General features: G+C 41.6%; 1 protein-coding gene across 1 annotated transcript; it reads left to right on the forward strand.

Moving 5' to 3' along the window:
* The first annotated feature begins 297 nt into the window (after positions 1 to 297).
* Positions 298 to 41,100, forward strand: SAMD5 (sterile alpha motif domain containing 5). Its single transcript, XM_081139982.1, has 2 exons — positions 298 to 836; positions 40,939 to 41,100. Exons 1-2 carry the CDS (start codon positions 381 to 383, stop codon positions 40,999 to 41,001), a joined length of 519 nt encoding a protein of 172 aa, XP_080996108.1. The 5' UTR covers positions 298 to 380; the 3' UTR covers positions 41,002 to 41,100.
* The last annotated feature ends 30,989 nt before the right edge of the window (positions 41,101 to 72,089 follow it).

Here is a 72,089-nt window from a genome sequence, read left to right on the forward strand (position 1 = left end):
CCCCGCGCGCCGCTGACCCCGCGCGGGGCCGAGGAGTGCGCCGCGCCCCGCCCGCCTCCGCCCACTCCCGCGTCCGGCGCGCGCCCCTCCCCGCGGCGGCGGCGCTTCCAGGGGCGGCGCGGAGCGGAGCGGCTCGCCCAACCGCCGGCGCTGCGAGCTTCAGGCAGCTTGGGGAATTCACTTTGCCGCTTTACGCTTCTCCGTCCTCAGGATTCTTCTGATGGCTTTCCGTCTCTGGCGCAGGTCTTTCTTTTAAAAGGAAAACTTTACTGCCATTTCTCTTTTCCCGTGGAGGGGAGGATTAAAAGTTCCAAGAACTGGTGCCGCCCGTGCCGCGCGGGCGCTGGGACGGTGTTTGCCGGCGGGGTGCCAGGCCCACCATGTGCACCAACATAGTTTACGAGTGGCTGAAAGCGCTGCAGCTCCCCCAGTACGCGGAGTCCTTCGTGGATAACGGCTACGATGACCTGGAGGTGTGCAAGCAGATCGGGGACCCGGACCTGGACGCCATCGGGGTGCTGGCGCCCGCGCACCGCCGCCGCATCCTGGAGGCCGTGCGCCGGCTGCGGGAGCAGGACGCCGCCGCCGCCGGGCTCTACTTCACGCTGGAGCCGCAGCCGCAGCCCGCGCCGCCCGGGCCGCCCGCGCCCGCCGGCCGCCGTGGGGAGCCGTGCCGCGGCCCGGCGCAGGGCGCCCGCGGGGACCCCCGCAGCCAGGCGGCCGCCCCGCGCGGCAGGGAGCTGGTGAGCTACCCCAAGCTGAAGCTGAAGATCATGATCAGGGATAAGCTGGCCCGCGACAGCATCCACCTGAGCAAGCCCCCGTACTCCCGCAAGGTAAGGAGGCGCGGCCCGGGGGCGCTGGGCGCGCGGCGGGAGGGGACCCTGCCCGGCCGCTTCAGCCCAGGCTTGGCAGCCCATTCCGGGTGACTGGGGAAGGCCAGAATGCTTTGGGCATTTGGGATTTTCTTCTACGCTCTTTCTGAATTCGCACTTGATTCCTTCCTTCCTGCTGTCACTAGCGGTTGGTAAGACAAGTTCTTGGACCCAGATGTTAATTCTAAACTAGGACCAAGTCTCTGTGTGGTGTCCGGTGCTCACCTGTCAGGAGCTGGCCTCACGGTGCCTCTCCAGAAGCAAAGGGCAGTTCCTGATGCCCTCTGCCGTAGGGTTTGGGTCTGAGGGGTACCAGAAGCGTGCGTATAGAATCTGCGTTATTTCCAACCTTCCCCTTCCTCCTACTTTTCCTTCTGTCTTTGAGAAACTCCCAAGGCAAACTGGCAGAGAGTGTGAAATGACGCTCTGTTGCTCTCAGCCCCTTAAAGCCAGACCCCAGCACTGCTGCACATTTGAAAAGTGAACCAGTGACCTGGACACCCATGTGGAAAAGTTAACAGGACACATGTCAGTCCACTTGGGGTACATTTCTTCAGCCTAAGCACAGGGAGGTAATAGATGCTGACGACTGGCCGGAATGGGGCCCCTGAGAGAGCGCGGCCAAGGGCCGAGCTGAGTCACCAGTCTGGTTTAGTATCGGGCCTGAAGAGGTGAAGTAGGCACAGCCGCGGCTTGTAGAAAGTCCGAGGGGCCTTGCGTTTGCCAGAGGAGAACAGGGCACAAGGACGCGAGATTTTCAGGACCCACTGAGGGATTCCCTGGGCAGGGAGCCTCAGGGAAGGAGCCAGCAGTATTGGCAGCTGCTCCGCGAGGAAGGCTGAGCGGGGGGCTTGGGCATTGAACAGTTAAGTAACAGAAGGGCTTGTTTCCCACAAGAGTTCTGCCTCCAGTGGAATCCGTTCCGTGTGGGTTCCTCCAGCCCTCTTTAGGCAGAGGGTCCTGACTTGAAAGGGGGGCAGGAGACAGCACAGGTGATCCCCTAGCTGGCCTGGTGTTACCCAGGACCAGGGCACCTCAGCTGGAAAATCAGGCCGTAGAGAAGCCCCCAGGGGCGTGATAGTGAGGATGTGGCAGCTGGAGGGGCATTTTAAACAGCTCCCTATCAGGGAGATGCCAATAATCCAGATGTGTGCTTGTCTTGGACACACACGTTGCTTCATAGTATTGAGTTAAGGTCATAATGTCTGGATTTAAGGAAGTTCAAGTGAAAACTTTGTAAAAAGTAGATAATGGTATCTAGGGTGGGCTCGAATAAAGAGTTTAATATTATACATATGTTATTTTGCAAGACCTGGATAGGCAGTTTAGATAACCTGCTTGTGTATGAATTTGTTTTATAAAAACTACATAAAGAGGACAGGTTCGGAGGATGGTTTGCCTCAAATTAATCACATGTTGCGGTTGCCCACTCTTACTGTGTTACTGACGTGTGTCCAAAACGGGAATGGAGATGGAGCATAATTTTCCCAGACTGGTAGAGTTACAGCATGTCTAACTGTGGATAGAGGGACTCGACCATCCGTGTAACAGCAGCTGGCTTCTGGAGTCAGCAGGGCAAAGGAGTTCAAGGTCAGACTTTGGTGACTTATGTCCCAGGAAGTGGGGTGGGCTTAGGTTGAGAGAATGTGGTACCTGGCACATGGTAAGTGCAAGTCCTGGCCAGAAGGGGAGGCAGAAAACAAGGGGTGTCATCAGAGCTGGCTTATTGTTTAGGTGAAGAGCTGTGTGATGGGACCCGGAAGGCAGAGGAGGGGGACAGGGCAGAAGTAGCACATTTGGGTCCTCATACCTAAAAAGGCAAGTCTAGATATCAAACTTAGAAACTGAAAAGAATTCCTCAGTGGAAGAAGAGTGATTCCAAGGAACATGAAATGTCTGGGCATAGGCTTTGGGCTGTGGACTCCTGCCCAGATCAATGCGTGATGTGGCCGTGCATTTGAGTGAGTGAGAGCAATTTATAGAGGAAAATTTCACCTTGCGCTGTGATACCATTTACTTTCTATGTAAATAATTGGTTCAGTCAACTTCTATATAAATCCCATAACAGTAATGTTTGAAAATAAAGAGAGACCCCCATTCACTTTCTGTACATAATTAATAGGGACCAAAAAATGGAGCTGACAAATTTTATTGTAAAAAAAAAAATTGTTACTGCATGTTTACATATTTGTTACAAGAAAAACAAGCACTGAAATTGAACTAAAATTTATTAATATTACCCAAACTGAGCATACACGTGTATAGTCCAGATGATATTGGTGATTCGGAATTTGCTTATATGTGCGTTGTCTCTTAAGTTTTGCATTTTAAATTCTTTCATAATTTGTTTTCTGATGCGGCGTATTTCTTCGCAAACAGCGCTAGGACCTTTTCTTTAAAATGCGATGTTGTAACTTCTCCAGATTCCTTGGTTTTGTCGTGATCCTAACGTGTAGCGTTCATTATGCACGTTTCGAATTCTGTTTGTTTAGAGCCAGTGCACCTTTCCATGACTTCCTTTATGGGAATTTGCATCGTTGATCCCTGTGATTTTTTTGTGCTTTTATGAGAATATTAGAGGGCTTGAAAATAGATTATACAAAGGGTGATCAAGGCAGGGATAATGAATCTTGCAGAGGGAAGACAGTTGAGAGATTTTTCCCAAGAATCGCCTGGGAGGACTGTAGGATGTAGGATTTGCTGCACTAACATTTAACATTCCTGGGTGCTGTGCTACAGTGGTGTGTTCATTACATCTTATCATCAGTTGCCACTCCCTCTCTGGGGTGAGTCAAAATGTAAGTAAAAAGTAAGTTTCTCTTTGTTTTACAAAGGAAGTCTGTAGCTTTGGAAAACCAGAAGCTTGGAAAGAGCACCTGGACTCCAGCCCCTCTCCTGCCTTGTGTTTAGCTTCTCTGAGTGCTGTGATTTCTACCTGAGTGAAACGGGGATAAAGTATTTTCACAGGGTAAGGGTTAGGTAAACTGTCCATATATCATTGCATTACTTTACCAAGCTCCTCTCTGCCAAAGCCTCCTACTAGGCTCCACGTTACTGTGGTTGGCAGGACACAGAAGCCGTGCCCTCAAGGAACTCGGGTTCTTACAGGGAAGACATAAAGTGAATGAATAATAATGACCAGGTGTGAGGATTACTTTGATGGGGAGCACATGCTGCCCTGACAGGTGCATCCAACCTAGTTTGCAGGAAGTTGGGGTCAAGACAGGCTTTCCAGGGCTGGTATTTCATCTGAGGTCTGAAGGTTGGGGGTGTTTAGCCTGAAGAAGAGGAGGGTCCTAGGAGACGGCTGTTCTAGGCAAAGAGGCCAGCATGTGCAAAGGCCAGAAAGGGAAAGAATTCAGCATGCAACAGGAGTGTAAAGAAATTTAGCCTGGTTGGAGCACAGAGTGCTTCCAGGAGGTGGCAAGAGATGGAGAGACATACAGTGGCTGGTCCCGGATGGCCTTGACGTCCTCTTAGGAGTTTGGAGTGTGTCTCAGGAGGGGAGCTATTAAGGGATCCTGGCCAGAGGCAGGGTAAACAATTAGGAAGTCACTGCAGTGTCAGGAGAGATTTGTAGGTGGCCTGGCTTGTGGAGTGACAGTGGGACAATGGAGGTAACCGAGTGGCAGAATGGACAGAGCTTGATGATTGCTTAGATGACAGAGGCCAGAGGGGAGAGAGGTGGGGATGACATGCAGATTTCTGGTTTAGGGTTTCATGCCATTTCCTGAGGTAGGGGACCACAAGAAGAGCACTTTTGGGGAGAAAGATGTTCCCTTCAGGTTTAAACATATACTGTGTGCCTGTGGGGTAGAGGAACATAGTTGTCTAGTGGGCGGTTGGGAGTTTGGCAGTGGGGCAGAGGAGATTCTGGGGCAGGAGATGCAGATATGCGAGTCACCGGTGCTGTAGCCATGACTATGAGTGAGCTGTTGATGGAGAAGAGAGGGGACCAGGACAGGACGCTGGGGACCACCAGGATTTAGGAGACAGCAGGGGAAGAAGAACAAAGGGAGGCGAGGGGGTGAGGGGTGAAGGGAAAGGTAGGGGGGAGGTAGGTAGCCAGTGGTGCTCTGGGAGGCGTGCAAACAGTGAGCCTGCAAGGGGGGGCTGGTCGGGGGGACATACTGCTCACGTAGGACAAGAGCTAACGTTTTCCCATAGGAAGAGCAGCCGTGCTATTGGGGACCTCTGAGACAGCAGGTTAGGAGATGGGGACAAGGAGAGGACATAGGAACAGGGAACACGGGGAACCATTTTTTGGTACGTGTAAGACTTACTTTTTTTAGGGCAGGTTTAGTTCACAGCAAATTGAGAGAACCCTCTGCCCCTACACGTGCAGAGTCTCCCCACTACCAGCGCCCCCATCAGAGCGGCGCGTTTATAACAGTGGATCAGCCCGAAAGTGGTGAAGTCGGGCTGGTGCTGCGGGTCCCGCCAGACCCGGTCGGTGAGACGGGCTCAGCCTTTACGGCCGTGTCCAGAGGGCCGGCGATCTGAGGACGGCGGGCTGGGCAGCATAAAAGGCCCGTCTTCCATCTCATCTCAGCCGGCCCTTTTTATAAGGAGAAGGAAAGTGTAGGTGAAGGGTTTGGAATTCAGGGAAAATTGGTAAGGGGTTTGGAATTCAGGGGAAGAGGTTAATCTGATAAAAGCCGCAGCCCAGGGTTCGGAGCCTCCCGTCACCTGCCGACGGTGATTCTCCGTCTGCGTCCTGGGCTGCGGACGTTCTCTGCCTGGAGCAGGGGCTCAGAAAGCATCTTGGCCGCTTGCAGTCCTCCTGGGGCACAAAGGTCGAACTGCTTGCGGGACTCCTGAAGTCAGGGCAGATCCAGTCAAACATTCCACTCCCTGGGACAATAGCTTTCTACATGCGTTAATTAGCATGCCTGTTAATTATATAACTAAAGCTCAAAATTTTTGACTTCTTCAGTCCCCCATCAAACCAACATTGACTGATTATAATCATCTATAAAGTCCAGAGTTTACATTAGGGCCACTCCTGGGGTTGTGCATTCTGTGGGTTTGGAAAATGTATAATGACTTGTATCTACCATTATGGTATCACACAGAGTATTTTCATGGCCCTAAAAATCCTGTGTTCTGCCCATTCATCCCTTCCCCCCCCATGATTTTTTTACTCTCTCCCTAGTTTTACCTTCTCCAGAATGTCATAGTTGGAATCATACAGTATGCAGCCTTCTCACATTGGCTTCTTTTACTTAGTAATATGCATTTCAGTTTCTTCCATGTCTTCCCATGGCTTGATCGCTCATTTCTTTTTTTATTTTAATTTTTTTTCCGTTACAGTCGAATAGCTCATTTCTTTTTAGCACTGAAATAATATTCCATTTCCTGTGTGCACCAGACACCTTGTTAACAAAATTGGACTGAGAAGATTGAACTGAGGCTTCAGCTAGAGGAAGAAGGGAGACTTTGGGTTGAGGGAGGAGTTTTGTGGATTTGTTGTGTGTGTTTTTAAGGATAAGAGAAATTGGAGCATGTTGGGGCACTACCGGAGGCAACTGGTTGATGTTTTTTTCTCACATCAATGTTTCTCTCTCTCTCTCTCTCCCCCCCCTTTCCTTCCTCTCTCTCTAAAAATCAGTAGAAAAAATATCCTCAGGTGAAGATCAACAACAAAAACAACAAAATATATTTATATGGTCTTAGTGTGTATCCATGTTGCAGATACGGAAATTCCTCTACAGGCTTTTCAAAAACACAAATGACAATTCCCTGTGTATTTGCAAAGAACAAGGCACTAGTCATGGACTCTCTGAAGAGATAATTAGTGTAAAGGTGACTGTGTCCCCAAGGAAATGAATTAGATAAATTGTGCCCAGATAGTAGTAAGCTGCAGCGCTTGGTGGGTTAATCTGGGTTTGAGGAGTCTCATGGTGTTCTTATGGCTTTTCATTGGCTTGTCCTGCTCTCTGAAAGCTCTGTTCCCTACACTGCCATTCCAGGTCTTAATGAAGTCATAGTTGTACTCATTCTTGCTTCCTCACTTTTAAGTGAAAAAAAAAAAAGCTAAAAACAGAAATAGCAGTATTAAGGATGCCCTCATGAACCTTGTCAGCTCTTAGGTAGTTGTCTAAAGTATACCATGAAAAATAAGAAATAAGTTTTGATAAAAATGCATTTTTTTAGATAATGTAAGATTCTGCTTGACCAGAAATACGTTCTGAAATGAATTTTCTTTTCTTTCTTTTCCCCTCCCTCCCTCCCTCTCTCTTTCTCTCTCTTTATTGTTGAAAGTATTACAGATGTCCCCCTTCTTTCCCCCCATTGATCCCCTCTGCCCCTCACCTGCCCCACCCCCCAGTCCTTCCCCACACTATTGTCTGTGTCCATGGGTTCTACATATATGCATAAAAGTTCTTCGATTAATAAGTAAGGTGACTCAGACAACAGGGACTCAGCCAGGGCTGGTCCTTGAAATAAATAAGGGGTATCCTAAGGTATCTGGAAGAAAATGGCCTGTGGTGAGGGAAGGTACTCCAGGATCCATGATAGTCATAGCTTCTCAAGGTCATGGCCTGTGTAGAGCTAGAGACGCCATCGAGTCCTTGGTTATAACTAAGGCTTATCATTACTACCACTAGCACTTAGTTGAAAGGCTTTTAACAGCTTTTGTTTTTAAAGCTTGATGGGAAAAATGCTACTTCAGATCAACCACTGATTTGGACTTGGGGAGTCCTAGGAGGAGGAGGAAGGGAATCCTTGTTTTCAATCAATATGAAAACAATTAAGGGCAAATAACTGTGGATCGTGCCAAGCGGCATTAAGCATACAATCTCTCTTATGTAGAGACTAAGTGACATCTAATAGTTTAAAGAGTTTTCATTACTGCTTCTAATTGAAATAAATGGTCTAATTTGCTCTAAAAACCTTACTATTATGTTTCCATCAAATTATAAATATAAAAAATAAGAACTATTTCATTTGAAACATGTCAGAAAGATAAGGAAAAAAATTGATATATATATTCGTTTATCAAAATCATAATGAACAGATTTTCCAAGTTATAAGGTGTTTTCCCTAAAGCATACCATAATTTTATAATAAGACTAGAAGTGTATCTGCTGTATCTGGCACCCAGAGTATATCATTTTTTAACACCCCCACCTCTACTTGACAAAATTATCTTAGGTAATAATAAAGAATAATACACAGTAATTATTTTCTTTAGTTTTAAAGCAATTAACAATTAAAATAAAGAATACATTTCAATTTTAAAGTATTTAAAATTAGTAAAAATATTTCCTCTATGGGCCTGGCTGATGTGGCTCGGTTGGGCGTTGTTCCATGCACCGAAAGTTGCGGGTTCGATTCCCAGTCAGGGCACCTGCCGGGTTGCGGGCTTTATCCCAACTAGGGGATGTACAGGAGGCAACTGATCAATGTATTGCTCTCACGTTGATATTTCTCTCTCTCTCTCCTTTCTCTCTAAAAATCAATTAAAATATTTCATCTATGAAATAGAATTTGAACTTAATCAAACTAAAGGGTTACACCTTTCACTTTGTACTGTTTTACTGTCTCAGATTTTCAACACAAATAAAAACTCCAACCAAGTGGTCACATAAGAATAATAACTTGAATTTTGTGTCTTTGTTTTGTCAAATCATGGTGCTATTATCGTTTATTTCACATCTGTTGTTAAACTTAGGAATATGTAGTACTATGGCGGAGACATGGCCACTTTTACAAACTTGTTCCAGGAAAGGACTGTTGTCACTAAGTCTGTGGGTTGATTCCAACTGTATAACTGGGAGTTCTCTGAATTAATTCCCATGTAGAACTTAATGCTTATTAAAGGACAGGTAATAAAAAGATGCTAGTTTGACGCAAATACACATACCATCAAAACTGGACTGTAGCTGTGGCAACTAGGGTTTAGCCAGCAAGAGAGAGTTTTCAGGGAGGAGTATTTGATTACTGACATTGTTTAGGGTTGTCTGTCAGCCATGCTCATGATTTAAAGTTTTATTTTGGTTTTGAGGACCCGTTTATGACCCGCAACTGGGGTGAACCCTTCCCTTTGTCCTGTCTTTGGAAGACTTACATAATGTGATCATGTTAGTGTGAGAGAGGTTATTTCTTCCGTAAAATGGTGCCAGTATCTATGTCACAGTGATGTAGTATGAATTAAATGGAATGATGTTTATGGAGTTGCTTTGTAAATTCTAAAAGAACTTTATAGATTTAAGGTGTTCTTATTGAGTGAATAAAAAGTTGTTTGTTATAAAAATTTGAACATATTTCTGATTGAAAAGTGAACACACTGAATTGGGAAAATTTAGAGAACAATGAAGCAGGTCAATTAGGAATTTAACAGGTCAGAATTACAATTTCTAACATTACACTATGTTTTTGTAAAATCACTTATGTATAAGAATATCTATCCTGTACATTTACACAGATCTGGTATTACACTGTATTACACCAGATGTGGATAAGGGAAAACTATTCCTACCTATGTCAGCAGATACCATTTAAAAATGATTTTTATACAGGACATATTATTTTTTTGTGGTTTCAGAAATTAATATAACCAGCTTTATTATCAGCACATGAGTCCCTTGACAGTCACAAAAGAGAAAGCCCAGGATTGGATAGATGGCAGTTCTAGTTGGGTCTCCCACAGGCTACTGGATAAACTTCTTTTTTTAATTTATCTTTATTATTGAAAGTATTACGGATGTCCCCCTTTATTCCCCCATCGACCCCCTCCACCCTGCTCCCACCCCATATTCTTAGTTTAGCATCATAATTAGCTTAATCATTTTATTGGGTCAGAACCTTATCCATGTTGTTATTGATTACTATACTTTATATTTGAAAATGTTGTGTTTGAGAAATAGTATTTCCTCACTGTTTGAATTAGTTTTCTTTGAGTATACCAGTTGAGATAATTCACATTTGTGGCTTTTTGTATTGTGTGTTCGTGGTGCTTGCCTGTTTTTTTCTATTGGAACCAGACTTCTTTCAGTTGCTTAGCAAGAGTTCTTTATATGTGAAGGAAAATAATCTTTATTGTACAGAGGTTTTTTTCCGGGAATGTGGTTTACCTTAGAGTTTTATGGGATTTGGGGGGGCAGGGGGATGTCCAAAATTTAAAAACTCTTACATATTCCATCTTATCAGTAATTTTAGTTATTTCTTCCAAACTGAAGGAATATAGAGAGTACAGTCTCAGATAGAACTGAGTTTGAGTTCCTTTTTTACCATTTACTTGAACAAGTTATTTAATCTTTTAAATTTTTTAGTTATTTAATCTTTTAATATTTCTTTATTTAATATTTATTCTTTATTTAATCTTTTAATATTTATTAGTTATTTAATCTTTTAATATTTATTCATATCTCCTATTATTTTTTTTGTTTTATTTTTACATTTAACTTTCTAATCCATTTGAAATTTATTTTGAAACATGATAGAAGATAAAGTTCTAATGATATACAGAATCATAGGCACAACATAATTTTATCACCTACTTTACAGGAATTGTAGCTTTTATTTCCATGTTCTAGTCTTATTGCTTTGGCTGGAATTTTATATAGTGGTGTTAAATAACAATGATCATTATGTAGTCCTGTCTTATTCCAAATTTTAATGGAAAAGCTGCAGGTAGTTTGTTGTGAGTCTGCTATTGGCTGCTAGCTTAAGATATTCATGATGTTAAAAAGCATCTTGCTTTCTTAATTTATTAGGCATTTTTATTGGGAATGGGTATTTGAGCCTACTAAGTTTAAGTGTCCTTTTAGCGACTAAAAATAATTGTGAGTCTTTTTCTTTTTGGGCCCAATGTTGTTACTTGTTACATTAAGAGATTTTCTAATAGTAAACCATCCTTTCATAGCTGAGGTAAAGTCAATAATGAAATGATGTCTTTTGAAGAGAGACAAGGAATTTTGTAATCTAGATCATCGTGGCATTCTTTTACATTCCATGTCCTTTCTTTCATGAATAATGTTAGATATTTACCTTCTGTTTGCTAACCACTTCTGCAGCTGTAGCCATGATAGTATATATACGTAGGAGTTGGCAAACGTACGTTTACAGTTGTCAGTACATGAAATAGTTTATTGTTGTGTTATTAATTAATTATTGCATTTTTAATTTGTATTCCTTGTCTTCTTCCTGACATAATTGCTCTTATTTTGCATTCTTGCCTGTGCTTTATCATCTCGGCAGTGATGCTGGCCCTTTCCCTGCTTTTGCCCGCGCCTGTGTGTCACGGGTGACTTCCCGTGGGTGGCTTTTCGGAGGCCGCGCTCTCAGGACAAGCACGAGGCAGTGTGGCCCGTGAGGTTGGACCCTGGGTGCTCAAAAGGCAACAGCCACGTGGTTGTGGGTAACGGTTTAGTTTTCTGCTTCATGCAGACGTTTTGGTTTTGAACCCGAGGGCAGAGCCCCCGAAGGGCGTGAGGGGTTCGCTCGGATCCCTGCTGATTTTACTGTTTGCACAGCGTCCCCCACCCTTCCACCCACTGCCCGCCTCACCCCCCAGCAGCTCGTCCGCTCCCTTCCCAGGCCTGTTAGCAGAAAAGACCGACGGGGCTGCGGGCCAGATGCCACGGTAAATTCAAAACCCTTAGAAAAGGAATTGACGTGGCATTCATCTTAATTTGAATGTTTGGCTTTGCATGGAAACAGCAGCCCAGTGTGTAACAAACATAAAACCAAAAAACTAGGTTGAAATATTTACAACAAATCCTTGATTGACATTTAAACGTGTGTCGACAGGCCAAATAGAATGTTTTTAAAGGTCATTGAAGCAAGGATTAAAGATGGGGTACGGGAATGGTACCTTTCGGGAGAACATACCCCCGCAGGTGCTGCATGCAGCTGAGTTTGCAGAAGTGGAGGCATCCGGAGCCCCCCGCGCCCCCATCTATCACGCAGTAAAGATGTAGCCACTTTAAAGGAACCATGTATCAGCAGGAGCCCAGCACTGCTGCCTTATGAAGCGCTCCTCTGGGAGACTCTTGATTGACAAAAGTGGTACTGCATTAAGTAGCAGCAATATTTTCATAGCCAGGAAGTAATAAAGCCATAGTTAATCTTTATGAAGAGAAAATATTTTACATTAAAAAAAAGACCACCAAGCAGTTTGGGGACTTGCTTCCCGCAGGATCTGGTTAAGGTGAAAAATCATCCTATCTAAATGTGAAATAATAAATCATTAATTCGATAAGTTAATTGCATCCAAGGTCTGTGCTCTAGCCTCTGCCATCTAAAAGGTGTCTAAGAAAGGATGCAATTAGTTGCTATATGGGATCACACAAACCCACTCTGCGTCTGGCTTGCTAAGGCTCATACAGTAGAAAAAATTCAGGATATGCATATTGTATCCATTATAGATTAGAGTTGAGCCAGAGGGTATGCAAAGTAATTACTCTTCTGAGGTCTACTTCATTACAGAGAGGTGATGGAGAGTTGGAGTTAGGTTGGTGACCTTAACTTTGAGTTTTATTGCTGTGTCATTTTAAATCAGAGATTTTACTGCCACTTCTTGGCATAGCAGCTTGGGCCAGTGTATTAATATAATCTCTTATATTGATATACTTACCTTGAAAATGGTGGTGGGTTGAATCTTCTGATCTCATGACTGTTATTAAAACGCTGTGACAGTAACGTGCTTGAATTGCTGAGCCGTATTAGTCCTGTTCTGTGACAGGAAGTGTGATGTTTCTGTCACCCCCAACATTGCTGTCTTGAGATTCACGTGCTAAATAATACTTATTTAAAAAGTGATTTGTGGGGAAAGGGGCAGAGTGGTGGTGGTGTTTTGCAAGCAGGCAAATTGAGAAAGCGAGAGCTCCAGGAGCAGTGAGCTCAACCTGTATTCTGAAAACCTTTCATTGTGCTTTGATTTCATTAATTGTGAAAATTAGACTTAATCTTAATTCAACCGAAGACTAATTCCTCAGGAATGTTTGCCCTTCCTCTTCACAGCTGGAGGGGACGTCTCTTCGTGCTTGGAACACCTCTCTCATTCTTCCCATAGAGTTTTGAAAGCTAAAATACTATTTTTCATTCCCACCTAGATTTACTTATTTTTCGTTAGACTCGCACAGGTTAGGATAAGCTTCCTGCTCTTGAGGCCTCTTCAGCTATAACGTAAGAAAACAGCTTTGAAATATGCAGAATAATAACAGTGGTAATAATTTATATTATTTGTTGAGTGCTTTAGCACATTCTTTCATTCAATCCTCATAACAGCCCTCTGAGGGAGATGTTATTTTTGCCATCTCTGTTTAATAGATGAGGAAAATGAAGCTTAAAGAGCTGAAGTAGCTTGTCCAAAGTCACGTCATTAGCAAATCTCGTTTGGAAACCAGGTGTCCCGACCCCAGAGCTCGTCCGTGGTCCTCATCAGTAGGCAGTTCTGCCTACACACATTGCTTAAGGGTGTCTGTCCTTCAGTTGGTGGAAAATAGTTGTGGGATAGAGAGTAGGTAAGTCCTAGAGATTTTTAATGTGTGTTTTTAAAAATTAATTGCATACTAGAGTAAATTTCAAAGATGTTATGGTAGAATGAATCCATACTTTATATTTGATTTAAGACCAGGAGAATTCCATTATTCTTTCAGCATGTATTAATTACAAATACTGATCCACAGAAGGAGACTGGTAAGTCATATATAAGTTAACTCACACCAGTTTGGTGACAAAAGGTCCCGTTAATCTTGAGCATCCACTGATGAAGTGATTAGCAATCATTAACCATGTGTATGCTTGCTACTGTGTTACATACTGTAAAAACAATTATTGCATCTCCTTGGTTCAATTTTTCAGGCGTTTTTGCCATATTGGTGTCTTTGCTGAATTCATACCTTGCTGTTTTAGTTTATAAGTTCTTAAGATCCAAGGCTTTCCTTCCTTTAGATAAGGTGGAGAATAATATGAGAACCAAGCACTTAATCAGATGAATCTTCTCTTACTTGGAGCAGTTCTTGAAGTTAATTTGAGACGCTTCCATAGCCTCCAGCACAGCTTTTGAATGTCCATAATGGCGTATGTTTGGGATTTGGAAACAGTTGAGTCATTTTGGTAGACAAGTTAGCTAGTGGGCAGTCCTGTCGTTAGTCCCAAATTCCAAACGATTGAATGGAAAACAAAACAAAACAAAAATGTGATTACCAAGTGATAGGCTGGTTTTCTTAGAAATGTGCATTGCTATGGAGAAATGATTCATTAGTATCTTGATCATGTGTGTAACTCCACTATTGTAATAAGCACAGTCTCCCAACAGAAATTACTTTTAAAGATAGTTCTTTTGCATATGTCTTATTTGCCTGCTTAAAAAATCTATTTAATCATTTGTAATAAGTATCCCCTTTGCTTAAATTCATGTGTTTGGTCTTTTTTGCTATTAGAATTAAGAATAAATACTTGAAATTCAGGGAGTAGCAATGACAGCCTAGAGAAATATGCTGTCTTCTAGACCTTAAATATGAAAGGGAGTCAGCCTCTTCTGAAGACTTAGTTGACATATTGTACAGTTGCAGTAATGCTGAGTCCATGTTACATTTGTGAACATCATGTGTATTTGAGTTGGAATATGTCTAGGACACCTTCAGATTATATGAGTGTGAAAGACTCACATACTGAATATGAGGTTTAGTTTTGTTTTAAGAAAAGGGCAGTTTCAAAATAATGAGGACGCTTTGGTTATACTGTAATGTCCTATAGGATCAAGAACTTGTTTTAAATAATATTAAACTCTAGGATTTTGATTTCACTTAGGATGTCGAAAGCCACAAGAAAATACTGCCCCCACTTTAACCACAGGAAAAGAGGTTGATAAGCTATAACATCATACCTTTTTTTTCCATTCCATCAGAGAGTCTAAAGGTAGTCAGGTGATCTAAATTACAAGGACAGAAGGGACACATCTTTGTTTTGTGTCAAGGCCCAAGCTAGAGGGTTAGTAGCCATCAAAGCAGATATAAAGAAAACTAACATTTTTGTGAACCTTTAAAGGCTAGCATAATTTCAAATTCCCAGGAACCCCAGACATGAAGAAAATCTGTATCTACTTGCCACTCTTTACCATAGGCCTCCACCAGACGCTCATGGGAAAGACTGGAAATGGGGCAGGAAACCAGAGAACTCCTCAGGGGTGCAGACATGCAGGTGATGATCAGTACCCCTGGGAGACAGGCACAGAATCCACCAGTGTCCCAGCACTTCTGCCATAGAACACAAAAGCTGTCATATAGGCAGGGGATGGGCAGGAAACCTGACCAAACACTTGGATCCCTGCAAAGATCGGCAGTTGTTGGGATAAGTATAGAAAATATAATTTCCCAGCCTTGCACTAAGCAGAGATAAATCCTATCTGCACCAGGCAGGGGTGGGAAATTCACTTGTGCTCAGATTTGAACTCATATTAAATAGAGGTCTGCCATAGCTGAGGAGGATCAGGCTTGAAGCCAAGACCCACCAGTAATATGAGGTAGATTGGCTGTCATTCATGGTTGGACGAGGTGGGAATGCTGAGAAAGCCTCACCTCTGAAGTTCACATGCACAAGGTCTGTCAGTGACAGAGATTGCAGTAGGAGAGGAAGCAAACACATTGTGACCCCACCATGAGACCTGCAAGAGTGACAAGCCTGAACCTGGGGAAGAACCCAGGCACAGAGAGGCACCCTCTGTTGTACAAGTGTGGGACAGGAACACTGAGAAAACCCTCTGTCCTTAAGAGGGACAAACTTGCAGTTAGAACTAAGTCAGAGGAATATAGTGCACAGGGAATATGGCGTTACTATCATAATAACTTCAGACAGTGACTGATGGTTACTAGACTTATTGTGATCAAGATGTAAGGTTGTATAAGTGTCTCATCACTATGTTGTACACCAGAAACAAATATACTATTGTATGTCAACTAAAATTTGAAAAGCAATAAATATTTTAAAAATTCAAAAAAACCCAACATCCCCGCACGCATTTGCCACTCAGACCTCACATTAAACACAAGGTAGACGGAATCTACCACAAGAGTTGTTTGTAGTATTTGCTGCACTGAAGGTTACCATAGGAACCACAAAACACAAACCCACCTCAACAACTTTAATTTTTAAATTTTTGTTCAAATTATTACAGATGTCCCTTTTTCTCCCCAATGACCCATTCCACCCCTTCCCACCCTCAACAACTTTCAAATTGACTCAACTACTCACAATAATAGCCTGACAACAGAAGAGATATGCCCATTCCAGAAGTAACTGTTACCTCAGTCTCAGCTGTTCTTTCACATACATGTTGTGCATTTAATAAAAAATTACAAGATATACAAAAGGAAAGAGAAGAAAAAAAACACCTACCAAGAGAAAAAACAGTCATTAGAACTAAACCCAAGAAGGCCAGGATATTACAACTGTCAGATAAGAACTTTAAAAATGGCTATTAATTATAAAATATATACTATCCTAATGTAAGATGTTAATAATAGGGGAAACTGGGTATGGGTTTATATGAGAACTCTTAGTACTATCTTTTTAATTTTTCTGTATATCTAAAAAAATTCTAAAAAAAGTTTGTTAGGCAGTTCCATTTTTAAGTTTTTGAGAAAATTCCATACTGTTTTCCACAGTGGCTGTACCAGTCTGCGTTCCCACCAGCAGTGCACAAGGGTTCCCCTTTCTCCACAGTCTGGCCAGCACTTGTTTGTTGATTTATTGATAGTAGCCATTCTGACAGGTGTGAAGTGATACCTCATTGTAGTTTTTATTTGTATCACTGATGATTAGTCACCTTGAGCATTTTTTCATATGTCTATTGACCATCTGTATGTCCTCTTTGATGAAGTGTCTATTCATGTCCTTTGCCCATTTTTAAATTGGGTTATTTGACTTCCTGGTGCTGAGTTGTATAAGTTCTTTATATATTTTGGAAATTAACCCCTTATTGGATGTATCATTGATGAGTATGTTCTTCCATACAGTGGATTCTCTTTTCACTTCTGAGAATATATCCTAAGAATCCCCAAATACCAATCAAAAAGAATATATGCATCCCTATGTTTATAGAGCCTTATTTACAGTAGCCAAGATCTGGAAACAGCCCAAATGCTGTTTCTACCTCTGTCTCTGTCTCTATTTTTGTCTCTGTGTCTGTATCTGTAAACACCTGAGCATGTGCACATGCACACACACACAAATACATCCACAGATTCAAACATTATATATACCTACACACATATATATGTGTGTATATATGTATGTATGTATCTGTGTTAGTGTATGTAACATTTCAGTATGATCTGAAGTATAAACCGAGTTCTATAGGAGCACTACAGAGAGAGCTATTCATTTTGATTGGGGGTTTGGAGAATCTTCGGGAAGTAACTGGCATGTGAAGGATAGGTAAGATTTCACTTGGCAGAGCCACATTGTGGACTAGGAACTGGAAGCTGAGGACACTAGACTGTGAGTTCTACAAGGATCTTGTCCATTTTACAACCTTCTGTATTTTCAGCACCTTGCTACAACTTTCTTTTGAATGAATGAATGCATCAGATAGCATAAGCAAAATCTCAGAATGAAGAAAATGCCAGGTAAGGATGGGTGAGTGGCCCGTAGCAGGTGTGAGATCGAGGCCAGTGGTTATTGAATGGTGCAGGATTGGGTTGGGTTGTTGAGGGACTTTCCTGTAGTGCTAAGGAGTTCAGAGTTTATTCCACCAACTGGGACCTGTGAGATATATTTGACCTGGAGAGTTACCTAAACCGGTTTATTTTACAAAGCTCTTTCATACTTTTACCGTTAAAAATTTCTTTTCCCATTCTCTCCTCAGGAGGTCTTCATCTCTTTGTTCACAGGTACCCCCTACCCTCCATCTTCCTGGCTTTGGTTTAAAAAACTTTGCTACATTGCTCCGATGGTAATCAATTACTTTTTCTATTTTTATTGGTCAGAAGCATATAACTCATGAACAGGGCATTCCTGAAAGGACTGATCATGGATCTAATCGCCTCTTGTTTTAGTTTGCTAGGGCTGCCATAACAAAAGACCACGGTCCCGGTGGCTTCAGGAACAGAATTTATTTTCTCACATCCGTGGAGGCTAGAAGTTCAAGATCAAGGTGTCGGCAGGTTTAGTTTCTTCTGGGGTTTCTCTCCTTGGCTTGCAGATGACTGTCTCCTCCCTGTGTCCTCACGTGGCCACCCCTCCATCTGTGTGTTGTCTGTACCCTAATCTCTTAATTTTTTTTTTCTTATAAAGACACCAGTCATATTTTTAAAACCCGCCCATATGTCCTTATTTTTCCCTAATCACCTCTTAAACGCCCTGTCTTCAGTACAGCCACATTCCGAGGTACTGGAGGGTAGGATTTCAACATACTAATTTTTGAGGGGACACAGCTCGGCCTATAACACTGACCTAAGGAGCTTTGTCCGTGCTATACCACCTGACAAGAAGTCGTGTTGTTGGGGTTTAAGACGGATCACATATGGTTGGAAACTGAGCTTGAGTCTAAGGCTGAAGGTGGCTAATTGCTCAAAAGCTGATGAAACTAGATTGTGGCCTGGTGAAAGGCATCCCTGCTGAAGAGCTCAGTCTCCAGCAAATCCAGGAGCAGTCCGTGTCATAATCCTTTTAAGTAAGTTTGGAAACCATGACCGTAAACCCATAGCATCATTGTATGACATTTACTAGAGAGTAACGAACTAAACAAGTATTAACAGTATAGTTAATGGGACCCCAGGCTCTCAAGTCACCATGCACGGGGTCCATCACTTTTGACCTGTGTGACCTCAGGCAGATGGCTTAACCTTACCCTGCCACTCTCCCCTTATCTATAAAGGAAAGATAATGTTTCCAACCTCAGCAGATTGTTCTGAGGACTAAATGAGAAAAATGTACGCCAAGCACTTAGCATGGTCCTTGATACGTAGCAAGCACTCAGGAAGGTAACCGACCAATTATGTATTCAGTGTTAGCTGTTATTAAGGATGAAAATGATAGATCTGTTCACAGGCATGTTAGCAGTGGAACTGTTAGCAAAATGTTAGCTTTTGCAGCCATATTTATGCAAATCAAAGAGATAAGTTTTCTTAAGTTGGCAATCATATGTTTCAGATGTTTTAAAAATATCATAAGTATTGTTTTTGTAACCTTATCAAATAAAGTGGACTACTTATTCCTGTGTTATAGTATTATCAAAGAGTAACTTTTCTTGGCTTTACTCTAATAATTTGACAAATGCCAATTTAAATGTAAATTAGGTGGATTTATCTTCTGGAATTGAACATTTGATTCTGTTAATAGTATAAACTGTTAAGTGTCTTACTTATGAGGTATGCATACAAATAAGTTCTTTGTGTTGTTAAAATACACAGAAACATTGGACGTCATTATTGCTTCATTGTAGATAACGTCATGGGAATCCATCCAGGAGTTTCGCAAAGGAAGGGTAGTACTCAGAAAATGCTGGATACACTCAGTGGTAATGATTTTATTGGGCCTTTTGTACTTCCTGCCTACTCCATCTCCACCTCAGAGTAAAAGCAGGCAGTGTATTTAATACTTGTCATATCACTTATCTTGCTAGTAATAAATTCATCTTGGAACATTTTAAAATATCCAACAAAAATAAGTTGGGAACATATAAATACTGTGTAATGTAAAGCTGTTTTGAATATTACCATAAAATAATTCTTCCACAGTTTTCCCAGTTTATACAACGAAAATGGTAACAGATACTTAAGATTTATATTGTGTGTTTAAGAGAATAACATTAGTAAAAGAGGGTTATTAGTTTTAGAGATGAGTTGAGAGGACATATAAAAATGTGAGCTCTGGCCGGTGTGGCTCAGTTGGTAGGAGCCTTGTCCTTTACACTAAAAGGTGGCAGTTTCGATTCCTGGTCAGGGCATATACCCCGGTTGTGGGTTCAGTCCCTGGCTGGGGCGTGTGCAGGAGGCAATGGACCGATGTTTCTCTCTCACATCAATGTTTGTCTCTCTCTCTCTCTCCCTAAAAAAATTAATAAAAATAAATAAATAAGAATACCATATACAGTTAGCATATTTTCTCCTGGTGATCTTTTCTTTAAAGTGGGTTTGTCTTCACCATATACAGGAAGATATTTTTCTCATGTTTAGGTTCTGCTTTTAAAAAAAAAAAGACAAACAGAACCACCAAACAAACACGCTAAGAGTTTTTGCCACAGGAAGGGAAATAGTTGTTGTCTGTGTTTGAGATTTCTCTTTAGTAATAATTAATTTTAGATTTTAGATTTTTAACTACACATAGAGGTGACCTGGACAGGAATTGCATTAATATGAGCACACTCACACGTACATTGTACCTGTTGGCATTTACCTTGGAGCAGGGCCTGTGTGCAGTGTGCAGGAGGCAGGTGCAGACAGCTTTTCCTAAGTGATGGGCATGTCAGTTCTCATTTCCTTTCTGCAGAGAAATACGAAGTGAAGCAGCCCGCAGTGCCCTCTGGAGCCATCCAGCTCCTTCCTTTAGCTGGCATGTTGGAGACATGCCATCTAGCCTCAACCCCTGCCTCCTCACCCACAACTGGCTTGTGGTTTTGTTTGTGTTTCGTTTGATTTTTTAAATCTTTGTGGTTATTGCTGAGTATTGTGTAATTGATTTAATAAGCAGAGCAACCTGTGAGATGCAAACCTTGCAGACAAAGGATTTGTTGTAAATGTGAAGAATCACTAACTGAAAGGAAGAGAGTGGGGGTGTAAAGTGGCTTGGGCTGGAGTTAAAGAATTAGGGAGATGTGGACCCAGGCCAGTGCTTCCCAGATACTGGGAGAAGAGTCGTGTTCTGGGTTCTGAGCTCTGGGAGTTTTGCATAATCAGCCTTCTTTGCAATTCTGTCGTTTAATGTTGATCTGTTATTCTGAGAACTACAAAATCATGGTACCCATATCCAAGTTAACCTCTGTCTGAACTCGTTTCTCCTTTCCTTTACAGTTAGCCTTATTTAAAATTGTAAACTGTCTTTGACTACAGCACTGTTAAATAGCATGCCGTTTATAAAACATATGTCTTTTTTTTCCCTACTGTAGATCCTTCCTGGCTTGGGAAATCTAAATAACAAAACCAGAATCTGTATTTCAATTATCTCAGGACATTTAAACTTTCAAGGATTTAAAAATAATAGTTTTTTCTGTGTTAAAAAATTTTAGGGATTAAAGAGGTTCTTTGGCTCTAAAATATTCAATTTTTGTCTTACTATTTTGGAAAAAAACACTTTAATCTTGTACATGTGACTAAAGTCCAGTCCACATAGGAAATCTACATTAAAGTCATAATAGTCAGTTACGATTATGTAACTTGTAGGAGTGAATTTGGCAGAGCATTTAAAGTATTCAGCCTGAAATGGCAGCATTTAATTATCTCATATTATTAGCATGATAATTGCTGTTTTACATCTGCTTAGTTCCATGTGATGCAAAGGCAGGCCCAGGTGATACTCAGCTCTTTAGCCCCGAGGCCCAGCCCCCAACCCCAGCCCCCAGCCAGCGTTGCCCTGAGTGGAATGCCCACTGAAAGGACACCTGCCTCCATTTGCACCTAATTCATTAATATAGAGACACATCGGCCAACCTTTGTGTCAGAACTATAATCATTATTACAATACAGGTTGTGTAGGTTGGCTTCTGATACAAGCATGTCACCCATGTCAGCAGGAGCACTCTGTGAGAGGCAATTGGACAAGTGGAACTTACAATAAGGGATATTGTAGTTTAGTATCTTTTTGTAAATGGCGTGCTACACATCCTTTATGGCAGTCAAATTTATAATAAATTTATGAATGTGTGTGTGTATATGCATTCCCCCCACCCTGGAGAGCCAGTTATTAAATAAGCAGCACCCCACTAAGGCCTTACTATTATAATAACTTCTGTGATTTTGTGTAGTAAAGTGAACGAAGTTCTTCTGGGATGAGACTGGAAAAAGTTATGTTTTACTTCCCATCGTATGCATACTTGCAGTTCACTGTGGCCCCAGGAATGGTCAGGCATTGAGTAGGGAAGGAGCCTGGCAGTACTGCCATTGGCAAGGTCAGCACATGCAGAGTTCAGACTCCAATGCAGGGGCCCAAATTAAGTCATTGAACCCAAGGGTGGAGCCAGGTTTTATGATGCATGAAGCTTTTAAAATTGAGGGGGCCCTTTTTTTAAGGAACAGAATACACAATAAGGTAAAAGGACAGAGAAAACCCAGTTAAGAAGCCCTGAGGCTTCAACTTCATAGTAGACCTGCCTTTGATCAAGCAAAGGGAACATTTAAGAGATCAAGCAAGCTTTCAGGCTGAGACTGGGAAGGTAGACTACAGGATTCATAAGAACAGAGGTGGCAGAAGTCAGTCACTCCAAGTCCACCAGGATGAAGAGCCCTATATTAGAGAGACAGAACCAAAGTGTGTGTGTGTGTGTGTGTGTGTGTGTGTGTGAGAGAGAGAGAGAGAGAGAGAGAGAGAGAGAGGGAAAGGAAGAGGGAGAGAGAAAGATTGATTTTAAGAAAGTGGCTCACACAATTGTAGGGCTGGCAAGTCTGAAATCTGCAGGGCAGGCTGGCAGGCTGGCAGGCTGGAGACCCAGGGAAGAGCTGGTGGTGCAGTCTTGTGTCCAAAAGCAGTCTGGAGGCAGAATTCCTTCCTGATTCCTTCTTGGAGGGGCTTTAGTCTTTTCTCTTAAGGTCTTCAACAAATTGGATGAGGCCTGCCCACCCACATCATGCAGGGTAATCTACTTTATTAAAAGTCTACTGATTTAAATGTTAATCACATCTAAAAGATGCCTCACAGCAACATCTAGACTGGGCGTATAGCTAAGCCAAGTGGACACATGAAACGAACCATCACAATCCCCAGGGCAAGTTCTTGGCCTGCACCAGGGCAGGAGGCTAGGAGGACAGGTCACTCCCTGCCACAGTGTGGAGGTGGCCCGCAGCACCTGGAATTGGGGAAAATGACTGTAAGTGAAACTGTTCCTGCCATTGGCTGCTTCAGGTGCGGGCCCTGAGGGAGGTGAGCCCTTCACCTTTCCAGCCTGAGTTTTCTGCTATGGAAAATGAGCGCATTTGCAGGTATGTGCCATGTCAGAGATGAAAGGACTGGCATTGTCAGTGTGCTGTTGTTTTTTTTGTAAAACCCTTTTTGAGGCAAGATCTCAAAGAAAAGGCCAAACAGAGTCAAAAGTAGCTTGTGTGAATGAGTGGTTGGGGCTAGGAACAGTCCCCTCCCCGTCTTGCCCTGAAGACTGGGTAACTCTGAGGATCAGGGTTTGAGAATCCCTGATCCAATGTCATTCTAACCCTACTTCCCCATCCCGGTTTTTTAAGCCACTAAACCAGTGTCCCGAGATCACAGAAGGACAAAACCAAGATGGGAAGTCACTTTCCTTCTAGCTGCAGAATTCTTTTTCTCTGTTGAGAGACGTGCCGTTGGCCTTTGCCAGTATTGATTTGCTTCAACACGCGTACATTTTGACAGTTTCACATGCGAAAGCATCATGGCAGGTATGACTCTATTGCCAGAGAAAGTTCTGATGAGAACAGAGTCAAAATTACATAACTTGACTGAGCTTATACAGGAGTACAAAAATTTTAATTTTTAAAAAATTCACTATCTGAGTCTTTGTGTTGGTGTTTGTGTGCTTGATTTGCTTGGAGCCAAATCGGATATAATGACCAAAATATACAATATTTAGGTATAAATAACTTGCGAAAGGACACCTCATTCTAAAATTATGCCAATGTTAAGTATTTAGGATTTTCTTTAATATTTCCAACACATACTATGGTCTCATGATGAACTTAACAGTAGTTGAAAGGACAGAAGCCTGTGAAATATTAAATGCGTAAGTTAAGTGATCGCTTAAGGCAGCAAAGACAGAACATCGGGATGGTTTTTAAATGAACTGAGAGTTTAAAACAAGGAGAGTGAATTCTTCAGGATGAGGTGCTCTGGGAATTTATAACCTAAAGAATGGCCTTTGAGTCCGATCGAGCTCTGAGTTGGGAGGAGGAGTGGCGGCTTTCCAGGAGAACGCAAAATACAAGCAGCCTTGTGGAGCAGGAAAGAATGTTCCAAGGAGGGCAGGACCTCCTCTTTTTAAAGATAATAGAAAAGGTATATTTAAAATTATAAAGATACTCAAAGGAGATTAACACCCTTGATGTGGCAGTATATGGTGAGTAGAAGTTTATAATGCATATAATTTATAAAAAGACTCCCTATGGTGGCACAATCTTAAGAGAAAAAGGTTGGCTTTTGCAGTGTTGTAATGACTGTTGTGGACATCAGGCAAATTAAATTAGTCAGAGTCAGCACATAGAAACTTTGAGTTAGTAGGATGATGGCACTGCATGCTCAGCCGTGTGATGTAATGCATGCTGTATCTACATACATACACTCATGTGAACTCCAGTAATTACGAAATATTTTTAGGAGGCACTTATGAAATCACTCACCATTAAAGTTATGGTCATGGTATCGCCATTCCTCAGAGTGCCTTGGAGGCCCAGCCTGTGTTCATTCCTCATAGACACACAAGTAAGAAAGTTGTCATTGTTCCTCTTTTGTAAATTTGGTGACCTGCCTTTGTCATTTTCGGTAAGGATGTTTAATGCCAATGTTGCAGGGTCTGTTGTTCTTGGAATTACATCCACTGGGTGAGGGTGCGTGTGGCAGCAATTTGGGACGAGACGCACTATTTTAATAGCCCTTGTGGGTGGTAGATTCGGTTTGATTTTTCCATTCTATTTTTTTTTTGGCGTATTATGGTTTACTGTAGAAATGTAACATCCTGAATGAATAAGAAACCGTCCACATGGTTTTGCTACAGAATCCACTCCCCAAAGTTGGCAGTGTAAATGCTCTTACTTTATTGCTCTCGCCGAAAGAAATTATTTCAAAGGTGATTCTGAATAGCTGAAATTCTTTGGCAACAAAATAATTCTACATAGTAGTAGAAAATTTATGGATTTCAATTAGACTTTGTAGGGTATCCTAATTCCAGTTTTATATTCCATGCAGTTTAGTGTTGTGGATTTTTTAATGGGGCCAGTGCAGTAATAATAAAAGTGATTCAAAATGCACCCAGTAATTAGAGATTTGCCGTTGCCTTTGCGTTAAGAATGATGATGATTCACGCTTATTGGAAATTGCGATCTGTGGCTCTATTTAGGGTATTCTTGCTATTAAGCTGCTTATTAGTTATCGTCAGTGATTTAAACCCTAAGAGCTACATTAGAGGGCTGTAAAATAATTTATTCTTTAATAGATAATAGTAAATTTGAAACAGACGTTAGGTTAATTATAATCTTGTACATTAAAGGATATATATTAGCCTTTGTCTCTTCTTTGGGCTTTGGAAATTCATTTCAGATAATTGGGGAAAATGGGTGATTGGATTAGACAGCCTGGTGTAGAAATAGTTAACATCTTTTCTGAATATTCAGGAAAATAATTTTATTGATCATTGTGAGTCCTTCTCCATGTTAAACATATGCTAGTTTTCACTTGGATTTGTCCTTGTTTCAGGTTGACATTGTTTAAATTAAGCCGAAAAGATCAGGGAGGTAGACTGTTCTTCTGATTTGGAAATGGGGGTAATGGGGGTGGGATGGGGTTAACGAGAAGTACCCTTTAAATTGGCATTGCAGTAACTTCATTTTTAATAATTATGTATGTATGTGTGAATTTACATGTATATGTGTGTACATTGTAGGATATATATGCTCCTCATTGTAGTTTTTTGTAAGACAGAAATCCAGTGTAAATATCAGATGTGTAAGAATGTGAATTTCTTGTTAACAGTAATTAAATTTGATATCCAAATTCCTGTTAATGTTCTTGTGTAATGCTTGAATGTTACACTAAATCAAAGAGTCACAGATAAAAAAATTCTGCCTAAACCTGTTAAATCAAATGAGAAAATATATGTATGTTATTCAGGATAATGTTATTAAGCTAGCTGTAATAAGAAAATATCATTCCCCCCACACACCCCGATCTCAAAATCTCAATTAACAGATATTTATTTCTGGCTCCTGTAAGTCCAGTGTATGTGGGTGGAGGCTTCCTTCCATCCAGTGACTCAGGGATCCAGTGACTCAGAGATCCAGGCTCCCTCCATCTAGGTGCCTACCACCTCAACACATAGCCTCTTCTGGGACAAGAGAATTGAAGATTGGCTCAGGATATTTTTTAAGAGTGTGGCCTGCAAATGACTTCTATTATTTCTACTTACATTCCATTGGCCAGAACTTATCGAATCTCCCCAACCAGTTTCTAGGGGAGCCTGAGAATTTTAGTGTTCTTGGTGCCAAGGAAAAGGAAATAAAAGGATATTAGGTGAACATGCAGTGTTTCCTCTACTGCAGGATGTACATGCCGCTGAACTCTCTACGTGCAATCATGTGAATATATAATTGGGAAAATGCCACAGAGGCACGACATCTTTATACAATTTCATGATCTCCCCTTTCTGCCCCACCCCGCGTACTAAGAATTGGAAAGAAAATCAGTTGGTTGTGCCCAAATTCCTCTCACTTGTGACTTGGCACCTTTTAGTTTATCCTACTCACTATGCCTCGTCTCCTTCCTTTAGAGAGGTTGGTGGCCCAGAGTATCACTGCCATACTGCCACTGGGCAGAGGAAATGCTAGTGTTTCCTGTCACTCTGTCCCACCTTCAGTCCCGCTTTTGCATCACTGACCCTCCTCCTTTATCTCTAGCTGGGAAGTCCCTTCCTTTCATTAGAATTAATGTCACACATTCTGAAGGTTAGAGTCATTATTTAGCTGTTTAGCAGAACACTTCAGCTGATAAATCTGGTTACATGTTGGATTCGTTTTCTGTTGCTGCATGACAAATTACCATGAATATAATGGCAAAGAATAACACCCATTTATTATCTCATAGTTCAGTAGGTCAGTATTCCAGGCAAGCTGGGCTGGGTTTTCTGCTCAAGGTCTTATAAGTCTAAAGCTCAGTCAGCCTGGTTTCAGATCTGGAGGATTCTGGGAGGAGAATCTGCTCCTAAGCTCATTTAGGTTTTGGGAGAAGCCAGTTCCTGAGAGCTGTAAATCTGAGGCCCCCATTTCTTTGTTGGCTATTAGCTGTGGGCCCCTGCCAACATCTTGAAACAGACAAAATTCCTTCTCATGTAGCCCCTCCATTTCCCAACCAGCAGCGATGGGTCAAGTCCTTCTCATGCTCCCAATCTCTCTGACTTTCTGTCTTCTAGCCAGAGAAACACTATGCTTTTAAAGAGCTAGGACTAGATTAGGCCAACTCAAAGAATCTGCTTTTTGTCATATAATTTAACCTAATTACAAGAGTGACATCTCATCATATATTATTAACAGGTTCTACCTGTACTCAAAAGCGAATGGGTTGGACAAGGCAAGTCATTGGGGTCATTAGAATTCTGCTTCCTATATGTGTTCCTGCCTAGGACAGGTTAGAAAGGAAGTTTTTGTTTAGTGGAACCTGTATCTTTGCCCAAATACTTACTTGAAAGGAAAGATTTATTTGTACAACAAGAATTAGATGTGGGTAGGGAAAGAGAGGGTTGCTGGGGTTGGTGAGGAGAGAGGATGCATTTTCTTTCAAAGGCTTCCTAATAAACAGAAAATACATAAAAAGCAATCCTTGCTTTTTCTCACATGAAAATGAAGGCATAGTATGATAGATTATATTAATGGACTCTAAATCACCCTTCCTTATTACTCCCCCTGCAGGATTCTGTGTCCCCACCCTTTGAACTAGGAATAGGCATATGGCATGCTTTGGTCATTGAAAGGAGAGAACAGTGATGTGGATCTCTTCCAGGCGGCAGCTTTGCAGAACTGTGCGTGGTTCACAAATTTAATCTTTTCCTTGAACTCACAGTGGCTGGAAATGTTCTTGACTGTTTTGTTACCTTCGGTCCTGGAGTGAAGAAAATGGCACAGAACCATAGTAGACCCACATTGGATTTGTAGCACGAAAGAAAGAAAAAACTTCTGTTGCTGTGAGGCATTGAAATGGTGGAGTCATTTGTTACTGCAGCATAACTGGCCCATCCTGACTGATACACGTGCCTGATACGTGTGTGCGCCAGTTTAAATCATCTTGGCCTTAATCTATTCCAGCCACTGCTAAGCAAGCAATTCTGCACAGGCTTCAGCTAGCAGCCTGACAGCTCATTGGCTTAAGCCCCTGCCTTTGCTTTATATCCAGGCACTCCTCTCATTTCCTCATGCACCCCTGTGGAGCTGACTAGACACTCACACATGTGTAAACAGGAAGTGTGGGGAGATTGACACTCGGGAGGCAAACCTTCATAAATGGGTAATAGATGCTGAGGGATAAATGTTTCCCTCTTTCTTCTCTTACATGCATGGTTCTGAGGTGCATTTCTTAAGGCTCCTCCAAAAGTCTCCAGAATTGAACAATATGTCACCAAGTGGCTAACTTCATAAACATCCTCATGTCAGCTTTCCTTCCTTTATTTTACTCTCCTGGCCCTTACTTCTACCCCCCAGGATCACATTCCCAAATAAACTGCCTGTACGTAAATCTTTGTCTCCAGCTCTTTTTGGTGGGGGAATGTGGCTCATCACCAGTTAGACCCTTATTTAATTTATCCAATCAGAGCATTATCTACCACCAGAGCGAGTTATTTACGTAATTCAGTGTGTAAAGAATTATACTGTGCATTTATAGAAACTTGCAAGCATAAACACTTCCACTCTGCCTGGAAGTTATTGTTAGGATTGCTGATCCAAAAATAAGACCTTCCCTCCTCCCCCCAGATTAGTCACCAGTTTCAGTCCATTCTGATATCATAACACACAGTTGTTGGTTGGGAGGAGCTCAGGTTTTCAACATTTAGCAATTTGTTGGATAGTGTTGTTAAGCCAATGTTTATATGTTAACAGCACAGCTGAGGTTGTGTAGACCTGTAGTTCTATGGTACCTTGTTGCCTGTCAGCTCTGAGCTGCCAGTCCACTGACAGTGCCATGTGGGACATTTCTCTGGCATCATGGGAAATGCCTCGTTTGGGAACTGAATTGGTTCAGTTCCCATAGCATCTTGGCTCTCTTTCCTCTTTGCCTCCTTGTCAGAGTATTCCCTAGAAACCTTAAAATCACAGCATGATAGAACTGGAGGGTATCTTAAGATCATCCAACCACACTCCTTACTTTATAGGTCAGAACACAAGTCTGTAGAGGTTAAGGAAAATCATCCTTTCTGGGGGTGGGGCAGGGAAAGAAACTGAAGGGGATGTAATCTTGGCTGTTAAGAAGATACCGTTCTTTTCTGACATAATTAAATTCTTGATTGTGATGCTTTTAAATGAACCATGAAATTCTAGGCACTTATAATGCAAGCGTGATTTTTAACTAAGACTTTTGCCCCCTCCTCACCCTCAATCTGAATGTTAAGGTGGCAGATGCATAACTAATGTTAGCTGAATCTATATTAAGAAATCAGCAAGGTGTCTGTATTTAACTTGCATAATCTGTGAATGTAATGTAGTGTTAAATAGCATGACTTTGCACATTATGTGCTAAAATAAAAACAACTTCTCTTTTAAAGTGAAAGTAAAATGCAATGATGTGAAAGCTTATCTTACATTTGTTCTCAAAGGGAATGAGAAGAACAGAAGGAAATAATTGAAGAACTTGTTTCTAAATGTGATTTCAGCAGGTGTATATACCTATTTTAAATTCTACTTTATTTGAGGGACAAAAGTCAGCTCTTGGGATTGTGTTCTATGCCATAAAGGGGACACCCCTATCAACAGAAGTGGGGGTTAAAGTCCCTTGTTATTTCCAGTTTTGAATTTTCTGAAAAATATCTAGTCCATTGAGCTTCTGTGTTTTTGCTTGGGGATGTTTCCATGGATCTGTGTTAGTTCCAGGAAATTTGGGTCCTTCCTATCATCTCTGGAACCAGGCGTGGTTCCTGCAGAAACTGCGTGGGGATTATCTGTTTCCCTGTTTGTCATCATTGCTGCAGTGGATTCCTGAAGGAGGGGACAATGACAAATTGTAAGGCCCAATCGTGGAAGATTGTGTGGAGAGGAATGCCAGCTATTCTGACTTAAGACAGAAAAAAATGTTGGCCATTAGCTTCTTGCAATACCTCTCTGAAGTCTTCTAGTCCGGTGTACACTAACCGTTGCAAGAATGGAGCTGTGACCACTCAGAATTCCATTGAAGTTGGGATTCTGGGGTCTGATTTTCACTTGGTGAACCACTTTTTATTTTAATATATTTGAATTTCTTCGAGAATGCAATTTTGTCTTCTGATGATTCTCTTCTGGGAAAGTGGCTCCTAATCCGAGGAACACAGACCCTTGAGGAATTAATACAAGAGTCCTAGGAACCATTTGGTACCGACCATTGTGAGGGGATGTCTACATAGATAATGTTTTGTATAAATTTATTTGAAGATGTTCTTAAATTCTTGGTCACTGTTAAAGCAGTAATATTTCTCAATCAAAGGGCAGTAGGAAAGTAAGAAAAAGAGAATAGTAAAGTTACTGTTTCTTTAGCATGTGTGTGCACATGCACATGCCCTATGTGTGTGGGGGAGGGTCTATGTTTTTAAACAATTAAAGAGGTCTTCATGCTTGGACAAGCTGAGAGCTTCTACTATGGCTGTTATGTTCTATAGGATATGCCTCATAAAACTAAGTGAAATTTTAAAAATTTAATGGCTAGACAGTGTTTAAAGCATACACATTTGTGACTTACTCTAATAACATTTGTGCATGACTAACTTAATGATGCCGCACATTCGTTACGTTTTGTTCTGAAGATGCGACTGAGTATCTCTGCCTCTTTAGGGGAGGGTTTATATCACTCAGTGATTGAACCAGCAAATAGAGTTCCATGCCTTCTGTGGGGCAGGTCTTAGAAAAAACATCCAGATCCACATAGATATAGACGTACACTGCGACAGATTCTGTTCTAAACAGTTTTACAGATATTATCTGGTTTAATCCTTACAACAGCCCGGTGAGATGTACGTGCTATTGTTGGTTCCATTTTTTAGATGGGAAACTAAAGTACAGAGCTATTAGGTTAAGTACTGCGCCCAAGGCTACCCATCCAGGAAGAAGGAAACTGGGTTTCATTCCAGTCTGAGCAGGGATCTCTGCACTGCTCGCGCCCCCCCCCCCCCCGGGGGACTTTGCTTCTGTCCTGGCAGGAGGGGATTTGGTGACTGCTGAGGAAGACCTGGAGGATAGGCTGGTTTGGGTTGAGGTAGCATAAACCCCATGTGTCCTCCATTCCCCACTTCCAGCCCTTAACGTCACATACACACACAGCTACCCTGGGCTCACTCTGGGCACAGTGACCTTAGGCTACCTTGGACTGTAACTGCAGTGCCCTTTGATCTGGGCTTTGCTCCCAAACCTTTAGAACTGTCACTTCTTAGCAGCAAGTATGTGTGGTAAAGTCCTCAGTGTATGATGGAACTCAGCGCAATTTACCTGTTGCGCTGCTTCAGGTAGCCTCTTTTCATGTCCTCAGAGTTCATTTGGACAAGGCCAGCATCTTGAGGGTCCTTCAGATGACTTTATAGGTACTGTTCCTTTAAAGAAATTAGCTGTTGGTCCTTGAGGCCCAGAATGATGGTATCAAAGCATGTCACTTTCATGAGACATTTGAAAGTGCCCCTCATTCCCCTGCCAAAACCAGAGAAGAGGTGGAATGATAGAAACCAATATAGACGCTCTGGATAGTCCTTCACTCAGGCTGCCAATAAACATGTAAATGTGCTTTCCAAGCAATTGCTGGAGAGGATTATGGCAGTTGTCTTGCTTCCCTGTCCATTCCAATTTGGCAGGGGAGGCCAGGGCCCAGCGGGGGCCACGCTTCAGTGTTCAGGAAGCTGGGACTGGACCAAAGGTTGTATTGATGGGGCAGGCTAGCTGTTCTCAGAATTGCCCAAGTCATTTCAAAAGCTGTTGTTAATTGTCAGGATTGACAAATAGAGTCCCTTGGAGAAGGATTTTTCCTGGCCAGCTCAGCAGTCTTTGCAAACCCTCTCACCAGACAGGTGGGGAAAATCAACTCACCTTCATGACGGGAAGCCTTCAGACTTTGTAGTTACATGGGGCAGAGCCAGATGGGGACCAGCAGGGTAAATGCAGAGTGATTGCTAGGAAGGAGCTCCCACTTCCAAGGGTATACTTATATTGCACACTGATGAGTTGATCTGAGGCTTGCTGGTGCTGATTTTGTGATCTCCACCTTGACTCTCCATCTATAAGTGGTATAGAGCAGGGGTCCTCAATGTGTGGTCCTCTCACCATTGGGGGTCTCCAAGGCTGTTTTAGGGGTCTGAGAGGTACTAATTGTTTCATAGCAATGCTATGACATTATTTACCCTTTTTACTGTGTGGACACTTGCTTTGGGAGCACAGAAGCAACAGTGGGTGAAAGTGCTGGCACATTAGTGCCAATCAAAGCAGTGGAACCAAACCATATTCGTGCCTATTGTAGCCTTCACCTGCACATGTGCCCAAAAGAGCCATTTTCCTAAAAATATCCTTGATGAAATAGTAGAAATTAGTACGTTTATTACAGTTCAGCCTAAGAGTATGTTTTAAAAAAATATTCTGTGTGATAAGATGGAACTGCTCATAAAGAAGTCTGTTGCAAATGGAAGCAGGTGTGTACCTGGTCTCCTTGCCAACTGCTTCCACTATTTGAGTTGCTAGCTGAACTAGCAACTTTATTCATAGAACGCTGTTTTCACTTGAAAGAACAACTGAAGAACAAGCCATGGTTAGTTAGACTTGGGTATTTGGCAGATATTTTTTCAAAGATGAATAAAGTGGACCTAATATTTCAAGAAAAACAATTGACAATATTTGTTGTTAATGATAACATTTAAATATTCAAGTAAAAATTACATTTTTGGAAACTTTATATCTGCCACAGTGAGCTTGACAGTTATTCAGTGATAGACTCGAAGGCTTTTCTGAGGAAATGGGTGATATTAATAAATGTTACTTTTTTGACATTGAATAATGATATGTGTTAACATTTGGAAAATCTGTATAATTCAGGAACCCAATATTTTTCAAATGACGAATGGATAATGTTACCAAATCACATGTGGGAAGAGATCCATTAAGAGTAGAAGATGGACCAATGCTTTTTATGTAGTAGACAGAGTATAAAAAGCTCATTGGTATGGTTTCAGATTTCACATTGCAACTGGCTTTTAAGAAACTATCTGTTGTCAAGTTTTGGCGTGGTATCAGAAAGAATATCTACAATTACCTCTTTTAAAAAGTTATTAAAATGCTTTTCCTTTTTCGAATGATACATCTATGGAGGCCAGATTTTCTTCATGTATTTCAACTAAAAAAACACATATTGCCACAGAGCACATGTAGAAGATGTGAGAATCCAGTTGTCTATCAAGTAAAGCAATAGGCAAAAATGAAAAACAATGTCATGCTCTTATTAATTCTTTGGGAGGGTAATATATTTATTTTACATAACGATATGTTATTTATGTTGACATGTAAGGCACTTACTCTTTTATATTTTTAAATTAATTAAATATTTTAAGCAATTTGTAGTTGTAATTTCCAATGTGGTAAGTGTCAGTGGTTCTAACTCACATAACCAAAAGCTCTTTGGAATCCTCAGTGTTTTTAAAAATGCAGATGGCTCCCGGAACCAAAAGTTTGAGAACCTTGGGTATAGGATAGTGCAGTATTTGCCAGCTGGAGGTCAGAGGAGTCAAAAAAGTTGTGCAGGCTGGGAATAGTGATTGTTTAATTATATACCTTTAAATAATGCAATAAAAATTATTTAAATATTTTCCTCTTTAAAACAAACCCCCGTAGAGCTCAGATGTATTTACATTGCTCATTGAAACCCTTTCTCATTCTAAAGTAACATGTTTAAACAAGAAAGCACTGGCAATTGTATTCAATTCTGATTCATTGAGAGTAAAAGCATCCACGTGGGTAGTGTGTTATTGGTAGAGAAATGCTTGTAAATAGCCACTGAAGCCTTCTCTCTTGTCTTGCAATTTAAAACAAATCATAAATATTTAAGTAAATAATAAACCAGTGGGCATTAAGGAAAAGAAACACAATCATTTCGAATGCTGATTTTCTGTTTTTGATGCTAAATAAATAAATACCAATCTGCATTTTAATACACATGGAGTCCATGTATAAACACAGTGTATAACTTTTAATGTATTTTTTTATAAATCCTATTTTATTACCTAATTAATGTAAATAGTTCTCATCATTTAATATGTAGTGAAAATTTTCCTTACATATTATGAATTACATTAAATATAATACTGTAAGTAAGCATTATGCATAACATTTAATATTCTGAATAAAAAGCAAAATACCTTTTGCTTAAAGTTACATGTACCTATGCTGCCAAAAACAATAAGGTGATTAAAAATATTCCTAAGAACTTTTGAGAAATGATGCATTTATGTAAGGGATCTGTCTTAGTTTTTGAGGGCTGCTGTAACAAAGTACCACAAAATGAGTGGCTTAAAACAATAGAAATTTATTCTCTCATAGTTCAGGAGTCCAGAAGTATGAAATCAGGGTTTTGGCAGGGCCAAGTCCCTCCAGAGGCTCTAGGGGAGACTCCTTCCTTGCCTTTTCTAACTTCTGGTGGCTCCTGTCATTACTTGGCTTGTGGCTGCATCACTCTCTTCTCTGCCTGTCTTCACATGACCACCTTTGCTATGGGTGTCTCTCCGTGTTCTCTCCTCTTCTCATAAGGACACCAGTGATTGGATTTAGGCCCATCCTAAATCCAGGATGATTTTATCCCCAGAGCCTGAACCATCTGTCACCGTATTTCCAAGGTCACCTTCTGAGGTTCCAGGTAGATGTGAATTTGGGGAAAACACTATTGCAGACATACTTTTACAAGGTTGGACTTCGCTGTTGGACAGAACCACTCTGCCACTGATAAGCACTCTGACCCTGCCCAGTTACTTTCACTTGAAACCTCAGATTTCTCATCTAGAAAACTGGGTCCATGGTAGCCATCATGTTGGCTTGTGAGAAGTAAGGGGATTATGTATAAATATACGATGTTCTCAGCACAGTGCCTGATCAGAGGAAGGTCACTCCATAAATATTAGTAGTTTTTACTCTTGCCAGGTTAAACAGGTAATGATAATAACAGAACACATTCTAAATATACTGTTAATCGCAAGTTTATTGGTGATAATTGTAATAAGAGTTAATGGTGATTTCGGAGACCATTAGTACCTAATAATGGATGATTTTACTGGGAGTAGGTGAGTGAGAGAGAGAGACAGGAAGGGACAGAGAGATGAGAACCTTAAGTGGGCAACCAGTGAGCCTGGTTAAAGACAGACATTGCTATAGACTAAATGTTTGTGTCCTCCCAGAATTCCTATGTTGAAACCTAGTCCTCAGTGTGATAGTATTTGGAGGTGGGGCCTTTGGTAGTGATGAGGGTGGAGCCCTCATGAGTGGGATTAGTGCCCTTAGAAAAGAGGCGCCAGAGAGCTTCCTTCTGCCAGGCGAAGACTCAGAAGATGGTCTCCGTGAGCCAGGAAGACGGCCCTCCCCGGACGCTGAGGCTCTGGACGCCACAGTCTTGGACTTCTCAGCCTCCGGAGCGGTGAGAAGTGAGTTTCTGTTGCCCATAGTCCGCCCACTCTGCGGTATTCTGTACGGCAGCCGACCAGGACGCTCGTCGGCAGGCCCACCGAATACAGCTCAAAGCGCCGCAGTGCGGGACAGAGTCCCGGTGCTGAGCACGCTCCAGCACTCGCCCTTATCTCGGTGTGGGTTTGTGTTGCGCATGTAGGGCCCGTGTCTTGATCTCTTCTTGGGGTGGCGTTTGAGGCCTTGCAGCCCACAGCGCTGTAATCCCGCGCGGTCCGATCCAGCGAACCTGCTCTCCTGCAGCTGTCAAGCTGACTTGGGCCACTTCCCTCCCTGCCTATTTCTGACTCCAGTCAGCAGCCCCAGCCCGCGCCTCTCCAAGCCCTTCTTCAAATAGCCTGGGCTCGGTCATTCCTGGGAACCAGAAGTCCTTGTAATGAGCTCCCTCCCTCCTTCCCTCTCTTCACCTCAAAAATGTCTTGGCGTCTTCTCCCATCTGCTCTTCTTTGCCTCTATTTTAGATGAGGAATTACCCCTCTCCCGTCTAAGACTAATTCCTCCCGTCGTATCTACTTTTCCCCAACTAATAATTATGGTCCATAATCATCCGTCTATTTTCTTGCATGTTGTCTCTCTCCATAGAACCTTCCGCTCCATCTGTAAACATGCCCAGACTCCCTCTTCGTTCCTGAAGGCACTGGCCCCTCCGGCTACCATTTTGTCTCCTTAACTGTATTTTAAACTTCTAGAATGAATAGTGACCTAGCCCCAGCTTCCTGTTGTGACAAGCTGTTAATTATTATAAGATTATTGAAAGCACAATCGAGAAATCCCAACAGTTAAATCCTGATCATTTCTGCCTGGTGGAGACAAGACATGGCTGTAAGGCTAGGCAGTGAGGTGGTGCTGGCCCGACAACCCTGGTCTCCAGGAGCTTGCCTCCACTTGCAGGCCACAACCCCTGCGTGGGAATGTAGCATATTCAGAGTGTTCAGGGATGAGTATAACAAAATGCTTTTAAGAAATTGGATTTACATAGCTATTCAGTTGGAAAAAATTATAAAATCTGTTAATGCCCTGAGGATAGCATAAACAAAGGCACTTTTATCTTTGAGCTCCTGAGTTTGTTTCTGAGAGTTTTCTGAATATTGAGCAGGTGGGAAGACGTCCAGCCTCTCCCGTATACTTTGCATTTGCTGACCACCTGCAGATGAGACCTGAGCGGAGATTAGAACCATGTGGGTTGTGAGGAGGTAGTGCGCAGCAGTTCTGTTATTAACCCCCATTTAGTTTGTCCCAGGAACTAGGTAATAAGTCAGTGTTTTCCAAGGACACCCATGGGTGAAGACTGGATGGTGGTCCATGATATGTACGTAGCATTTGGGTATTTGTGTGTAAAGTAAAGAAATATATATGTAGGTTGCTCTGGAGGAGGGCAGAGATTTCTCTAGTCTATAGAGTCCCAAAGAAGTCTACCCTCAAGACTTCTCTAGAAGAAAAGAGGGCCTGCGTGCCAGCTAGCTGCCTCACACATGGCATCTTCCAGCCTGCTGGGGTCCGGGAGGCAGCCGGGGCCTCCCCAGTGCAGCAGCTGGGAAAAGACCCTCAGAGTCCTTTATGGAACTCAAAGATGAACATTAAGATAAATAGGGGTTTAGTGAACATATATTGATAATTTTTTCTCCTTTGTATAGGCACTGTACTTTTACAATCAAGCAGCCATAGTAGTGTGTGATGTTATATATAATGTTCCCACAGGAGATAGAAAGAAGAGAAAATGCGGTTTCTGCCCTTGGAGAAGTTTACAGTTAAAATGAGGCTGTATCAAAACCGCCCCCAATCTAAGCAGATTCCCAGCCCTCCTTGGTCCCGCAATGGTAGGCCATGTGCCATGGCTGAATGGTGGTCAACTTGGCTTGAGAAAGTCATGAGATAGAAATATCTTGTGTTCTGTCACCAAGCACCCAGAGGTTCAGGTTTGTGCCCCTTTGCCATCCAAGAGAGGGGGCAACATTGGTACTGTTATTCCTAATTAATTTTTTCTCACAAGACAGTTGCCCCCTAGTTGTAAAGAAATTGCCTGGACTGTCAATGTGTAGTCACCAGTTTTATTTTTCTATCCTAGCAACCGAATGTGGAGAATTTGTGTCTATTGGTTCTCTATCTGCAATGGAATTATATCCTTAGGATAATATTACAGTAGAGAAATACCTTCTAGATGGGTTACCCTGCATATAATTCTGATTGCCTTTCATTAGAGGGAAATCACAAGCTAAAAAGAGTAACAGACTTTAAATCAGTTAAAAATGAGGATAATAAATGGAGAAAAATGTAATCTCATAAATCTTAATTTTTAGCCATAGGATTATAGTTTCTTTATTCATTAAATAACATTTTCTGCCCCTTCCCTGTTTCTCAGATTGGAACTCTAACATAGATTAGGAGAACTGCCAAATATCTGTGAAATGAGAGGCTTTCCTCCCACCCTTCCCATCCCCCATAATAGCCCAAAACAAGTTAGACTGAGAAAGTCCTGCAGTTCAGCCCAAGACTTAGGTTTGTGTAGCCCTAACGTAAGTTCTCTGTGATTGAGAGTGGTCCCAAAGGCAGGTAAGGGGAGAATTGGGTCAACCAGAGCATAAACCTTTCAGTAATGTTTCCTAGAAATAGGGAGATAACGTTACACACTGCCGGCATTCATTTTTTACAAACTCTAGCTATAAAAATAGCAAGATTTTGGGAGCATTAATAGAACCAAAAATAGAACTCGCTGTTTATTGTTCCAGAGGTTGGCTCTCATGAAATTTGAGAAAGGACCAGATATGAGGCCATTCCTTTCATGATTTTTAAGTCAGCCTAGTGCTATATCCAAAGACGACTATACACAATATAAAGATTAATATTTTTCTTGGTGGCGTGAAGAGATTTTTCCTTTGTAGGAGAATGCCAGATAATTTAGGGGGAAGCTGAAGTATTGATAATGCATGCTGGGGGGAGCTGCTGTGTGACATGAGGCTGGACTGGCAGTGCCTGTTTGCCCAGAAGACTTCTTTTTATCAGTTATTTCCTTAAAGTTGGTGAGAATTTTACAAATCTGTTCATTTCTCTTCCACTTGAATACGAATGGGATCTAGCAGGAGTGGGAGCCGAGCTGTCCCCATGCATGCCCACCTCTGGAGCATGGGCGGGGGGGGCGCTCGGATCGGGGAAATTCCCAGCGTTTCCCAGGATCATGAAGCAACATGTGCTCTGCTAATTGCTATTCTCGGGGACCATGTCTCACATCTCCAAACTCTCCGTGACCCAGCTGCGGAAATCCCGTTTGTCTGCCTCCCACCCTCACCCCCAGGAATGGAAAACAGCAACTTGCAAGGCTGGGCTTGTTTCATGAATGTGATTTGTTTTTGTTGAACCAAAGACTTGAGGTTTCTGAGGCTGAGAGCTTGATGCTGGATTTGTGAATGACTCCATGGCCTCGTCTTTAGATGAGTTTAGTGCGGAGGGTGTCTGCACTTGCTGGGTGATAACCCATCCAGGGGCATTTTCTTTATTTTTATAGGTTCCTACAATAAAATGGCCTTTAATGGTAGGTGAGGCTATCTTGCTGGCTTCAGGCAGAGCTATATCCAGCATGGGGACATCTGAGAATCTTTTGTTTTACTAAGAATGTCCTCAAGATGCCTCCTCCCTTGGTGACCCTGTCCTTTCCCTTAGTTCCACCGATGCTGTAATGGGGGCCCTTTGTGTTGTTTTCACAGAAATAGTGAGGTATCTTGCACTACAGAATAACTATAGGCTTTGGTGTTTGGTCTTTTCACTTATTCATTATCAGAGCGTTAAAAACCAAACAGTTTTTTCTTCTTTATATTAAGCTGAACTTCCCCTTATTCCCCACCAAAAAACTTAGTTTTGTCAAGAAAGGTTGAACATCACCTTTTCAAAGTTCTTAACAGGAAATGATTTTAATAGAGGTATTGGCTTGGCTGTGGTTTCTTCGAGTGACTACTTGAATATATTAATTAATAATATAAGTTATTATTACTTAGTATTATAGGGAAAAAAAGGCCTGAAAATAGCTTGATTTTCTGGAGAAAGAAACTTTCCGAGCATGGATAGTAATACTTTCCACATAGATGCAATTGCTGGATAATGTTACCCAAACTAATTAATGGTGACATATTAGTTAGCATATTGCCATCAGCAGGTGGCCATCTGAGCAGGGGTGAAAATGGCATGTGCTCAAACAAATTGTTGTACCCTGGAGAAATGTGCGCAATTGTTTTTTAAGAGAGTCTTTTTAATGATGCCTGTTATATAAATTATTTTTGTAAGGCATAAAACTGGGGTCAGGTAGGAGAGATACAAAAACAAAACAAAAGAAAGCAAATGGATTCCACCTTTTCCAAAAGCTTTTCCAGTTATAAACAAAAACAAAAACCTAACAAGGAAACAGTTTCATCCTACCAGCACAATTTGCCTGTCCTATCAAAATCTCGTGAAAGACTCTGGTGTCCTCTCTTCCTTCGCACTCGCCTTTCTTCCTCTCCTTTGTCCATTTCAGACCTGTCAGGGGAGTCCTGGCACAGGGTGGAACTGTGACAGATGGGCAGGAAATTGTAATCGGTTGCTATCCTTCGATTTCGGAGGAATCATTGTGACAATGAAGGGGTTAAAACTGTCAACAGCTATCAGAGCTTGGAGATAATTAGTGCCGTATCAATCCCAGAACATCCACGCAGATGACCACACAGCAGCGGTGAATTCTACTAGGTTGCTGCTTTGAAGAAACCCTGATTAATCTCTTTCCAGCACTTGTGCAACCATGCTTTTTAAATGCATATGTGGAAAAGTGACTGTTTCTGCTTACACATGGTTATGATGAAAGACGATTGGGAATCGGTTTTATCTTGGAAGGTGCATTTTGAATTAGCACTTGCAGATACAGGTTAATAGATATGCACCCCCTGAGCATGAGCTGTGTAGCCTTTAGAATGTTCCATAGTGTGTTGACTGTTACTCTATCAGTAAGGATGCTGAAGTGCAGTATCGAGTGATGGTTTAGGGAGGCAGACTGTTACAAGATACAGGTTGATATAATTTTGTGTTACTGTCTTGTCTAATGAGCAGCATAAAAGGAAAAAGAAATAGACCTCTTTAAAACAAAAGAAGTAGACCTCTGAGAGCAAAACTTGAGAACAATAGGCTTGAGAAGTATAAACTATATTTTTGTTGATTAGCTTCCAAGAGAAAATTGATATTGATAAAAAGCAGAACTTAAAGCTGTTTTCAAAAGTCCAGGTGGTAACCAGAAAGGGACAACTATGACGTAGAAACAGGAGCAGGAGTCCATGCTGAACTAGGGGAAGAAAGGGTAAAGGAGAGCTTCAATAACCCCCCTATGTTCAAATCCACAGGTCCCATTGGCTGGCATCCTAGAGTACTTAATGAATTGGCCGAAGTCATCACAGAACCGCTAGATATCATTTTTGAGAACTCGTGGAGGACTGATGAGGTGCCTGAAGACTGGAAAAGGGCATATTTAGAACCTTCTTTCAAAAAGGGAAATGGATGGTGACCCTGGAAACACTCATCAGCTTAACTTTTCCTTGGAAAAATTCTGCAATAATCAGTACACTGGGTAACTAACTTACAATAGCTAGAAATGAGGCAGTGAAATACCACACATTAAGAAGTACCGAGTTCCATTTTTAAAGGACACATCATTGGGAGATACAGCCTTACGCATATTTTGGGATTCTTCCCTCTAGTCTGAGTTCTTGATGGAAATAAATGAGGTTGGCTAAGGTTTTTGGATTTAATTTTAAGTGCAGTGCTAGACAAAAAGCAGGTTTCTGGCATTCACTAGTAATTACATAATTTTAAAATTAACCTTTAACTTGAGAACAGTAGCTTTGATTTTGTTTTTTAACGTACGCTTTTTTCACTTTATATAGGACTGTGTTTTCATAGGTCGAGGTATTTTATAGAATTCTATATAGAATAGTTTGGTGAGGGGATTCTTATTTTAAGGTGCTTTATATAATCATTTCATATATAGGAACATTTGTAAAGCTGACAAATTAAGGAACATCACCAAAGGAAGCAAATTTTTTCTAACTTTTTCTTTTAAATGTTTTTATTGAATTTAGAGACAGAGAGAGGAAGGGGGGGGGGCAGAGAGAGAAACATCAATGAGAAAGAAACATCAATTGGCCGCCTCCTGCATGCCCCCCACTGGGGGTCGAGCCCATAACCCAGGCATGTGGCCTGACTGGGAATTGAACTGGCCGCCTCATGGTGCATGGGACAATGCTCCACCAACAGAGCCACACCAGCCAGGGCTCTAACTTTTCTTTCAAATTTAATCTGGCTGCAGTTTAGTATCAGCACCAGTTAGACTGTCTGGCTCTGACACATACTGAACAGGAGCCCGCTGTGGACCTTGATGGCTGGTTTTCTTCACTTGGTGCCTCACCCTGCTCCCCAGGTGTCTGAGCTCAGGTGTGTGGGGCCAGGGAGGTGGGGGTTAAGAACCCCAACCGCAGCCACAGAAGAGAGTAAAATAAGGTGGGAGGAGGAAATTAAGGTGACCCTGGAGTATTTCTGATTCCTGTTGTTCTTGCGTTTGGATATTGGCAGTTTTATCTGCTGAGAAAATGCAACCATGTTGATAGGACCAAAAATTTAGTTAAAAGGAGACCATCAGAAAAGATACAGACATGCAACAAGCTCTCGAGCCAGGCAGCTTCTGAGAGGAGCTGAGCATCCTGTGTGGCAGAATCTTCCCTGTGCTGCTGAGAAGTGCATAAGAGATTCAGGTTTCCAGCAGTGTGGGGATGCTCTGGAGCTGGAAACACTGAAAGGGGAAGAAACCTACGTTCATTTCTTCCTGGTGCATACTGGTCCCTAGGAATGGGTAGGCAGGTAAGGTCTCCAGGGGCGATTTTGTTACAATACTGCTTTAAAAATCTAAAGTTTACATGGTTTAGCACCTTCTCAAAATTAATGTAGATACTAGATAACTCAGTCTCATTCTTAAATATAAACTCAAGGAAATTAAGCTCTAAAAGCATGGACAAGTTGTCTTTGAAACTCTACGTGGCTCACATTTTCATAAGGATTATACTCCAACCAAACTTTCATCATTTTTTTCAAGTGAACTACAGTCTTTAAAATGAACAAGCTATACTTTTTTAAGGAGTGTGTGGGGAAGGGTCCATAGATTACAAATAGAATTTATTATGAGAATAAAGGGCTTCCCATTAGAGACCTCATTCCCAGGTGCAGCACCTATGGCGGGTTTATTCACAGATGCCCATTTACATGCATTTGTTGAAGTGTTGCTGGAAAGGGACCCAAGTTCTGAAAAATCGATTATTTTCACTGTGGGCATTACGGTGTAACCTAATGCAATGCAAAACTGGACTCTTTGGCAATTTCATGTTTTATTTTCTATTTGTGTAATGTCCAACTTCAATTATCTTGCCAAATTTAAGTCTTCTTTATGTGTCTGCTATTGGAGTTTGAAAATAACAATCCTCTACCTAAATTAAGAGTCACAGTCTAGAGCGGTGAAATAGCAGATGGATTTTAAAGATTTCTTACCTAATGGTAGAGGAGGAAGACTTTAAAATAAGCAGAGAAGTAATTCATTAATTCATTTGCAGTAAATCAATACGAGGTCAGAGTTAAAACGTAAGAGAACGGGAGTCGCTTGCCTTGAATTGTATCTGGCGATAATTAACCTTAAGAAGAGTCATTTTTACACAGTGTTTTCTCCTTTTATCTAACACTCATGATATTCTTAAATTTTTTTTATGTAAAGGAAGTAGCTGAGGGACAAATATGTTATGAAAAGTAGAGGATTATCTTGCTTTGTTTTCCGTAGAACCTCAAGAAAGACTAATTACTGACTTTTACTTTATAATATTAAGGACTTTGGAGGGTTATGGCAAAATTTGCTTCAAGTTTATTTTAAAACAAAGTTGGGATGAGGAAAGAAAGATTTTATTCACACAAAAATACCTCCTGGTCTAGGAATGCATAATTACCAAAGGACTTTACGGCAACTTAGAAGAACTGCCCTCAAGCGGTTTCTCAGTCCAGAGACACTCACAGCACCTTGGTGGTGTGAAATCAACAACAAAAACAGTAAGAATTGAGTTTTTACTTTGGAGTTCCTCAGGCCTTAGCTCAAAATCTAGATCGCATTGATAGCTTTTTTGTCTGTGGTGAATCTAAGAACATAAGCTATAGACAGCATGGGAATGATCTTGAACAGTTGTTAAACTCATCACAGCCTTTTATACTTGTCTGTAAAATGGGAAAAAGAAATCCCTCCTATAGCTCTTAAGAGGCTTAAGAGTCCTGCAACCTACACCCACATAGTTCTTGGCCCAGAGTGTGGCCCACAGCAGGTGCTCATGCGCCTGTCTCCCTTTCCTTTTACTATCTGTTAAACTACCTTCTTTATTTCCTCTCCTTTGAAAGAGATTACCTGAAAACTGACAAGAACACTGGAGCATAAATTGACCTGTTCTTTGCTGCCTTAAGCCCACTGAATAAGGCCCCTTGGCTTTCTCTTAGGAAGGATGAAAGGAAAAGTTACAGTGGCCGCTCCGGTAGGAGCTGCGTAACTGTTCACTGATTGAGCGAAAAAGCGAGCACATTGGGAAGGGCCCGCACTTGTCAAGGCCGGGAAACAGTCACAGGGACACATACGAAAGCATCCCTCTGAGTTTTCTCTTTTTACAACAGCTTGAGATTGATAAGTTTGGCGTGCAAATTAGTGAGTGGCATATGTGCATTTTCCTGTGACTTTATGACTTGGTCTACAAACTGGGAGTGCAAAGGGGCAGATCCAGCCACCATGTGAAGCACATGGCAGTGAGTCGGCAAACAAGCCGCGGTGCCAGCGCCTGGGAAGCACCTGCTGGAAAGAGCCTGTTCTCCGGGGAGTCTGAGTGTGGGAAACGGGTCCCTTGCCTGGGCCCTGAGGAGTAACAAAAAGAGAGGTTGAGGAAAATTAAATTTTTGGACAGAATATTTGGTTTATGTAACTCTGTATGTGTAATATTTAATTAGGTGTCAAAATACCATGTTCAGGCAGGTGGCAGAGTTCTGAATTTCAAAGTAAATTAGGAGTAAAGAGTAGAATATAATATCCAGAGATGTACCCAAGAAATGAGCTAGAGCCTGACCTAAATCGCCAGGTCTCCATTCAGACCAAGGGTCAAGTAATGGGGAATTCTTAGAAGGGATTAGCTGACTACCTGTGCTTAGAATAAAGCCGCAATAGATGCTGAATTAAATTACACAAAATAGATTACACAAAGCAGCTCAGCTAGGCTTGCTTTCTATTTTAGAATTTCTCATTTTACTCTCATAGCTGCCTCAATGATCATCAGTTAGACATGCCTATATGAGATGTTTTACACTATTCAGATTCTTTGATTAGAAAATCCTGTTCAGCTTTATATTATTAATCTCTCAGGGGGGAAAAAATTAAGTAACTTTCTACTCCATGAGCACTATTTTAGATATTTCCTTGAAAAGCAAAAAAAATAGTAGTTTAGGAAAATGAACATAACTTTTTTTTTTAACGTACCAAATTAGATGTTTTCTTTTAAATTGTTTAAACTCCTGAAAATAAAGTTTTACTTTTTGTTGTTGTTAAAAGATAACTTTTAGAGGAAAATGGGAGGTTAAATGTCACAGTAAGAGCTGGTGATATTTTTTGACAATTTGACCAACTTTTCTTCCATTGGAACAAAATGAAGTTACCTTTTAAGTCTTATTTAAGATGACAAATGTCCTTTCTGGATGTACTCTGTAACATGCCATTTGTCGGACCAATTTTCCATTATTATTCCGAAAATGAAATGCTGTATCACATGTGTTAAGGGCAAGGTGGTATATTGATTGGGGCAGATGTTAGAAATTCTGTTGTTCATTGCAGTTGTCGCCCTGTTCCCTGAGCTTGACAATATTCTGAGATACTCTTTGGGGTGACCATTTCCGCCCATAGAGAAACGGGTGCATCCAGGTCGCCAGGCACAGCCGTTCCAAGTGAAAGCCGCAGGTTTGGTTTTGTAAATGTCATTGCGGTTGACACTTTTTTCCCTTTCAGTTATTGTCTTAAAGAGGGACTGGGTGAGAAGGGACTAGGAGAGGCCTGACTGGAACAGCACTGTGGTGAAGCATGGAGTGTGTGCCCGAGCAGCCCCGATTTGCAAACATGTGTTCATTCTTCAATAAATGTTACGGCTTTCACCATGGTTCCGCCTTGGCCTCTTCTCTGATCGTTTATATTCGATGAATGGAATAGTTTGTGTTGTTTAAATTGATGATATAAACAAGTTTACAGTGCTGTAGCGTTATGCTTAGCATGGGAAGTCAGAGTGCTAACTCGAAAGAAAGGAAAAAACAGGGCTTCCCGCACTGGATGATCAATTCAGATAAATAATTTTGACGTGCACGTCAATGCTTTAATGTAATTATTACACACGCGTATCTTGTGGCCTTCTCCCTGTTCCTTCCACCCCACTTCCAGCTATAAAGTTCTTGTGAGGGTGATAGCATGGGATTCTGTACCAGGAATCGTGGCCGCCACAGTGGAGGTGGGCTGTAGGGTGTACTAGGTGGCAGGCAGGTCATATGTGGCGTTTCTCCACATGTGCTCCCGCTGTGGTTCCCGCAGCCCCTGAATCTCCATCTCAGGCGTCGTTAGATCGAGGGTCTCCTGGATTCATTCCCGGCCTTACCACTTTTTGGCTTCAGGTCCTTCAGCAAAAGGAATAATTGTTTTGAATGCTTAGGAAAATAATTAGCACATGGTAAGCAGCCCCCAAATATTACTTTAAAGAAGCTTTATAGTAGTGTTTTGGGTTAGGTACAAATGTCATAAATGGCATTGTGATATGTTTTGATGATCATGAATGGCTGCTTTATTATCACTGAATACAAAAGGAGAGGAAAGTAAATTTAAAACAAGGAGATGCAGAGTGAATATTAGAAAAAATATGTAAAAATTTGAATTTTAGGAATGAAAAGGGACTTTAGAATAAGCTAATCTGATTCAGAAATTGTGTATTTAAGACACTAAGGAGCCAAGAGTTTGTGACATGCTCATAATGACAGGAGTTTTGTGGCTGATAATTGAGATTTTCCCAGATCCCCTAATCTTTTTGTCTGACATCAGATCCTAGAAAGTATACCCTAAAGGCATCTGTGGCATCTTCAGAAAACACTCAACTTTCTAGACCTCGATTTCAACTTAGATCCTTGTTTTTCAAGATGTCGTGTTGGAACACTTTTGTTCATAAGCTAAAGCTCTAAGCAGCCCCTGGGCTCGCAGGAGCTGAAAACCTAATCTTTCAGCTCTGAAATCATCGGCTTCAAGCCTTCCTTGATCTGCAAAATATGGGCAGAGGACATGGAAAGACACTTCTCCAGAGAAGTCCTATAGATGGTCAATAGACAAGAAAAGATGCTCAATATCACTAATCAGAGAAATGGAAATCAAAACTGCAATGAGACACCACCTCACACCAGTGAGAATGGCTGTTTTCAAAGAGACAAGAAGTATTGATGACGTGGAGAAAAGGGAACCCTCGGCGCTGCTGGGGGGACTGCAGATTGTACAGCTTCTAGGGAAGACAGTCTGGAGATTCCTCAGAAAACTAAAAACAGGACTACCATACCGCCCAGCAGTTCCACTTCTGGGTGAATATTCAAAGAAAATGAAAACATGAATTTGAAAAGAGATTTGTATTCCTATGCTCCTTGCAGCATTCTTTAAATAGCCACGGCGTGGAAGCAACCCAAGTGTCCATCAGTAGGTGAAGATGTGGTAACATGTACGATGGAATATTACTCAGCAAGAAAAAAGGAAGTCTTGCTGTTTGCAACATGGATGGACCTAGAGGGTATTATGCTAAATGAAATACAGCAGAGAAAGATAAATACCATATGGTTTAATTTATATGTGGAATCTAAAAGAAAAAAACGAATGAACAAACAAAACAGACACATAGAAACAGAGATTAAACTTATGTTTTTCAGGGGGAAGGGGGGTGGAAGGATGGGTACTAAAGGTGAATATAGTCAACAGCATTGTTACAAGTTTGCACTGTGATAGATGATTACTGGACTTAGTGTGGTGATCACAATGTATGGTATATAAATGTCTAATCATATTGTACACCTGAAACTAATATAATGTATACCAACTATATTTGAATAAAAAATTTTTTTAAAGTCTTCCTTGATCTATCAAGCATATTTAGAAAAGTCAGTGATTGGTGGGCAGCACTAAAATGTATGTTTTTAAAATCCTCACCCTAGAATATGTTTTTCTTGATTTTAGATAGAGGAAGGCGGGTGGGAGGTGGAGAGAGAGACATTGATGTGAGAGAGGAGAGAGAAACATCGACTTGTTGCCTCCCATTTGTGACTTGAGCAGGGATCGAACCCACAACCTCTTGGTGCACAGGATGAGGCTCCAACCAACTGAGGCACCCGGCCAGGGCTAAAATGTGTTCTTTAAAATGGTGAGGTACATGGATGCAGTAGAGATGCCAACTAAGGAGTGTTAGTGTGATAAAGACTTTATAGGGCGATAAAATATCAGTAAAATCGCTTCACATAAGGCAGCTTTTAAGTCTTTCATCTGAACCTGGAGAATGAATACCTTCTAGTCTCCTTCCAGGCCATCTGCTTCCCCACTGAGGATTTTTTTTTTTAATTTAAAAGAGGAATCTTGAACAAGTTTAAATGAAAAAGTTACTCCTTCCCCTCCTAGAGTTACTCTGAGGACAGAGTGCATTCATGTCATACGGACACTTTTTTGGCCAACCTCCTGTACTTTGAAATACATCCATGCATCTTTAATAGGATGTCTGTGGAATCTCATCTGTTTCTTGGTTGAACAATGAGCACCGATTGTGAATTGTATATATTCAGTGTGCATTCTTTCACATCCATGGTGCTCAATTTAACTTTTACTTTATTTTAGAAATGAAACTATAACAGCATTTGCAAAAATAGCCATTTTGAGTGGAGAATATGCATTTGGCTTTTTCTAAATCCTGACCTCTCAGTCAGGAGCCCTGAATCCAGTCTTGGTTTGCTTGGAGAGTAGCTAAGCCACTTCTTTACATCTTCAGCTTCTCATCTATAAAAGTGAATGGCATGACCTAACACCCCGTGAAAGGTTCAGGAAGCAGCTAGTATCTGAATAACCTCATGTTATTTAGAAGAAAGTCAGTGACACGGTTTCGTTTTTGACTGTGACCTGCAGGAAGGTTTGTCCCCACTGGTGTTGCTCCCTGCTTTGTCTTCCATGGTTCCTGGTATATTTTCTGACACTTTGTAGGTGCTCAATAGTACAGGGTGAGGCAAAAGTAGGTTTACAGCTGTGAGTACACAAAGCACAGTTTATTATTATATTATTATTTATTAATTATTGTATTGTTTTCCATACCAACGACTGTAAACCTACTTTTGCCTCACTGTGTATTGTTGCTTGAATGAAGGACTGGATGGACTTTCTCACACACCTGAGGAAACTAAACGCTGACAGTGTGTGACTTGGTTCCACCAGGGTATTTCCTGGTTTCAGGGAACTTGGGGGAACCCTCTGACCGTTCTGTTTGAAGGAGAGACCATGCCTTTCACCCCAAGACCGGGGAAACCAAGTTTCCCTTTATCAGAAGGTAACCTTGGGGTGTGGTTTTTTTGTTATTTAGGTCCTCATACTTTTCTGTTTTCTTTTGTATAAAACCATAAATGTAACTAATTTTTAAAACAAATTTACGTGTTCACTTTGGTTTCCTTTTGCAGAAATGTATTAAACATTGTAATTCGTGAAGGCACACGAAAATATCCAAATGACACACTCTTTGAATTGTGACTTTATTTTGGTCATATTTCCCTAATCTGAATTGTAAGAGGGATATCATCTATTAATGTGATAAAGCTAAGAAAATATCTGTCTATTTCTGCAATTAAAAGTAATCGAACTGTAACTAATGTACTTATCATAAACACGCTAGCATATGGGTGCTGCTTGACAAAATACGAAGGTATTTTTACAACCTGCCCTATACAACATTAACTTCCCTCTTAGATTACATTTGGGCATACTTCCTTTTAGATATATTAAAATAAATACATGATTTTGTCCCTGGAAATAATTACTTCTTCCCTAAAGTTTATTTCAACCAATAGAAAGGCAAAAAAAAAGAGTAGAACAGTTAGAAAATTTCCATACAGAGTTGTTCAGACCTGGGTTTGAATCCCACAGAGCTGGTGAGAATTACAGTTGCTTGACCTGAGGGGAAACTTGCGACTGTACAGGGATGACATGACTTTTATTCCCTGATATGTGTGAATTATGTGGACAGGAGAGAAGCACATGGACATCCCTGGCTCATGAAGACTGAATTCTATTAAATAATATTTAAATGACTTAAATATTATTTAACATTTCTCTCATGGAATGATAAGAATTTATTTGGGTATTTGAATTTTTAATAATGGTGCCAATTAAAAAGTACTCCAGTATACCTGCCTACTCTTGGAAGTGGGAGTTTGTTCTCACTGATGCTTCAGGGTAAGAAATACTATAGATTGTAATTAGAATTCCAAGTGGTAGCTCAAAATTTTCTATTTGGCCTTTAAATGTTTGAACCTTGTAAAGTATTTGAAGTTTCTAAATGTCTTTGGGGGCTTTTAGGCTCCCATTTCTTGTGATCAAAGTATATGTGGTGTACCAGAAGGAGGGTGGGCCTTGGGGCCAGAGAGAAGGGAACCCCAAACTCCTCACTACTAGATGGCCTTGGTAAAAAAATGCCAAGTGGTGGGAGCACATTATACGCACATTCCATTTCTTCCTTATAATCACCCAGTAAAGTAATTGCTGTTGCAATCCATTTCATAGGCAAGAAAACCAAGGCTCAGAGCATGGAAGTACCATAGGAAATTCACTTCACCTCTGTTATCCTGGTCTCCTTAGATCTATAAAGTGTTGATTTGTTGTGAGTCTTAGTGATACCATGTATTAAGCACATTGCATGTGTTAGGTACTTGAACTGCAAACATTTTATTACACTGGTTTTTAATTGCTTTTGTTCTCTGTTCTCTAAGGAGTATTATATTGTTATTCGAAATCGCGTTATAGATTCTGAGAGAAAAATTAATATTTTGAAATGTTTGAACCCAATAAAAATAATTTTCTGTTACACAAATTGATTCTTTTTGTGTTAAGTCATTGATAACACAGTGGACCCTTCCTCCCATCTTTAATTCTCTTTAAATTAGAAAACCCAGTAGGCAGCATCATACCAATGTCCAGGACTTCAGATTGACTATGACTCTTCTCCATGATACCTAAATTGAGGAATTTAGAGACTAAATATATATATTTTTTATAGTGGAGCTTTGAGTGAGACAACCTAATATCTTCTGTACTGTTAATGAATCAATAACCAAGGTTGGATACATAACAAACTATAATTTTCAATAGTTTTCATCTTGATAAAATCCCAATGTCTTCATTAGAAATATTCCCTTTAGAAAGTTACTTCATTGTCCCCACCAAGTACAAAACAAGGTAGTATTTATGTACATGCTAAGACAAAGACGGTCATTCAATAATCTGATAGGTATAATTGATTAAGCCATAGTTTTGAGAAACATTAAAATCATTCTCTCAAATTATGGACCCTTCCTCCCATCTTTATGCCCCTCCCACCCGCCCTCCCTCCCTCTCTGTTTCTCTTTCCCTTTCTTGGCACTGACAACAAAATGAGTCGAATATATCTGTTTTAGCCCACAAGTCCTGTTCATCTGCTCTTATTTTTCTATGCTTTCATCTTCCAAGTACATTAGAAAGAGCAAGTAAATACGTGTCCTGAAAATCTTGGCACATTTCCTGGATTTTGGAGGTGTAAGGAAAGGATTGACAAAAAAGTGATTTTTGAATGAAAAATTAAGTCTATATTTACATTTAAAATCCCCGGAGACATGATTAATATGAACCATAGTGGCCATTTTCAGTAAGGAAAATAGCCAGGTTGTATTTGATTTTGATGAATTATTTTTTGAAAAGCATGTAGTACCCGAATGTGTATGTAAGTCTAGTATCTAGCATGTAACGTTTCTGTAACACAAACCAGAGTGTGATCTTACCCAATAGGAGGAGCAGAGTAGGCCAATGCCGATGTGGGCTCTTCTGGCATCACAGACACTGTGACAAAAGTCAGTCTATCAGAGTAATAGCTTGCTAAATGCAGCGCGGGGAGTCAGGTGAGCTCGGCTGTGCCCTGCGGCGGAGAGAGGTCAGAGCCCACGGACGATGCCCGGGTCACGGTTATGCCCACGGACGACGCCCAGGTCACGGTCATGCCTGGCTGCGGGAACGCGAGAGGACAGGAAGCGCTGTGCACTTGGTTCACTGCACATCAGAAGTTTACTGCTCCTCTGCTTTACAAAATTTTTGAAATCTTAACTTTGGATCTTTCGACTCTAATAGTTGCTTAAGGTTTAATTATTTTGTTACTTGGTGCTTAGCTGCTTAGCTCTGGTATTAGTAGAACGTTTGGGGTCTAATTATATATAATTTACTGGCTTCATAGACAGTAAGTAATGTTGAGCAACGAAAATATGATGCTCGTTTCCATTCCCACCTCCCCAAAGTAGAGTGCCCTTAAGTCAGGAGGGGAACCTGCCTGGGCTAGTGCTCCACTCAGCTCACCATGAAGACACTGAGGGAGCTTTCCAGTCACATCAGTTATGAAACTGTATGAGACACAACCACCCAAAATCTATGGGACACAGCGAAAGCAGTCCTAAGAGGAAAATTCATAGCATTACAGGCCTATCTCAAGAAACAAGAAAAAGCTCTAATGAACCATCTAACACAACAACTAAAAGAACTAGAACAAGAACAGCAGAACTGCATGAGAATCAGTATGTCCTGACAGTAAAGGGTGAGTTCATTCTTCGCACTATTCAAGAGTAATTCAAAGGCGTTATCTAATAATAGAAAAAACAGCGTAAGCCTAATTTTCCCCTTGATGGTAAAGTTGGTTATAGTAGACGTGGAGAATGCTAAATGCAGGTGGGACAAAAGTAGGTTTCCAGTTGTGAGTATGCAAAACAGTGTATTATTATTTATTAATTATTGTATTTTCCATACAAACAACTGTAAACCTACTTTTGCCCCACCCTGTATTGATAGGTTGTGCCCCACATTCTATAGTTTAAAATGTTTTCAGTAGATTTGGAGCTAATATCCAAAGGAAAAACATGGCAGAGTTTGAAAAGACATGGGTATTAGTTATTCTATTTTATACATAACATCAAGATTAATATCTGCAAAGCAAAAAGATAAACCAGTGCATACTTACTGCAGATGATAAAACACAGTACAAGGAAAGGAAAACACAAACATCAGTGGAAAGAAGAGTTGGACATGGGTGTGAGTTCCTTTTTGCCACTTAAATCCACGTGGCCTGGGGCAAGTTACCTCACCTATGAACTGTTTGTGCAGTGCTATGCATATAGTAAGGGCCCCAAAAATGTTAACAATTGTCATCGTAATTCATCTTCGTATTTGACAACTGTGCTATTAAGACTGTGTGATGAGTCTAGGCCCAGTGAATTTCTGAATGACCCGGTTTGAGAAGAATTTATTGAGCAGTGTGCCCTGCGGGGACTGCACTGAGCTCGGGGGAGACACAGGAGGAACAAACTGAGGATCTGCCATGTGTAGGAGGAGATGGACATGCAGAGAGCTCAGACTCTACCAAAAACAAAATGGCACTAAAGCCAAATAAATTCTTAGTACTTGGTGGGGGAGTAAAGAAAAGATGTGTGTAACTTAGATGAATGGTCGTAAAAGGTGGGTAGGATTTTGGTTCTTGGCGGGAAGGTGGGAGTGGAATGAAGGAGGGAGGAGGGAGGAGTTCCTAGATGGGGGAGCCTCATGGGCAGAGGCCTCAGGACGAAAGTGGGTGGTGGTCTGCAGAGGAAAGGACTGGGCCGGTGGCTCTGGGGTCTAAGATGAGTAGGTGACTGAGAGGGAAGATCCGTAGGTCATACCTTGGAAGCAGTTCTGGGATCCTTAAATGTTATACCAAGAGGACATATTTTATTTTATAGGCTGGGTATTTCAAACATTTCTTTCTCAAGATATATAACCAATGGCATTTGCATGCCCAACAAATTCTCATGCGACAAATAGTTATTGAATCCTTACTCATGTCACTGTTATAAGTACTAGGAAAAACTAGGCATAAATCCTGCCATCATGGAGATTGCATTTCTAAGGAAATATAAGTGTAGGTCCTTTAGTGCTGGCTTCTACTTTCTTTCACTCAAAAAGGCTTATCAGAATGCAAATCTGTGATAATCTGGTCATGATAGGAAGAGCCTAATGCATAAAAGTGCAAGTCATTTGCAAACTGCCCCTTTAAATATACTTGTCAGCAGACATTGGCACACTGAAGACCAACACCAGCTCTCCTGAGTGTCTGGACCCCAGCTCCTACAGCTCCTGCTCCGGTCTTTCAGGAGGAAAGGGACGCAATCTGAGAAAGAACCAAGGCTGCTCATATCAAGGCTACTCGCATTTAAGTTCCTCTGAGTGCCATCATCCCACAGATTCACAGGCAGCCCTTTCCTGAGTTTCTGCTGAGACCTCCTTTGTCAGCCCCTCCTCTGTATGTACCATGAAGGCCAAAGGTGCAGCTCTTTTCGCTGCAAATCCACTGCTGGCCTTTTCCTCTCGTTATCTCCCACTTTCCTGTTTTAATTACCATTCTCATTTCCTTAATTATACTTGTCTAGACTGGCACCGTCAAGGAGCACTTTCTGCAATGATGGCAATGTTTTATTCTGCACTTCTCACTACAGCAGCCGCTGGCCATATGTGACTGTTGAGCATTTGGAATATGGCTACTGCTATTGAGGAATGCAGTATTTAATTTAATTTAATTAATTTAAACTTAAGTCACCTTATGTGGCTAGCAGTAACATATTAGACAGTAAGGTCTGGCTGTTTGTAAGAAAGTCCAATTTTGTATTCTCTTTCCTTGACAATTTATCTATCTGGCAAATTCTTACATTGTGTTTTTTTGTTTTTTTGTTTTTTTGCAGCCAATTTATGATTTAATTTTAAAAAAATTCTCACCTAAATCTAGGAGCAGGCAACTGGCAGGGCAAGAGGTAGATTCTCTAGCCAAGGGAAAGAACACATATTTTTTTCCCCTCTTTCCAAACAAGCAGCCCCAAGGTAAAAACTGCAAGAGAGAAGAGGTAGCTGTGTTTAGACAAAAGCGTACCCTGAAAAGTGATGTGATTCCCCCTTACTGGCTCCTGGTTGCTGATGGGTGAGGGGGTGAAGGAGAGGGAGGGGTCATGCATGGATGGACTGACAGCTCCATGCCTGGTGCCATTTTCTCATAAATGGTGCAGCAGGGCGAGGGAGGCGAGGACTCCATCTCGGACACGTTGAGTTTGAGGTCTTTGCGGTGAGATGTGCAGTCAGAAGTGGGATATACGTCTGCACCTCTGGAGTGTCATCTGTTCTAGAGATAAATGTTTGGGCATCATTAGCATGTGCTAATTAAGGTCACAGGAATGGATAAGATGGCCTAGGCACAGCCCGTAGAGGAAGGACAAGAGGCAGAACATAGCCATGGCATCAATATTTACGTGATGGTTGAGTAGGAGCTTTGAATGAGACAGGAGGAAAAAACCAAGATATTTACTAAAAGCAAAAAGAGAGTTCCCAGAAGAAGAGCATTTACCTGTGTCAGGTGCTCAGGAAAGGTCGAGGTAAGGCAAGGACTGAAAATTATCCATTCGATTAACTGTGACATGGGAAGCAGAGACTTCAGTGACAACAGGTGACATTGCTTTGAAGGAAGGGTGGGAGTGAGGAACTGAGGGCAGCCTACTGCGGTCAACTTCTTGAAAGATGTTTGGCTGTGAGGGTGGGGGAACAGGATTAACTGGAGGGGTGAGAGAGGGGTGGGAAAGTTTGGGGGGTCTTGTTTTCTTTTGAAGACAGAGTTAGGTCAAGTTGAGGGGTCATAGAGAAGGGTTGAAGATACAATGTGGGAAAGGGAATGAGCAGATAGGTGGATTGTCCAGAGAGGGGGCTCCTGAGAAGGAGGGATGGTTGGGCTCCAAGAACAAGTGGAGGGAGAGACATCAACCTTAAGCAGAAGGAGGGACCACTTTTAGTTTAAGGAAAGGAGCTGCGTGGCCGCAGGTAAGTGAATAGGCTCAGTAGGTGGCAGTTGAGAGAGGTTCTGTCTGAGTGCTGGGTTGGCCAGTGTTAGTATTATGTCCAAGATTTTAAAGTGACCTTTCTATACACATGGAGCGCATATAAATATGCTCATAAAAAAGCCACACGCCAAGTCAGCCATGCTTCTGAAGTTGGTACCGGCCTCTAGGAAAGGGACTGGTCCCCTGTCCTCCGCAGGACGTCTCAGCAGCAAGCAGCTGTGCGGCCCTGAGAGGAAGAGGAGCCTTAGGTGTCCCCCCCGGACTAAACTAAAAGCGGGATGTGAGCCCAGTGACTGCTCTGGCTTCTCTCCGCAGTTGCTATTGCAAGTGTATGCTTTAATTTTGGAAACTCTGTGTGAAATGGGGTCCGCGGTGCCTGGCTGCCTGCAGCCCGGTGGGCAGCTGAACCGCTCTCTTGGCAGGTGCTAGAAAACACGCTTGCTGCAGGCGCATGGGGCGCCTTGGGATCTGGGTGGTATCAGCCTCTGAGAAAATCTTGTTATGCAAAATGAAAATATGAGTAAACATTAAAATACTTAATGATTTCTTAAAGTAACATACCCATTCATTAAATAAAAACAGGATGTATAAAATTGATATCTAGTTTTAAACAAACATTTCATTACATGAATATTTCTCCGATGTGAAACTGAGCAGCTGTTTCTCCAGATGCCTCAGTAGGGCTCTGAAGGGAATAGTGACTAAATCCAATACCATGGTTAGCGAGATATTGGAAAAAATACTACAAGACATCTCTGGTCTAACCAGTAAGGCTCAATGAGCTAAAATTTAAACACAGAGCATGGAATTAACGTGAGAATTCGGATTACATTCTAAAAAAGGGGAATGTAATTGCTATGCTTTTGAGCTTCCCACCTTCTGATTTTTGTTATTTAAAACCTATTAAGGATCCATCACAAGAAACCCTCTTTGTTTTTCCTACAATCAGTTGTCATTGTAGGCCAACTGTTTTGAAAGAGAAAGTCCGACATTACTATTTATGAGAAAGAGCTGACACACAAGACCCATGTATTTCGCTGACTCTAATGTGCCTGGGCCAGCACAGTAAATCATATGCGTAACGACTTGAAGGATAGATCCAGAAGGTTACAGGTCATTTTTATGCAGGAACAATCAGCCCTCTACTGAAATAAAAAACTGCTCATAAACTAGTTCATAACCTATTGCCATTCTGCACCATAGAGGTAAAATGAAGAACGGGAAATTTATGGAAGGAACCCATTGCTCTAAAATGAGCTGCCTGATAATTATGTAAGAAAGCGGAATTTAAAAATCCCCACAATGCCCTAGCTCGTTTGGCTCAGTGGTTAGAGTGTTGGCCCGGGGACTGAAGGGTCCTGGGTTCGATTCCAGCCAAAGGCACGTACCTCGGTTGCAGGCTTGTTGGGGAAGCAACCAATTGATGTGTCTCTTTCACACTGATGTGACTCTTTCTCTCCCTTTCATTCTTTCTGAAAAGCAATGGAAAAAATATCCTCAGGTGAGGATTAACAAAAAAGAAAACCCACACAATGCTGGCAATTTACCTGAAATTTATTAGAGAAAAAAACTAGTTGATTTTTTTTGACAAATGAAAGATAAGTTTCTTGTATATTATTTCATTTCTGAAAAATATATACATAAATAAAAATGTTCAATTACTTTGCTAAGTTAAAAACTTTAAATACTTCAAAGTGTAAATAACTTTAGTAAAAACTTATATCATCTGTATATGTAGGGAAACACTGGAAGATCAAATGGCAGTGTGTTAATAATTATTTTTTCTGATGGGTGTGATTATAGACATTTTAATTATTTTTCTTTTATTAACGAATATTGGTACTGAGCATATATTACTTCCATGATTACTAAGATACAATCCCCCCAAAACCCCTGAAGTGTTTCAACAAACTTTTCTGGAAGGTCCATCGACATCATTCAGACATTCCTAACCAAGGATCTTCTTTTGTTTCTCCAAAAATTGTCATTTATCATTAGATTACATTGTATTGATAAAGGAATTCTTTATATAATTTGATCCACTGCTTTTTTTTAAACTCTTCCCTGCGTGCTTCTTATCCGAAGATGCCAAAGGCCACAGCACTAGTCCTGGACAGTGGTCACCTGGACAGAAGCTGCCCTGAGTTCCTCTCCTCCACCTGCTTATCCAGAGGCCTGGCCCGACAGAACTGCTCTGGCCCTGCAGGCACTGCCCTGGCCAGTTCCCGGCCCACACTCCTCCTCACTGCTGGCAATGAGGCTTATTGCTGGCTAATGAAGACCATGCCAGGCGATGTGGGAACATGTCTTCAGCTGGCATTTGTTCCCCTGATTCCACACAGAATCTTACCACTGGTGAATTACTATTGCATTACAATTATATACATTATTTGTTAGTGTAATATACTTTCTTGGGATAAGTAAATGAGGACATGTTTTCCTTTGGAGTGTTTCAGGCCACTAATTAGATTAGCTGTGTGAGTGCCTCGAAAAACGTAACTGTGTTATCTTGGGCAGATACGAATTCAGCTATAAAACTCTTATTAGTAAATGTGACACAAAAGGAAAGGAGCAGGAGAGAAAATCATTGTTGACTTTACCAAAGTAATTGCTGGTAGAAATAGGTATAAAAAATCAATGGTTCTTAATGCATCAAGGATGTATTAAATGTATGACTGACTATATTTAAAGGATTTGGGGGATTTATGGGGCTTTGTATAATAGCATTCAACCAAATTTACTGTATATGTTGCCCCCAACCCCCAATGCCCCAGCCACTTGAGTGAGCCACTGTTATTTATGGGAGGGGTACTGGTGTAAACAAATGGTTAAGAACCATGGATAGTGACATAAGAATCTGGAGAATGTCGTGGCAACTAGATGGAGGTCCATTGGAGGATTTTTAAACATCAATAGGTTCAAAATGAAAAGCTATCGAGATAGGTCTAAATACCACTGTAAACATTATCATAGGGAGTAGAGACCAGGAAAGGAAGAGTTGATGGAATTATAGCATGAACCCTTTTCCAGTGGTTGTTAAGTCAGAAAACATACCTCCAAAGTCAACAATTAATCTTACCAAAGAGAATAAGATTTTGCTCTTAAGAGCTGTGATGGGTTCACCACCTCCTCTTACGAACTTTATGTGATGAGCAAGAACTATTAACGAGAAGGCAACTAAGCGGGAGCATTCAGTCTCTTAGGCTGCTAGGAATTCATTTAATAAATTGCTACATAGCATAGGAAATCATGTCTTAATGTCCTGAAGAAGCTTTCCAAAAGAGCAGCAACTTCCTTTCTTTTTATAGGAGGAACAAGCCCCATATACAGTATGAAGAACCTGCCATTTCTAAATGATTCTTATTTTTGGTCTTTTTTTAATTTAATTTAATTTTTAAAATATATTTTTATTGATTTCAGAGAGAGAAAGGGAAAGGGAGAGAGAGAGAGATAGAAACATCAATGATGGGAGAGTCATCATCAATCAGCTGCCTCCTGCACGCCCCCTACTGGGGATCAAGCCCACAACCCGGACATGTGCCCTCACTGGGGATCGAACTGTGATCTCCTGGATCATAGGTCGATGCTCAACCACAAGCCACGCTGGTCAGGTCTAGTTTTGGTCTTCAATTATGAATTTCTACAGAACTTTAACTTAAAAAAAGTTTTTTTAATTAAAAATTTTTATTGTTGGCACTATTGAAGATGTCCCTGATTTCTCCCCATTTGCCCACCTCCACCCAGGTGCCACTCCCACTCCCTTGGTGCTCACCACACTATTGTCTGTGTCCATGGGCTATGCATATATGTTCTTTGGCTAATCCCTTCACCTTCCTTTATCAAGTCCCTCCGACACCCTCCCCTCTGACATTTGTCAGTCTGTACCATGCATCCATGCCTCTGGTTCTATTTTGTTCGTCAGTTAATTTTGTTCATTAGATTCCACATATTAGTGTGGTCATATGGTATTTGTCTTTCCCTGACTGGCTTATTTCATTCAGCATAATTAATAATCTCCAGGTCTACCCATGCAAAAGGTAGGCTTTCCTTCATTTTTACGGCCAACTAGTATTCCATGGTGTAAATGTGCCGCAGCTTTTTTATCCACTCATCTGCTGATGGGCACTTGGGCTGCTTCCAAATCTTGGCTATTGTAAATAACACTGCTATGAACATAGGGGTACATGTATTCTTTTGAATTAGTGTTTCGGGTTTCTTCAGATATATTCCCAGAAGTGGAATCGATGGGCCAAAAGGCAGTTCCATTTTTAATTTTTTGAGGAAACCCCATACTGTTTCCATAGTGGCTGCACCAATCTGCAGGAGGGTTCCCTTTTCTCCACACCCTCGCCAGCACTTGTTAATTTATTGATGGCAGCCATTCTGACAAGTGTGAAGTGATACCTCAGTGTGGTTTTTAATTTGCATCTCTCTGGTGATTAGTGATGTTGAGCATGTTTTCATAGGTCTATTGGCCACCTGTATGTCCTCTTTGGAGAAGTGTCTATCCAGGTGTGTTGCCCATTTTTTAATTGGATTACTTTGTGTGTGGTGAGTTTTATAAGTTCTTTATAAATTTGGGGTATTAACCCCTTATCACATGTTCCATTGGTGAATATGTTCTCCCATTCAGTGGGTTGTCTTTTCATTTTGTTGATGGTTTCCTTTGCTGTGCAGAAGCTTTTCAGTTTGATGTCGTCCATGTGTTTATATTTTTCTTTTGTTTTTTTGAGAATTTTGATTTTCTTAAATCCTAGTGCCATCTCAGTTTGAACACACACCCATATATGCACATATGTATATATGTGTTCAAATATATGTATATATGTTCGCACCATGGATGCCAAAAAAGCTAATGAAAAAGTAAAAATTCATTGTTGACATAAATTCTATCGAAGGACTATAAAAAAAAGATAAAGGTAGTGAAATCAAATTTTCTTGGTGTCTCAGTTCTGAACAAAAAGAAAGGGGTCACATCAGAGAATGGGGCGGGAAGTGACTAAGCTCGGGGCCGAGCCAGCGGTTGTCCAGGGCGGCCATCGCGGGGCGCCAGGATTAATTAGGGTACCCGCCAGTCACGTGGGCTTGAGTCATGGCCTTGGAGAGGGCGGAGAGCTCGGTATTTACATAGGGATCGGACGCTTATATTCAGGCACTGTCACCGCTGCTTTTGGCAGCCTCTGACTTGTTGGCAAAATGTCTTCAATTACAGGCAAACTGCCTAGTCTCATCTCATCACAGACCAATTTGTCAGGATGTGTGTATTTGGAAAGCTTTGGAAACAGAAATATTTTACGTGTTTTAAAAGAGTGGAGGAAAACTTGTGTGCATACTTTTAACATTATCAAACCTTGTGAAGTTTCACTCAGATAAATATTTAATGAACATTCTTACGCCTTTCACAAGGGAAAGCAACTAAAGGAATTGTTAATGTTAAGTAGCCCTACGACTGTTTACAGAGAGACTGAGGCGTGAAGAGGCTTCAGCATTTCTGCCTGAGCTCCACGTTGAAGCTGATCGATGTTACCGTGGCCGTTCTTTACACAAGCCCACATTCCCCAGATTTCTAAAAAATCATTTCCTCCGTACTCTGATAATAATGGGGGTTAAAGTATTAGCTATTATAGTTTATATTATAATAATATAAATAGGTAAGTGGTATAAATATAAAGATACAGAGAGTGGAAAAGAGCCTATAGCAGCAAAAATAAAATAAAGGCCAATTAATGAACTAAAAGCCAAAATGAAGAAATTCATGAGCATTCTTCCATTTTTCTTGCTCTTTGTCTTTCTCCTTCCCTGATAGGATGTAAGAAATCAAAATGATGGGAACTAAAAACAATTATTACATAAATTATGTTCATGCAAATTCCCTGGCTCTTCATCTGCAGCTCTATATGTTATTTTAGACTTCAAAGAATAACTGCTTTCCTGCAAAGTTGGCTGTAAAGTTAATGCTGAGAGAATGAACATTACTCTTGTACTAGATTCAGTCGTGGAGTTTTAGACTATTTATCTATCTGTGCCTTTACTTGTTTAATGCTTGTCTTCCCTGCTAGGCTGTGAGCTTCAAAAGGAAAGGCCCATCTTTTTCCCCCCACTGTTTTCTCAGCTCTGCGCCAGCTCTAATTCTTGCTAAAAGTATGTATGTATATATTTTTAAATATCTCTATTGATTTCAGAGAGAGGAAGGGAGAGGGACAGAGAGAGAGAGAAATATCAATGATGAGAGAGTCATTGATCGGCTGCCTCCTGCACGGCCCCCGCCGGGGGTGGAGCCCGAAACCTGGGCACGTGCCCTGACCGGAGTCGAACTGCAGTCTCCTGGATCACAGATCAATGCTCAACCTCTGAGCCACACCAGCCTGGCATCTACTGCGGCATTTTTAAAACTTGGTAGGACTTTTCCTCTTCTGGGTTCTTCCTTGCACTGTATGTCATAGTTTGCCCTTCCCCATGCACCGGGACAAATTACTAATTTTGTTCTTTAAGTTCTTAGAACTTAGCCCCCCTCCTCTGTTTTATCTCTAACTTTATAGTAACAAGTAGAGCTGAACTCTGAGGATTCTTTTCCCTGAAGGACGTTCTACAACTTAGAAACTTTTAATGTTTGAAACTTTGCATTTTTTAAAACAAATTGTGTATCTGCTGTCTCCATTCCTTAAGTTTAAACCTGTCTCTATAGACTTCTTACAATGGGAGATACTTGCCCTTACAGGGTTTACAAATGGAAGCAGATAAATTAAGGTGAAACAAGCAATAATGCGAGGAAACAAGGTGAGGGGCAAAGACCAGAATCAAGCTGCTTTAAATCTCCCTCATCTATGAAGAGGAATCGTTATGTGCTAATTAATAAATCTTGGTAGGAGCTTGAAACAGGTATCTAATTAGTTTTCAGTTATTTTAGATAAATATACGATATTAATAATATTATCTGGTTTCAGGCAATCATTTCAGTCCCCTGAATAAAATGTGTTGTCTTACTCTGTGATGTACTCTTTGGAATAGATTTTGGAAGATCTATAGTTTGCTTATCAAGAGAATATACTTTGGTTACTTGTAAGGATCAATCACTTAACTTACAGAATGTGGCATTTGGGTTTTCTTTTCCTTGTGTATCTTTTTACTCATTTCAACTAGTAAGTCAGTTCATGGAAATACGAGCGTGATTCTCTCAGAGCCCTGTTGGGTGGTCACGCCTCCTGTTTTCTCCCAGTTGTCCTGGTATTAGTACTAGCAGTGCCCATTTCACTTTGAAAAACTGGAAAGTCACTTACAGGGTCAACCGATCTATAAGGACTTTGATAATGTGATCCGCCTACTTTGAATATTTCCACTTTTCTCCACCTCCGCTTCTCAAAGACCAAGCTTTCCTTTCTCATATATGCCATGGAAACAGATCTAGTGTGGCTGTTATACCATGAGACATAAAGGATTGGGAGCTGGAGCCAGATGTCCTGGATCTGAGCCGGGCTTGGCTGTTTGCAGACTGTGTGACTTTGGGCCAGCTAGCTAGTCTCTCCAAGCTCCAAGGCCCTCATCTGTGCCTGGGGTAACAATAGCATTTCTTAGAAGGGCAGTATGGTGTAGCAGTTACAAGCCTAGACTTTGGTGTCTGACTACCTGGGTGTGAATTCCAGCTCCGTCACAACTTAAGGCTATGAAAGCATTAAATGAATTGATGAATATAGTATAAAAATTCTGAGGCCTGGCCGGCGTGGCTCAATGGTTGAGCATCGACCTATGATCCAGGAGATCAAGGTTCGATTCCCAGTCAGGGCACATGCCCGGGTTGTGGGCTCGATCCCCAGTAAGGGGCGTGCAGGAAGCAGCTGGTCAGTGACTCTCATCATTGATGTTTCTCTCTCTCCCCCTCTCCCTTCCTCTCTCTGAAATCAATAAAGATATATATATAAATATAAAATAAATAATAAATAAATAAATATTCTGAGAATAAAGTCAGGCACAGTGAAAGTGCTCAGTAGATGTTAGCAGTTGTTATTAGTGCTCTGAGAATTAAATATGATATAAATGCAAGTGCCTAAAACATAGCACTCAGTAAATGAGACCTAGTGATGTTACTAGATACTGACCTGGCATCGTCTCCGGTTCCTGTCCCTGCCTAATTCCAGCAATAATGTATTCATCATACGTATTTTAAGTGTGTGCATACATATGTATGTGTATATGGGCCCAGAATTAGAAACTCAGAGCCAATACTGCTTTCTATCTCCAAATAGACGGTTCAGGGCTGCCCAAGTGCAGTTAAAAAATCAAGCAAAATGTCAGCACATTTCAAATAAGATGTAAATGTGAGATTCACTTGCTCTTAGTGGGTGTATTAAGGCTCTGCTAAATTAAAAATGCAGAGAAGGGAGGGCTTATTTATCCTGTTTATTTGAAGTCAGAGCCAGAATCATGATGGTTTAATGGTCCTAAATATTTCGTTGGGTATTTCCAGGAGAGAGAGATTGCATTTATCTCTTAAATGGCCCATAGCTATTTCCATATATAAAATGGGGGGAATTTTATTTCTCTAACATTCCTCAAGGGTGGTGTAACTCCAGTGGAATACCAAGGGTGGTGTAACTCCAGTGGAACATGAGCTCCTTCAGTGGATGGAGTACCTGACTGTCCCATGCCCGTCGTGTACTGGTCATGTGCCCGCGTGCACCCTGCACTGGCCAGAGCTCAGTGTTTGCTGAACTGAAGGGGCCACACCCCATTAGGGGGCTCAGCTACCGTTTGGTTTTGTAGTCTTCTTTTTTTCTTTCAATTCTTCTGGACCAAGAACAAAATTTAGTAGTAACTCTGCTTGAGCTCACGGAGTGACACTTTAATGCAAATTTTTGGACACATTCTTTGTGACCAGCTTACGTTTTGCAGCTCACAGTACTAAAATCAGCATCCTAGCACAAATTCAATTCAGCCGTATATCTAGAGAATGTGTTGCTCAGTTTTCCATAGAATTGGAGATTTTTATTAAGTAGAAATAGGAGATTTTCACTAATTTGACTTACTGTGCTTAGAATAAGGGTATAAGGATCCCTGTGACATCTTTTGGAAAATAACAAGCCATGCTTGTCACACCCTTCCACCTCCAGGAGCATGAAGCTCAGACTCCCTGAGCCACCTCTGAGAAGGGCTCTGGGGTGCGGCCCCAGCAAGCTGCTCTTCTGCCTGCAGAGGTCTCTCTGGTTTCTCCCAGCCGGGGGGCGAGCAGCACAGGGGCATCGGGAAAAGCAGTCAGAGTTAGTACTGGAGAGTAGGAGAGTCGTGGTCCCTCTTTAGGCTCTGGGGCGCCTCACCCTTTATGTTCAAGGAGATGTTAGGTATGTGCTAAACAGAGCCCTACCTTGGCTGATACGAATTGTTCGATTCCCCCAGTGGCTTCATTTTGTTCTTGTTCAAAGGGAAAATGTTTTTTCCCCACCATGCAACAAGGTAGGGTCAGTGCTAGGAAAGGGGTGCCAGGCTGCTGTTGGAACAGAGGGAGGCACCTGACATGGTCTCAGGTGTTCAAGGAAGGCTCCCCCCAGAGGAGGAGGCATGCAAATTAAGATGCCAGCAAATCCCAAAACAGAAGGTTGGTTCTTGATGATTTAAAGAATGAAGTCCAGATATTTAAAGCTCTATTCAAGTCATTTCCCATCCACATTTCTAGATTTCTTTCTCACTCTGTCCCTACTCAACCAATCATGCCCATCACCGCTCGCCCTGTTTCCCAAACGCTTTGGGTCCCATTGATGTCTGCCTTCCCTCTTCTCTGACTCATAAAGTCCTTGCCCTCACTCAGGCCTAAGATCACCGGTATATGTTCATCTCACAATGAGTAGAGCAAACAGAAGTTACCCCTTTTGTAATCTTTTAGCAAATAAACTCTAAGCTCCTAAAAGAGTGAGTCCACATGTTAATAATACCTAGCACTGTGAGTACTAAGTGACGTTAATGATTGTAAAGTTTAGTTAGCTGTGAAGCACTGGGAAACCTGCTTAAGTTTCCTGTGAATCAGTGTGCTCATTTGTGAAACAGAAGTAGTGATACCCATAGTGAAAGGATGCTTAAGGAATAAGCGAGAGAGCATGTGTAAGGGGCCCGGCCTGGTGCCTGGCATACAGTGGGCATTCATAGGTAGGTGGCTGTAACAGCTGTTACCATTGTTTGGTTTTCCTGAGTTATATTCGGGACCTGTAATATCCCTCAAGCAGATAGGGAATCACACAGACTCCTGAAGCCAGGTGAGGCTTTCAATATCAGTAGTCTGGAGGGTTGATTTTTAAAAAGTTATGTAACAGTCCTGGGATACTACACAGGCGTGTGTGGTGTTTTGTGTTTGTGTTCATGGGACAGGGAAAGAACTTTGGTAGATGAGAGTAACTTTGCCAGGTCACATCAGAAGTTAGGGTCAAAGACTGGAATCCAGCATCCATGCATTTTCTCATTCGTTCGTTCGTTCATTCATTCATTCATTCATTCATTTTCTTGAACATTGAGAGCCTACTCCATATCATGCACTAGGACACTATCTGGATTTCTAGTAGCAAGCAAAATAGACCCTGGCTCCCTGTCCTGACAGACCCTACAGTCTAGTGGAGAGGCAGATAATATACAAATAAATATTCAAATAAACGTATGGTCAACATATTTAACCGAAAGGACAGGGGGACTAAATAGTAGGGCAGCGAACCTATTCTAGACTGAGGGACCAAGGCAGACCTCTACACAAAGTTATCAATTTAATGGAGCCTGTATTGGTTCCTTAAAGTGTTTGGTCAATAAATCTGGTGTGTTCTTTATAGTTAACATGTTTGAAATAGTAGCTAACACCCTGGCTTTGTATAGAGGCGCTGGCTACCAGGCATTTGCAGTTGGCTGAATGGAGCAGTGTTCAGGCTGCCTGTAGCTGAAGGTGTTTCACAGACACGGGCATGACTTGAACACGGATTTCAAAAGAATTAAAATTGCAAAATCATGCCTCAGCGCCTGACTCCACTGCGCTCTCCATAATCCTCTCCTGCACCGCCTTTCCTTTTCTATTCCCGCAGACTTACAGAACAATGCGCGCATTGTAAGGGGCCTGCTTAGGCCTTCTGCAGACTCGTTGCCGGGAAAGTACAGTAAAAAGCAACAGGAGCCAGAGTACAGAGCCACCGCGAGCGCTTCCTCTTTCTAGCCTTAATTAGCCCGTCGGCGTGTTATCTCGGGCACTCTGATCTTTTCCCTCCCCTCCCTTGCCCATCTTTTGCTCATTTCTTTGCTTGTGGAGACTCAGTCGGAGGTTAGGTCAGAGAAGAAAGAGGAGAATGCAGCAGCCTCCTTTCCTTTTCATTAACAGCTCTTGTAAAAAGGTTTTGGTGGCAGAGAGGATTGAAGGGACAATGAGATTATAAAGATGTTTATGGATGCCATGGATTCTAATCATGCCAAGCTCTGAGCACCAGATCATTGAGGCTGAGTTTATTTGACAAGTTTTCATCTAATTTATTATGTGACAAAGACAGGTATTGGTGAATATCTGTTTCTGCTTTGAGGTGTGTAATGAAACAGATTCCATAGTTATGATGATGGCTGATTCTTGCCAGCCCTGAAGAGAAAAAGATACCAGGCAGGAGAATGGAGCAGGGGGAGTTCAGAGACCGTCCAAACTACAGCTGGATCTCTGCAAAGGTCACTCTAATCACTCATCTGATCACTGACAAACAGTCAGTCCATCAGAAATTGTCACTAACAGGCTTATCTCTGACCTTTGGCCACATGAAGAACACTGGGATTCAGTCTGAAGATGTTCAGTAATTCAAGAGGTTGAAGCACCTTCTGGAGCCTCATAGGAAAACTGAAGTAACTTCAGTGGCACTTTTGTTAAGCATTTCTCAATGCTTTCTTATTTTACAAACATGCTCGTTTAATATTTGTACATTTCTCCTTTACTTATTAGGTAGATCATATGAAAGAAAGGTCTGTCTGCTTTTATCTTATTTTGAAAAGTGTCATGTGGACCAGTCATACCAGCTGGTGGTGATCTTTCTTTAAATTTATTCAGAGCCTTATTTCTAGGAAATGGCTTACTTTTTGGTGTTGAGTGCTCCATATTTCAAATAAACCCCATCTGAGGACTTTCCCCTTTATGCCATAAGGGCTCATGGGGCTGGGTCATGATGACAGGGGTGAGGGGTAGGATTGGTGACCCAGCTGAAAACTCACCTGGGTTCTTGATGACACTGAGTGTCTGCGATGCCACTCTCCAGTTAGCCAGGGAGTATTTGGGAAGGATATTTATCATACAGATGGGTCTTTAGAAAAATAAGCATTTTCTCAACTGTAAGGTTGTTGATTTTTAGGATTAATTAGTAGGGTTATTAATCCAAACAATTAAATTCTCTCCTAAGAGTACAGCTGTCTGATTAATTAGTCTATTAATTAATCAGTGGCTTCTCCAGATGTCTATTGAGATACTGTCTCCTGAGCACTGCTGAGATGTGTTTTCAGACCATGAATTAATCCCTTTCACTTATTCAACTTTATAGTAAAAGGAGGCTATTAAGAGAGCTTGTTTTGAGTTTGCTGTGAGCAAAAATCTATTTGTAATTATTTCAGGTTACCCTTCTCACTCACGTATGTGACATACTTCTGCGTCATGAATTGATAATGTCTGATACCATCTTAATAGCTTTTCAGATGTATTTCCTCTCACCATCCTGGAAAGTGTACTTACAAAATTAAACATTGCAGCTGAAAAGAGAAGAGTCATCACATTCTAAAACATGATTTATTTATTTCAATAAAGCAAGACAATTATACCGATATTTCTAGGCTTATAAATTTCTCTTCCAGAGCCACAGTTTTCCAAGGCAAAACTTTGTGCGGCAAACTGTTTTTCCCTGAGTCTTGCTTCAAACACGTATGGGACTCCAGGTCCCCTGAACAGTCCTTCTGTGACAATACCTGGGAATCCCCAGGGAGTCTTGTCCAGTAGGTTTAGACGGGACTTCCTTGCACAGGATGGCTGAGCTGCTCTGTCTTCTGGTCACCTAGATACTCCTGAGATAGAACCAGCGTCTCTCTCCCCTGCAGGGCACCCAGCCCCCCAGCCCTGCTTGGCTGCTCCTTTTGCTACGGGGCCATCTCCTTCCTGCAGCCACACTGTGCTCGCTGGGTTATGCCAGGCGCTCCAGGGCAGCCTCACCCTCGTAAAGTGGAGCCTTGAGGTGGCAAACTTTGCAGGGTGTTCCCTTTAAAAGAATGGTTTCCCCCTTTTTGTGGATCAATATAATATAGCAGAAAACAACACAGATTTTTTTCTGTTATATTATTTCGTCCCATATATATTTTGGTTTCAATCTTAAATTCCTTATACCCGTAAGACTATCCGTAAAAGAGACACGTGTGGGATAAAGGCCTGTTTGTCTTTCTGTCCACGTAGTCACCATTTTTCTTTTTTTCAGTCCATTGTGAAAATTCATTCCCCTTTCTCACTTTTCTAGTTTAAAAATGTGCTTTCTTGCAGTTTCTAAAAATTTCTTGATGTTTGTTTTTGCCTGTTTTTCATTTTATTTATTTTTTTATTAAATTTATTGGGGTGACATTGGTTAATAAAATTAGATAGCTTTCAAGCGTACAGTTCTATAATGCCACTTCACACCTGTTAGAGTGGCTGTTGTCAACAAGACAAGTAATAACAAGTGTTGGAGAGGGTGTGGAGAAAAGGGACCCTCATTCCCTGCTGGTGGGAATGTAACCTGGTGCAGCCACTATGGAAAACAGTATGGAGGCTCCTCAAAAATTCAGACTAAAGTTACCTTATGACCCAGCAACAACATAAATTTAAGAATCAGAAAGACCTGGCTTTGGAACATTCATCCATCCAGTGTCTATAGAGGCTTCACCGAGGACAGTGGTGATTGTCCTCTGACTTCACAGGTTAGCTACAAGATACAGCGTTTGAAAGACTGAACGTAACCCAGGCTACTCTTCAGGACCCCAACCCTTCGGTCCCCCAGCGGAGTTGAGAACAAAACACCCTCTTGCACACATCCTGCGTGTGCATTCACTCCCTTGCTCAGTCACCCATCCCTCAGTACTTACTGTGGATCCGTTATGGGAAAGGCAACACCATATGTCCTGAAGGTGTGTCCCAGTTGCATAAATGTGGGAAGGGGACTGGAGAGGAGAGAGAGCACTGGGCCCTGGTTGGAGCTCACCAGCATGAAAGGGTGCAAATTAAAAACGCAAGGGCTGAGGAAGGACCTGTGGGGAGCAGGCATTTAAAGAGAGAGCAGGAGATTGTCAGTAAAGAGATGTGTTTAGAGGCGTAGGAGGACCAGGACAGGGCCCCTAGCCGAAGCGAGTGGTGTCACGGAGGACAAGGGAGGGGTCCTAAGGAGCAAGTGGGCCACGGGACAGATGGCTCAGCGTTCCTCGGGTTGGGCAGGGCTAAGAGTGGCGACTTTCATGGAGTTGTGGCGAAGAATGCCAAGTTTCTATAACCTGGGGAGTGACTAGAAAGGGGGGTTACAAGATTTCTTGGAGGAAGTGCGGCTTTCAGGGGAAGAAGCAGTGAGGAGACAAGAGTTAAGACAGGTTCGTTTTTCAAGATGGAAGAAACTGACCATGTGGTTCTCTGTTCCAGATAGTTTTGCCTGCCACAAAAATGGAAATGAAATGAGTTTTTTTCCAAAATTATAAAAATAGCAATTCATCTGTCACCTCAATTTAAAATGTTTAATGTAAGGCGTGAATTCTAATCTCATATAGCTGTAGAATTTGTCAGAGTCTGAGGGGAAGTGCACTATATTACTTTATTTTTCTCTTTTTCCAGATTCAACCTGATATTTTGGCTAGTAGAATATTGATATTTTGACTAGTGCAAGAACCAATCCAAACACTTCTCCAAGGACATCTCTGGAGCCTCAGTGTTCAACTCTGATATTTCTTTCCTGAGTTAGAATTTCCTGAGTTAGAATTAAAAGCAATGAGAACCAGACCTATTGTCAGTCATATTTCAGTCAGTTTCTTGTTGCAAGAGATTTTTTAAAATGAGCACATCTTTGTCTGGCTCTTGGTAAAACTATAGATCCTATTACATACATCAGCTTGGTCCTGGGCCATTTCCCTCATTCACTTAAAGGCCTTCTTTACATGTCTGCTATTGGACTGGCCTGACTCGCAAGGCAACACCATATGCTGAACTCAAAGTGTGGCTGGGCCCAGGGGGATCCTTAGACCAGGAGCCCAGTGACCTGTGTGTCCCTCTGTACCCCTCTGCCTGTGTTTCACTGGAGTCTTCTTGTGTAGGAGGGAGAGCCAGTCTTATACCCAGAGTGTGAGTAAAGTGACAAGAGGATTGGACCCTCTTCACAGTGTGGTCAGAACTGGTACTACATTCACCCCTGGGTCCTTGAGAAGCCCCCTTACAGTGAAGAAAGCCCGGAGGAGGGACTGTTCTTGGACGCGACCTTTAGCAGTGGACGGTAATGATTTTTGCAGTGGATCTCCCTGATCCCTCCCATTTCAGCAGCTCTGCTTTCACTCCAGCCCTGCTTCAGGAAGTTCATCGGGGGGTCAGCATGTTCCTGCACAGGAACTAGCCAAGAGCCCTTAACTTGATCTGCCAAACTCCTCTCCTGCCCTCCCCTGCCCTCCTCTCCCCTCCCCTCCTTCCTTCTTACCTTCCTTCCTTCCTTCCTTCTTGGCTTCAGACAAATTATTCCTTGATAGGCAAAAGAGGTAATTACACAGAACTGAGAAATGACTAGCTTCCCATTTCCTTCTTTTGGGGGAGTTTCATTTGGAGTTCCTCCTTTGCTATCCCCCCCCCCCATCTAGCTTGAAGTGCTCCCTGCCCTCAGGTTTGTCTTTCTTTCTCTTTAATTTCAAAATTTGATTAATAAACATATCTATTCTTGGAGTACATTACTTTCCTCCACTTTCTCTCTCCTCATTTAGAATCATATATTTTGACATAATTTATCATGGGTTGTCACCTTGATGATTAAAAAAGGCACTAATGAGATGAAGCTTGTCAAGACTTGATCACAGGGTCTCTATGTTCTGTCAGATGGTAATAGGACACCTTGGAGAGACTTGGAGAAAGCAGAAATTGTGAGAACAAATTATGGATTCTGGTCGATGAGGGCAGAGGTGGGGTGAGGCGACTTCAGATCAGAATTCCTTAAGGAAATCAAACACCATCCTAGCAGTCTGTCCTCAACTGCATGTTTGCACCAAGCAATAGGAATTGAATGCTAAGACTTAGGACAGCCTATCC

The sequence above is a fragment of the Miniopterus schreibersii genome (genome assembly GCF_964146895.1).
Source record: "Miniopterus schreibersii genome assembly, chromosome: 6".
Lineage (NCBI taxonomy): Eukaryota > Metazoa > Chordata > Mammalia > Chiroptera > Miniopteridae > Miniopterus > Miniopterus schreibersii.

What these genes read in the sequence shown, in the direction of transcription:
- SAMD5 (XM_081139982.1), top strand. Translation starts at nt 381, where the DNA reads ATGTGCACCAACATAGTTTACGAGTGGCTGAAAGCGCTGCAGCTCCCC. An exon ending in AGCCCCCGTACTCCCGCAAG is followed by an intron (nt 837 to 40,938) that starts GTAAGGAGGCGC and finishes TCAAATCCACAG; the next exon opens with GTCCCATTGGCTGGCATCCT.